Source organism: Passer montanus, unplaced genomic scaffold, assembly GCF_014805655.1.
Source record: "Passer montanus isolate IOZ18808 unplaced genomic scaffold, ASM1480565v1 scaffold23, whole genome shotgun sequence".
In the NCBI taxonomy this organism is placed as follows: Eukaryota; Metazoa; Chordata; class Aves; order Passeriformes; family Passeridae; genus Passer; species Passer montanus.
In genome coordinates, this window is record NW_024366926.1 from 3,947,606 (window position 1) to 4,019,694 (window position 72,089).

At 42.9% G+C, this 72,089-nt stretch overlaps 1 protein-coding gene across 2 annotated transcripts; it reads right to left on the minus strand.

Moving 5' to 3' along the window:
- Nucleotides 1-23,099: 23,099 nt before the first annotated feature.
- GPRIN3 (GPRIN family member 3) lies at nt 23,100-55,251 on the minus strand. 2 transcript variants are annotated; one of them, XM_039710704.1, is made up of 2 exons: nt 54,919-55,251; nt 23,100-31,775 (listed from the first exon to the last, which is right to left on the minus strand). In XM_039710704.1, exon 2 carries the CDS (start codon nt 31,681-31,683, stop codon nt 29,311-29,313), a length of 2,373 nt encoding a protein of 790 aa, XP_039566638.1. In that variant the 5' UTR covers nt 31,684-31,775; nt 54,919-55,251; the 3' UTR covers nt 23,100-29,310. The 2 variants fall into 2 exon arrangements, with proteins under 2 accessions (XP_039566638.1, XP_039566639.1); XM_039710705.1 differs by lacking the exon at nt 54,919-55,251 and adding an exon at nt 40,962-41,099.
- Between the last annotated feature and the right edge of the window lie 16,838 nt (nt 55,252-72,089).

The following is a 72,089-nucleotide window of genomic DNA, read 5'->3' on the forward strand; positions in this document are numbered from 1 at the left end:
AAGCAGACACACTCCACAAACATGCTCATCTAGTTAAGAACATGTTTCCCACTGAGAAATCATTCATCTGGAAATTTTCAAGTAGCCCCTGCACTAACATCTACTTGGATTTAAAGTCCTTGGGCAATAGCCTCCTCTCCTTGTTTCTTCAGTGTCAAATGCCCTTGGCAAGACAGATAAAGAATGACCAAGGAAGGGAAGTAGAGAGTTCATCCAGCTTCTGCCATCTCCCCTTTCCATGGGCTGTCTGTGAGAGGAGAGGGCAGGGAGTCACCCTGATGCATTCAGCAGCTGTGTTGGAGCAGGGAATGCTGTGAAGATGTAAACCATACAATGAACCTGACCACAGAAACAATGAACAATTGCTTTTAGTAAACCAGCTAAGGGTAGTGTTGGGTGAAATAAGAAGGCATCTCAGGAACCCAGGGCATACTGAAAATCATGTAATTATTTGGAAAAAAAAATATTCCAAGAGGAGAAAAAGTAGGACTTAAAAGCTTGGGCTTTTTTCAATGATTCCATTACAAAATTGTTCTATTTAAGAAGAATTCAAGTGTTATCCACTGCAGCTGAACCCTTCTGTCCTGCCTGCCTGTCCTCTCATCCTGTGAGGCACAGAACTCTGTATATCTTACATATGTGGAATAACAGTTTTCTTCCTGGAAAAGATTAATCCTTTGTCAGTTCTTCCACATTTTTGCCACCTACAAGTCTTTTGGGAAATGCTGTCCAACAACCTTGAGTTAGCAGACAATTCAGCTCAGCTCTTTTCACAAAGCTTTTTAAGAACTTGGTTATCAGCAAGATGTGCAGGGGGTGCTCAGCCACATTCATTTCATGATCTCACATGCCCAGAGCTCAGGAGTTCTGAGTACAGTGCATAATTTTGCTCCTTTGCAGTGTCAGCTAGCCAAAAAAATAAAAGAATCATGCCTGCATGCATAGACACACACACAGTGCTCTTCCTGCTGCAGAAAGAAAGGATTCTCCATGCCTGGGAGTTTCTGTGAAGAAGCAGCAGAGACAGGAGCTCTCCTCCAGTGTGTCCTTGCTTGTCACAGCCTGGCCAAACAAAAAAGAACGTGCACAGATCTCACTCAGACATGACTGATTGCTCCGATTTACCCTTGTGGCTTTTGTTGCATTTTAGTTTTTTTGTTTGTTTGGGTTTTGTTTTGTGGTTTTGGTTTTTTTCCCACAGCCTTCTTTTTCTGCTGTAGCTGCCAACTGACCAACTGATTTAGTGTTTTTGCTGGCTCAGAGGCTGTAAGGTCATTTTTACTGTATCGCTCCCACACAGTGCCTAATGATTTGGAGTCACAGCACCCTTGCCTATAAAAGGGAACATAAAGCAGTGGGAATCACTGCCACTTGCTGTGCCTGTCCTGAGTGGAAACAGGATAGTCTCCATTAACAGATAATTATGTTTACGTTTCACAGCCCATAGGGGTATTAAAGGTCATACAGGCACCAGACAAGGTCAGTGAAAACAGCATAGTTTGGAGCAAATGAAACAATTATAAAGCCCAGTTTGCTGGTGCAGTTGTATTGACCGTGACAGGAGTGGAGCACAATCCCCATTTCCCAGTGAGGGTACAGATGCATCCTGCAGTACCCTTCTGGCAAGGCCTCCATGAGCTTCTTTTACAATTTTTGCTCTCGGAAGCAGGAATTCAAATACCCCATAGGTGCATATGGCACAGGAGTTCTGGCACTGGGAATGCTAAATCAACAGTGAAAAGCCAACACAGCATCCAGAAGTACCTAACAGCACAGGATCACAGCGTTGATGTGTGCTGCTCACTCCTGTGTGAGAACTTCACTGTGCACTCACTCTCTTGGGATCTGTCTGCATGAATCCCCTTAGAGTAGGGTTAGGATTCAGAAAGGAGAAAGCAGCAACAAGGTGATTTTCATGGCCCTGTCCTGCTGTGAGTGCTCATAATTGCTTTCATTACAGAACACAGCACACGATGGCACATCTCATCTATCCAGCCTCATGGGTTTGCCCAATCCATGCTCTATTCTCTCCTTACTCAAACAACTTCTTCCTTTCCCACTGTTCAAAGTGGTCTGCATAAAAAGGTCACTTCCCACTATCAGCACAGGGGTCTCAGATAAAATTTACAGGTCACTGCCAATAGACTGTGACATTTTCACCTGTCAGGAGAACAAAGTAGAAGTTTGGAGTTTGCCTTGGAGCACCTAAGCTGATTTTTGCTGCCAAATGTTTTTTACAGAAGTTGGCAATGGACAGAACCAGACACTCATCAGGAACTGAAAGCAAACCCTCTCCTGAGGAGAGCAGCACCAGGGCCTTGCCTGCCAGCTCAGGGCCGCAGGGAGGAGATCCCCTTTATCAAACCACCCTGATTCATGGCTAGCCAAATTAATGACGTGAAGGCTAACAGGTCCTGGGATAATTCCAATTAAATCCATTTGTGTTTAGGGACCTCACAAGACAACAGCAGAGGGACTGCAGAAAAGTACTGAGCTGAAAAATAGGCTGTATGTGCTGGTGGGGATGAAAGGGAGGTGCAACATGGGGAAGCAGGGAAAGTGAGGTCTTGCCAAGCCCAGGAGATATTCAATGACAACATTTCTTCCTGCTGCCTACAGTGAACATCCAAGTGCTTCAATCCAAGTGCTGAAATACTTCACAAGCAGTTGCCAGTGGTTCAGACGTGTTGAATCATAGGTTAACCAGTTAATTAATGAGTACAAGTAGAATGCCTGACCTGCCCAAGGACTAAGGTGCTTGTTCACACCATCACTGCTGCCCCATCAGACTGTTGCAACATTAAGCCAATAAAAACACTTCAGTTTTTCAGTCAGCTTCATAATTCATATTCAGACATAGTCCTGAGTGTCTTGTAAGCACTGGAATTTTCTTCTCCTGTTTCATGGTAGATATAAAGCTGTCTAATCTTTAAATCCAGACAGAACTGATATGTTCTTCAACTACGTTCTTCAACTGCTTGATGTTTTTGCTTGGATTTGATTTTAATTTTTTACTTTTCTGTTTATCAGATCTTCAAACTGCTGTGACTTACTGATTTTCTTCTGGCATAAATTTATACAACACCCCCAAATTCTGCAGCAAAAGAACACTCTTTAATCTGCATCACTCAGAACTGAGGAGGAACTTTAAAGAGGGCTGTCTGTATGACTTTAACTTGACCCCAAATGCAGATGCATCATTAACGACACAATTACACAGTATTTTTCTTCAGAGGACCCTTTGGCCATTTACCACATGAGGAGTGTTTTCATCTTTGCTGTTGAGTGTCTCACCCTGAGCTTTGTGCTGGACAATCAGGCTGGCATAATTCCTGCAGAAGATTCAGTCAGAGGAGCAAAAGGGACCAATCTCTTTGTTCACCCCACCCCAGCCCTTGCCCTAACCACACTCACTCATTTGTTTCTGCCAGAGTCTAGGTGCATGAGAGACATTAGGTTCCTATGATTGTGGTCTGAGGAAGGGAAAGAGGCAATTTTCATGTCCTCCTGCAGGGTTAATACACCTGTAGGCCCACGCCAGTATCTCCCCCTTAAAATCCATGTCCATACCCCAGGCGTCCTTGGCTCTGCAGTGGAAACAACTGCTTTTTTCCTGGTACTCATTCCCATGTTGATGCTGGCCACTTACAATTATTCTGCTTCCTTGCCTATGATTTTTTTTTTTAATCTTGCAGTTCCCTGGGGCAGAACAGTGGCTCTGTGAATGCTGGAGAGCAACTAGCAGCAGCGTGAGAAATTGAATTCCTCATTAAAAAAAAAAAATAGATTTCTAAGTGAGACATCCTGTCCTGGAACAACAAAAAAAAAAAAAAAGCCAAACAGAGCAACAAGTTCTTCTTAGCAAGAGGGTAAAGCTGGTGTACATAATAAGGTGATTCCTTTCCAAAATCAGGGGTGGGGCTGGAGCATCCAGGATCCTCCACAATACTCTCTTTGGGATAAAACTCCCTTTTTGTGGACTAGAAAAGGGATTATGACTCTGCAGAGCCAAGAGGTCCAAAATCTCATGGTATTCTGGGAGGGGAAAAGAAATTAAAGATTGGATAATATGCAGGTTGCCATTAATCTGACCTGTGCAAAGGACAGGGATCTTCTCATCCCCCAAAGTTCAGACAGCTGTTCAGACTGTGCACTATTGTAGTCTCCTATTTAAACATGTAAATTGCATTGTTAATAAAATGCATAAGGGCTTGTATCAGCTCGTGATTATAGTCTGGGTTAGCTGATGAAGAGATCTATGTCTCCTTATCTGTCTTAGTATCCAGGAGCATCCACTGCTTGTACCTTAGGGATGGGGGAAAGGGAGTGCTGTGAAGGTTTTGCAGAGAGGCAGGCACTGTGGGCTGGCAGGGAGGATGAGAAAGTGAAACTGGCCCCCAAATTGGCTTAAGGTCTAACAAATGTAGGTGGAAAGGACTTGGCAAAGCTCTGGAAAGAAGAATATTTCTGGTATTTGTTACCAAATCAGATGGGATGCTTTGGTGACACACATCTGAAAAGAGGGCCCCAATAGCTTTGAAACAGATCTGCAGAGCACTGAGGAGAGACTGGCCAGCAGATTGCCTTGAGAACACAGGTGGATGCAGTGCCTCTCTGGCATCACTGCTGCCAGGAAGTGAGGAGAATAACCTCCTTAGGTGCTCTTTTCTCATTTTACTAGTTACCTCTGCTATTATGATGCAAATCTTGTGTCCTGCTATCCCGAAGGCAGTAGATGGTGCTATTGATAGTACTATTAATGCATATGTTAATCAAGTAAATGTATCCCTAGATGAGCAATGCTAAATGTTTGTGCTCTCCTCATATTCATCATCTCAAGGAACCTCAAGACACTTGCCAAAATTTAAATCCTACATTTTTGCGTCAGTTCATGCCCAACCTCAGTGCAGCCACTCTTGTGTGAGCTCACAGGCCCTGCTCCAGAGAGAAGACAGAAGATAGCACACTGATGGTAAGTGGCAAAGAGCCTTGCTACTCCAAGTCCCACTGAGCCTTGAAAGATAATTTTAGGAAAAAGGATGCAAACAAGTGAGGCTGGAATCTGGCAGGCTAATATAAATCAAACTAATCTCTCAGTTTTACAAGAGCCCTTAACCACCTGAGGTCAGGTTGCCATCTCCATTACCTCTTGGGAAGAGTTGTTCTCAAAAGCCAGCACTGATTACCCTGTTGGCACATGGTAGCTACTCTGCTGCTTCTCAGAATGGGGACTTGTGATCTTGGTCCCATTACAATAATTGACTGTTTTCAGTCTCAAAGTAGCAGCTTAGGCAGAAGCCATAGTTCCCAGGGGGGGAAGAGATGGTGCAGAGATACAGCTCTTGACGGAAACATTTTACAAATGCAACTGCTCCACCCTGAAAAATTAAATTACATCAGCAGTAGCACAAAGCTGACAACACTGATTTCTGACTCCAGATCAGTTGTACTTCCAGGAACAAACTAAACTCCTTTTGTACCCTGTACAAGGTTGTCATTACAGTCACAATCCATTCATCCTAACCAAGATGCTAACAAAGGAACAGGCCAAAATACACAGCAGAGTGTCCCCAAGGATGCTGAACTGGCCAGCTCAGCAAGACACTCAGGCTTTGTGGAAAACATGTGATGCCTCATAAAACCAAGAGTCAAATTTCTATTTTCTGAAATTGTCAATGCTCATAGGAAAGACAGCTCCTTCTATGTGAAAAACGTGCTCAGAGCCAAGAGGAGTTTAAGTTTTTCTTCATATCTTAAGTCTTTTGTGTTTTAAAATCAATGTTTCAGGGCTGTATTTTCCAAATGCCTCCAAACATACATCCAGCTCTGCAAAACACATGCCAAGCATGAGAACATCAGTGTGGTCCAGCTCCTTCTTCATTTTAAAATCTCCACTATTTTCTATAATTTTCCTTTGTCAGCAGCAATTCTTTATATTGATCTTTTGAATGTGTACAATTTTTTACACAGTAGATGTCTCAGAGAAGATTTATATAGCAGAAGATTGTATTTGAAGCCTTCCACATTGATGGAAATTAAAGGTCAATTTCCCAAAGCTTTTAAATACTCGCTTAAATTTGGGCATATGAGCAGTGCTATTCAGCAAAGGGATAGTCATGTGTTTTGCACAACAGTGGATGACAATACAAATTTGCTCAAGTGACATTAATGAGATCATATGTTTTCTTAAAAAAATAAACCTACAAGAAAAATGCATTTTAGGAAGGGAAGGAGGACCTGGTGACAAAGAACACACAATCCTGAGAACAGAGTGTGTTTTGTCTCGCTCTTTACAGGTTAAACCACTCTTAAATAATCCAAGACGCTGAGACTTGGAAAACTGGGAGGAGCCACATGTTTGTAAAGCAGCTGTATAGCAAAGGACGTGGGGATCCTGGTGGACACCAAGCTGACCATAAGTTATCATCATGTCCTTGCAACAAGGAAGCCCCCAAATTCTTCAAGAGACATTACAAGGAGCATTGCCAGCAGGATGTGATCCTTCCTCTGGCACTGGTGAGACACATATGGAGTGCTGAGTCCAGCCCTGGGCTCCCCATACAAGGAACATAAGGATTTACTGGAGTTAAACCAGGGGAGGGGCCAGAAAGAAGATGAAAGGAATGGACCGTCTGTCACGCAAGGAGAAACTGCAAGCTAGGAGTGTACAACCTCAAAAAGAGACAGCTGAGGGAGGAGCTCATCAATGTGTACAAATGTCTGACATGGGAGAAGGGATAGAGAAGATGGAGCTCAGTTCTCCTCATTGCTATCCAGTGACTGGACAAGAAGCAATGGGCACCAATAGAAGTACATAAAATCCCATTCAACTATAAAATGAGACATATCTTTTTCCCCTTCCTGTGAGAGTGGTCAAACACTGGCACAGGTGCCCCAGAGAGGTTGTGACATCTCCATCATTGCTGGTACTCAAAACCCACCTGGACATGGCCTTGAGAAACCTGCTCTAACTGACTCTGCTCTGAGCTTAGGGGTTGTTCTCAACAGATAGTCCAGCAGCAGCTGCCACAGATCCCATGCTAAATTCAGATTTACATTAAGATTTTTCATCTTACTTTTCCCGGTGAGTAAAATAAAACTTTTAAAGTATAGCAGTGTAGCTGCCTTATTCAGCTCAGCCATGAAATAATGGTCATTCAAATATACTCAAGGTGAAGACACTAACAACCAACGATCCTACAAGTGGTGGTTTGTGCAGAGCTCACCTTTTAGTCTTTACTCTGTCTTTTCCAATGCTACCATGCTTACATTAGAATCTAAATGGACAGTATTGGTTCAAGTCTATAATGTCTGAATAAAAGATAAAACCTAGCACAATAGAGTTGCATCTGCTTTCTCTTTTTAACTTCTGCCTGCAAGGTTTCAGGAACAGTAAAAACACCTGCTCTCCTGGAAAAGTCCTTTCTGTTGCCAAGTAAGTTGTTGCACTAAGTAAGGCCTGCTCCATAGTTTCCTCTTTTGTCACAAAAGCAGCTAATGCATTTTAAACTTGCAGCATATGCCAGTGAAACTCTTGGAACACTTATGGTTCCTCTAGTGCAGGCTGAGTCATATTAGCATCAAGGGAAGCCTGAAACACTCTTAGAAATATTGACTCTGTTGGTGAATCAAAGACTGAGTTATTCAGGTCTGAGTAATTGTCAGTCTTCTGCAGACAGAAGAGATTGGCTGACCTCCCTCACCATCCAGGGGAAGTGTTTAAATTATCAAGTAACCCAGAATTGCAGGGAAGAAAAAAAGGAAGTTTGCTGTGGAAAAGAACCAAGTCTTAGTATTTGACAGACTTTAATGACTACCATTAAACTCATTTCAACCATATTCCAGTCATACCAGTTCAGTCCAGACCTTAATTCTAACATCTTCCTGGTTTTATGTTGCACTTGGAAGTACTAGGTTTACAGTTAGACTATATGATCTTAAGGGTCATTTTCAACTTAAATGACTCCATTATCTATAGTATAATAAGTGCACACATACACTGTTATTGTCAGTGCTAAAGTTTGCAGCAGCAAAAACATCAAACCAGTATCTGGGCAAGCCCTGCATTAGCAACAGATCACTTCAATCAATATTTACTCGTCCAAGAATCAAACCCAGGAACATCTACAGACCAAGGGAAAAGAAGAAATGCTGGTAGCGTGTACAGAAGAGCCAGTCACTAGGGAACAATATGAACAGCTTCATTTTCCCATTAGGAGCTAACACAGGAGTTGTCCAGCACTATTTATTGCAGAGTTGCTCATGATTTTGCTATACTACAGCCACAGAAATCAGATCCTCCAAGCAGCAGCTCTCACTCCTACCCTATGGAGATGACCATTCTACAAGGAGGAGACTTGATCTCGTACCAGCAACATTGGTTTCTTGTTTGGAACCTCAAGCACTGTTGAGATCAAGTCAGTAAAATTGGTTTTCTCAGGCCTCAGCTTACAGGCCAAAATCTGAGTTGCTGTTTTAAGCTACCTTTCACTTTAGAAAGTATTTATTGTTGTGAACACTGTCATAATTTTCCACTTAGTTCAAAAGAGAGGTGAAAATTTGGAAACATTTCTGCCAGGTTTAGCTTGCCTCTCTTTTTTTTTTTTTTCCCTTCTGCATTCCCAGCGATAGAAATGAACCAGAACAAAAGGAAGGGCCAGGCTGAGCCCCACTCTTGCAATTGGCACACAAACACGCTCATTAACCAAATGCATTGTAGCCTGACTCTGCTGACAACACAGAGCAGAAACTGAATCACAGCTGAGCAGGGCTAGGCAGAGCCTGAGTTTGACGTAGGAGACATTTGTGGAGTCAGTCCAGCAACACAAAACCCGTTTTCTAACTCTGCATGTCAGGAGTTAACAGTCTGAGAGGAGCAACCTGCCAGGTACTAAATGAGAACACTGCTGAGGCTCACAATAGGAAACCAGCAAAACTTGTGATCAGTACAAAAATACCATCACTGGGGTTTTTTACTCCTTGTTGATTTGTCTTAGAAAGTTTTACCTAATTTTCAGCTGGTCATTTCTATAGAAAGAGGGGTAGGACTGAAGTTTTCTACAGTGAATGAAGGAGAGTTTAAAGAAGCATTACAGAGCTCACATGTCACCCTTTCACAGAATACAAACAATGATTTGACAGTATTTGAAGTGTTCCAAGTGGCTTTGCTGTTACATATACAGTATTTTATCACATCCTAGTTACAAATCTCTGAATCACTTAGCTAGTTGCAAAAAAATCCTAGAGGAATAAAAGTCAGAAAACAGAGGTAAATAGTTTATGTGTGTTGTCATGAAGATGATGACATTTTTGGTGATGTTGCAAATACTTCAGATAGGCAGTACTGACACAAATTTACTCAATGGAAAACAAAATTGGAATAGTTCAGATTATTACTTTATATACCCATTGGACACACTTTCCACTGAACCATGAAGTTAATCTCTTCTTACCAATGCTGATTTATTACCACTTTTGCCTGCAAGAGCATATTAAATCACAGTAATATTTGCCCTTTCAGCAGCCAAACCAAGGGCCAGAATACCAGGTATGGAAAACACTGACTTCCCACAGCTGCTCTCAGGTATTGATGTTTGTGTGGACTAAAAGAGAATGAGTGGGGAGTGAGCAGAACCTCCATAACCTTGGAGAGCTTTTGCATCAATCATTTAATAATTTTAAATACCCAGTGTTTAAAAATCAGCAATGAAGGTGTTTATACTCCCAGCCCACTGCAGCCAGTGTCTCTGCGGCACAGTAGGTAGGAGGAAGCTCAGCATAAAAGCACTTGGAATGTGCATGTAAAAAGTGATAGTATTTCACGAAGTTAAAATGCTCAAAATGCTGCTGGAACAGTCCAGCTCTTGTTTCCAGGATTGGAGGGAATATTGAAGCACCACCAGATTGCATTTGAAGAAAATTTTAGCAGTTCTTGGTATCTTGTTTGTGTAAGTCATTTACCCACAGCTAGAAAGAAGAGTTCTTAAATACCTGCTAGCTGTTCAACATTTTCATGGACTGGCTGGTTTGGTAACGTTTGCATTCTGCAGTCAAATCATAACTTCTTCCACTAAGAAACCCACTGACTTCTGTCTACTTGATTTGTTTAAGAGATTCTATTGTTAACACATATGGTCTAGTTCAGATAGAAGTAACAGGACTTCTAGGTTCTGCAAACCTTGGCATTAGAGCTAAATATGTCTTAAAATCCTTCTTGGACCAGACTTGAAAACCTGTGGAAAGATTTAGGAAAATCATGTTGATGGTAAAACAACCTAAGCCATCAGGAAGGAGTAAAGAGTCTGATGTGGTGATAATGATAGAAGGTCTGAGCTCTGTTTATACTATTTAACTCCATTGAGTTAAAATCATAAGAGACTTTTAATTTTGCTCTGGGTTCCTCTATCACAATAAAACATTTTGTCTGGTTTCAAAGGCACTTCAGATACAACAGTGGCCAGGCAGTGCTGATAGATGGCTCCTGTGATATCCATTGCAGGACCTCTGTCACACACATACCTGACTGTTTCTCACTGCTGTTTCTTTAATGATGACAGGCATGTTCTCATTCAGAAAGGCTGTCTATTTATATAATCCCCTTAACACAGCTTCCTTCACTGCTCTGTAGAAGCTTTACCCAAACAGGAAGGAGGCCAGTGTAATCTGAAGGATGCTTTGAAATGAAATGATTGAAATGATGAATTCAGGCATGTCTGCTGGGGAAGGCACAGGAGGTACATGGCTAATCCAATCCATGAGGATTGTTCCTAGTTAGCTTAGCCATGCAGTTTTTAGCTGGGGACACACATGCACTTTGCCAGAAACAATGCACTCAATGTAGCATCTATAATGGTTTATAAACATGTTCTAAGAAATTAACACTAAGAGAGAAAGTCTGCTGGGGGCCTGCTGCTGCTGTCCAGGAGATTGCAGTGAAGAAGGAGGATGGAGTGAAGAGCAGATAGCCTTCTTGAGTCAACACTGTCCCAGCAGAAAGAGGTGATGTGTGCTTGACACATCTAATGACAAGAGTGTCACAACATGCCCAGTCACCAGAATAACTCCTTACTTGTCACTGAGGGGTGTTGCCCCACTCTGAGCTTCATGCTGGATGTGGAGGTGTCGGAGGGGTCCTCAGGGACTGCAGGGATGGCATTTTGCTCTGGGACCCAAATGTTTTCAGGCTAGCCTGCTGCTGGAGGAATGTGTTACCCAGATGATGTGTTGCTGCCCACCGGCTCAGCCTGCAAACACAGCAGGACAGACACCTGAAGACTGTCCCTGCAGGATGCTACTTACAAGGTATCCTGCTTTTTAGCTGGGCCTCAAATTTAGCATAAACTGGGTTCTGCTAGGAATTTAGAGGGAAAGACAATATGCTCCCCAAGGAAAAAAAAAAAAACAAAAACCTTCTGAAATGAATATATAAATATAAATACTGAGCAAAATTTTGGGTTGCCCCTCTTGTATTAGTTTCTGGCCAACCAGAAAGAATAACATTACAAATTAATCTAAATGCAGTTGTCTGAGACCTCAGTTTCAGCTGCCTGGTGAAAATGATGGGCTTGCTGTTACTTCTGCCCTCCTTTAAATTGCTATTTTCATAGTACAGTTTCACTGCAAGACATTTGTTCTTTATAAAGATTTGGCAAATAGGAACAAAACTAGGTATTAAAGCACTGGAATAACTACATAATTCCCTGCAGGGAATGGTGCAGAGGAGACCCTCATAGCTTATGCTTTAAATCCAACACTAAAAAGACAGTCTCAACTTGTCCTTTAAAAAAAAAATAAAAAAGCTAATCCACAATGACTCGTCAAGACTCGCTGGACTTCCTTTTGTTCTTCTCCTGTATTCCTGAATCTGGGTACATCTGAGGAGGTAAACCTATGCTATTAAAGCCTTAAACTACCCTACCTTCACTCATCTAATTATTTCTACATGTAACATAAGGTGTAGTTAACAGTAAATTTAAGGAGAATTTAAGATACTGCTTAGAGCTAAGGCAAGGCAGTAGTGCACTTTTCCCTTGTCATTGAAACAAACTGCAAAAAAATGGACACTGGTGATGAAATAATGTTTGATGATCAAGTAATGCCACTGCAGAGTGGCAGTATAATTCAGCCATGAAATATTCTTCCCCATATCATCACGGATGACAGCCACTTCCCCTGTAACAAGCTGAAGATCTGCTGTAAAAGACAGGAAGCTTTAGAAGTCAGAAGAGAGAAACTAGGAGGTACTGAAAGAGCTGCCAAAGAAATGCTTGACCTTGAAACAAGGATGACTTCTGATGAGGAGCTCTCTTGCTTCCACATGCACAGTCCTCTAATTGCTTTAACATCCAGACCCTGAGCACTCATCCCCTCAGGGCTCAGCGCTGCCAATAGAGCCCAGTGCTTCCTCTATCTCAGGTCAGGTGTAAAAAATACTCAGGAGACAAACCTGGAGCTTTAGCATCTCCTGATTGTGTTGCATTCACAGAGACCAAATACCCACTGATGTAAATTGAGTGTTTGCCCTATTCCTTCACCTGTTTCAAGTGACTATACAGGCAATGCCAGCTCTGCCTCCACAACTGGGCTGTTTCTTATCAGTCCAGATGCCTTAGGTTGTTATTAGCTATTATGCTATTGATCATCATTATCTCTGAGACACATGTTCAGAGCGAGGCTTGAATTTGCAGATGCTCTCTGCCTCCCAAACCATCTCTGCTTGAACAGACCCATGAAATCTGTAATGCCAGATGCCCATTACCACAGACTTTCACTACAATTAACCCCCTGACAACACACGTGGTGAAGGGAATGAGCTGCCCTCAAAGCACTGCTGGAGATGTAATGTGCTCACCCAGAGCCGTGAACTGCCAGCTGAAAAATTAACCCAGTATACATTCATGGGAATGGGATGAAAAGGTCGTTTGATGGTGATTAGCAACACCCCAAGGCTTCTGTTCAGTGTAATTAGCAACCCCATACAGGGTTGTGGTGGCTATGGGGAGTTTCTTCTGCCTTCCTGGTAGAGACCACATTGCTGAACTGGGTTTGCATGGAGAAGTGCACGTGTTAACCAGGCACAAAACTGCCATCAGGGCTGCATGGAAGAGTGCAGCCTTTCCCAAAGCAGAGGGGAAGCAACAGGACCCCATGGCAGCAGTGGTTTTGGGCCGTGCATGTGCTGAGGAAGGAAAACCCCCAAGAGACTCCAGGAACCAGAGAGAGCTTGGGGGACAAAGCTCTGGCAACTGGGGTTGTGAAAGTCATATCCAGATGTGGAAACAGCTACAACAAACAAGAAACTCCCCCAGTCACTCCTGAATATAAACATTATGACAAGCAAATGACTAACTAAATCAAGGGCACTTCAGTAGAGGGTGGCATTAACAGCTCCATCAGCTTCTTGTGAGTGACTCTATGTTCAGGTAACAGCAAGAAGGTCATTCAGGAGGAAACAGCCCCTTTACACTAGGCACTCTACAGCCTGGGGTGGTTTCCCTATACCTCTCCAAATCTGCAGTTTCAGGAAAACTGTAGCAAAACAGAACAGTGAAACAAAACAACTTGGGGTGAAAAAACAGCCAATAAATTCAGCTCTGTTAACTCTGAACATGGAATTTCTGACGAAGGCTCAGTTAAATTCAGCCTCAAGATGTAACAGTGTTGTATGCCTAACCTCCCCCAAAATGGACAAAGCTCTATCTACAGGACAGCTGTCAAGATTCAGACCTTAGGTATGTGGGGTTTTTCAGATTCAAAGTTAATTCATCAGCATCTATAAAGGACTGATGGCATTGTCTAAGTCAATAGTACTATGCTCATTAATTCCAACTGATAATCTGGCCCTTAGGGTTTGATTCAGACACAAATCTTTAATCAACTAAATGCCAACATGAGAAGCTGCAGATGCATTTGTAGACAGCTCATTGATTAGAACAGAAAGAAAGAGGTGATTTTTCCACATATGTTTAACAGCTATGCTTTTTTATTGTTTTCAAATCCAACTCAATCAGACCTGATATGACTCTTCAGAGGAAGCTACATAAATCAGAGTCCCTGCCCTTTAATATAAAAGGACAATGCAGTGCAGCTGAGGAGTATGATGTGAATTATTATTCTCAATGCACTGCAGTCTCATTACATTCCAGGGCAGTCATCCGAGTCGATTGTAATGTCCAGAGCACTGGCAATTGCAGTCCAGGGGCTGGCTGAACTAAAAGCCAAAGAGGATGCTGAAGAATAGGTAAATGCAGATTCCCTCTGCCTTTCAGAGGGGAATTAAAGCTCTTAATTTTGTTTCCTGGTAAGAATCTTCCTGCAGAGTAATGCTGCTGTGCCCTGGTGCCCAAGGTTCTCCTGGAGTGCCCACAGTCCAGGAATGTCTTTAGTCTTGTCCACCCTTAAGATTAAGGAGCAGAACTAGAGATAAGACTTGCAGAGGGAATTCTAACTGAAAAGGGAAAGTAGAGGTAGGATTAAGCCAAAAGGGAATCCATTCTCTACAGCCCCCACATGTGATCTGAGGAAGAGTACTACATTAACATAACATCATGCCTGGCCTGGCCTGGACAGGAGGGAGCTGTGCCTTCTCAGGCAAGGCAAAAATCCCAGCAGAGCTGGCTGCGGGCCAGCTGCCAGGCTGTGTCCCCCTTGCAAAGGGACAGCTTGGCCCAAAGGCCAACATGGAGGCAACAGGACATTTGCTCCAGCAGGTTTCCCCCAGCCTTGCCCTCTGCCAAGAAAAGCCGTGGCCACCTCCTTTCCTAGTGATGCAGGCAGGAATGTAAGCTGACATTGAAGAGTAACCAAAGCATGAACTGCTTGAGGGCAGCTTGGGCTGTGGCTCATTCACCCTTCTTCAGAGGACACGCTGTGCAGTGTCCCTACACAGCATCAGAGGTGGAGAGGTGCCACTGAGTGATGCTACTGCAGGTTTGTATGGAAGGTGCTTGGGCAAATTGAAAGACAAGCATTGATTTACACATTCTTCCAAGGAAGAATCATTAATTAATGCATTTAATCAGCAGAGGTTCCCCATTCATTAATTTTGTCTACTTAGGAAAGGGATGCCAAAGCTGTCAGCCTCCACTCACTGGAGATCAGCCTGTGGGCCTTTGCTCCCTGTTGAGCCTGGTGGGAAGTGAGGAGGCTCAGCTTCTGGATGGAATTATTTTCTGTACAATTGTGTCCTTTGAGACATGGAAAACCCCAGTGAAAAGAAGGTCTTCTGTAGATTTAATCATCAGAAGGCACTGTCCTATTCACCTAAACAGATTGTCTGCCTAATGTATGCCAGAAAAAACATGTTAACTAATTTCTGCACCAAGCTGACTGAGCTGGAACTTACTGGTCTTGTGTGAAACACTCCCAGGAGATTTAGTTGAAGAATATTCCTGGACTCTGCCACTGACACTATTTTATATCTGACAGCCAGCATTGTCTCATACATTGCATCTTGTCCAGGCCAAGAGATGATGAACAGCTGGTGGTTTTAAAAAACCCAAACCTGAGCACTTCCCACATTGAAGGGAATCGGGTTTTAATGCTTTAGCTCAGTACAGAAGCCATAAAATGTCCTGCAGTGTGACTGCAGCATTTTCTGGCTCCCCTACTATCATCACATCTAAGAGTCTTCTCCTAAAATAGAGGAGCAAATGCCTGCACCCTCTGTTATAAGGGACATGGAAGCAAAGACTTGCTCTAAACATGGCAGGTAATTAAGAGATTAAGAAGCCTCTCTCTCTCTCAGACATTAAGGGCAGCCCTTAATGACCCCATGCTGGGGTCATAAATCTTGCATAAATAATGAGCTGAAACCTACTTACACAGTAGTCCCCAAGATTCCCTAATGTCCAATGGCTTTGGAATAGCCTCCAATAAAAGTGCCATCTAAGCAAGTGAGTTAAAATTGCCTCCACAATTGACAGGTTGGCTACTTTGAAGGGAATTCATCCAAGGTGACACAGTCCTAAAACTAACCCCACCACTGCTGGTTCAGCAGGCAGAGACAGCACTGCTCACTGGAATGAGACGTGAGAACTAAACCTTGCGCCAACACCGTTGCCCTCTTTACTATAAATTGTAGTGCAGTGCAAGAGTCCTGCCAAGATCAGCTGTTTCCTCTAGATTTCTGTCAAGCTTTGACAGCTCATTAAAAGTTAGGAGAGGAAAGGGTTTGATTTGCTTCACTTAGAAGCAAAGCTTAGAGGCTTACCCTTTTGCACAAACAATAAAGAAAAAATGACCTTCACTCTTCCCAGCTTTTCTATGCTGCACCATAGCTAACAGCAGGGGAGGACCCAGTTCTGTGCACAATTATTGCCAAAAGTCTTTTAGAGCTTTAAAATTGATTCTCCAGTCAGATACTAATTTGCACTGCAAGAAAAGATTTAGAGCTACCTGCAGGTTTAAGGCATACAGCCACATCGATTATGCTGAAAGCACCATTTCAGGCAACCTTTGCAGCTTGGAGAGCTAAACCTCACATTTCCCCCCACCCTGTTAGAATCCCGCCACAGACTCCTACAAGGGCAGATGCACTGCAGGCCCTGCATGCCAAAGGCACAGTGTGAGATAGAGTTAAATATCCATGTGACACCATGGCTGGTGCTGCCTCTGCCAGGAACTGATGGTGTTTGTGTGCAGTGTGTTAGTGTGACATTAAAATCGATGTGTGCTCTGTATACCTGCAGGCAGTGCTCAGTCCCTGGTAAACAAGGCAGGCAGGGCTAGGATGAGAGCTACAAGACAGAGGACTCAGTAACTCTGCTCTATTTAAAAGAGATCTCATTTAAAATACATGGCAATTCCATGTAACTTGCCAAGAACATCCAAAATACCAGAGCACCTTTTTGTTCTTCTGTTAGAGATTTAATGCTAAAAAAAGTACTGACAATACCTTTTTATACAGGAAAAAGCTTTTGTGTCACATTTCTCTAATACTCTAGGAAGTGACCCAATCAATCTACATCTGCCTTTTCTATCTCTCAAACCTCAGTCAAAACATTCTTCTTCCATTAAAACCAATGCAAACAATCTACCAGGGATTCCTTACTTCTTTTTACAGGTGTGTCTCATGGCAAGAAAAAGAGAGGGAAACAGTAAAACTTCTGGGGCAAAGCCTGGCCTTAAAGAGTTTTGTGTGTCTCTCTGGTAAGCCCACACACTCGAGGCACTTTGCACTCCCTGGGCTGCCCTGGCTGGTGAGGGCACAGGCACCACTGTCACAGCCTTAGCTCTTTGCCTTTCCTTTGGATCTAACTCTTCTTGTTCTTACTCTTGGCCTGCAAAGCAAGAACCATACGTTCAGCCAAGCATCTCAAACCACCTCATTCCTGAGCTGGGAATCAAAACCTCTTCCTGAAGCTGCACCTTTTAATTGCTATGCATTAATAACACCATACACTCCACGTAACACCATATCCCCACATCTGGGTCCCTCCTCTCAACTCAGACCCTCCATCCTCTCCTCTTGACAAAGTTTCACAGCCCTTTGAACCAACCTCAAGTAAAGGCATCACATAAGCAAGAATTCCATGTTGTACCTTACCTGCAACATAGACAGTCTTGTCTGGAAGCTTCTCCATCTCTCCTGAGGGGGATCTTTAGCCCAGTGTTATACCTAAGTGTCTGCTACAAGTCACTGCATCTTCATCAAATGCCTTTAGGCTCGTGGCTCCTGCCTCCTGCTGCTCACCAAGCTCAAATAATGAAGAGCACTTGTGCCCCTGCTCTCTCCCCACCTGTCAGAGCCTCTGCTGCCTCCCGAGCTTAATTCACATCACCAATACAGCTGGTGTTTGCAAAGGTGAGGAAAGATGGGAGCCTCCTTTCTCACTGTCCTTGCAAAGTCCAGCCTTCTAAGGTTAGAAAGCAATCTTACAGGAAAACTGCTCAGAGGCTTTTCATCTAAATGGATGTTTTTCTTTTAATGAGCTATAGTTCATTTTCATGCACATTGCAGCATGTCGGAAAACATGTCAATCACTTGATTTTTGAAAGCCAAACAGAACTGTTCTAACAGTGCTGAAATGCCTTTGCAAAAATATCTCATTTGCCTGGAAAAGTGTGGAGCATCCTAGGAAAAGGAGCACTTAAACCAGCCTATTCCTTTCTCCACAGACCTTTCTGTATACTATCCAAGCAAAGCTCTGCACTATGGTTTTCTTTCTAATTACATTTGTTTGTTGTACATGCTGCATTCTCAGGCAAGGACACTGAAACCAAGCCTCTTTTTCCCCTAGCATCAGCAAATGTAGGAGTTTTGGGGGGTGGGTTGGGTAGATGACCTTTCAAGGAAATAGGTCACAGCACTGAAAGACTCAAATAATTTATTCAAGCAAAACTTGCCAAACAAGTTAAAGAAGTATGAAAGCTCTTCTGGGGCTGGTATTGAATGTCTCACAATAATAGAAAAGCGTGTGATCATAGCAGACTGCCAGGAAAGAGCAGTGTGTACATTGTGCCACTCTATATGTGCTTAGAAAAGTAGAAGAGACAAGTGTGTCCCAGTAGAGGGAGGATTCAATGAAGGTATTCTTCCATTTTCTATTTAAGCCTACGTTGGAGACAGAAAGGATCAGCTATGCTGAAGCTGGACACAACCTCCATATTTGTAGCTATTTTAAAAAGCTGTATCTATACCACATAGCTCTCCTTTTGTCAGGGGTAGGTTCTACAAAAGCTCCAGCTCCTAGTTCAGCAGAAATTAAGACCATTTAGGGACTGTCTTCAATTTTGGAGGCTCTCTCTACAGTGCCATCAATTAGCTTGCAATAGTTATTCCAGCACGTACGTAAGCCAGGCTGGAAAGAAAATACAGAAAACTAAATGGCACAGATTTTCTCCCTGAAAGCAAAGGAATGGATGTTATGAGATGGTCACTGCAGCTTTGTGCATTTGGAAAGTGTGCCATCTCAGAGAAACATCCAGTGGAAAAAAAAAAAAAATAGGACTACTTTCTGCTCCACCTGTGCTACCAAAAGGGAACAGGCCAGAAAAACTGGCTTTGGCTTTGCAAGAGCAGAGGGATGAGTGACAGATGGAGAAGAGGCTACTTATTCACATCCAGCCCAGGAAGGAAAAGCCATGTAGTTGCTCTTAGTTTAGTGATGTCAGGATATGTCCCCAGAGCACAGGAATGTATGTTAGGAAATACAACAGCAACATACAAAAAGTGAGGAGCAAACAAGAGTGGAAAACCAACAATTTCACTCTTCAGTTGTGCAGGGCAGCTGCCAGTATCACTCACAGCAACATACAAAACGTGAGGAGCAAACAAGAGTGGAAAACCAACAATTTCACTCTTCAGTTGTCCTTCATCATCAGCTGACCTGAGCTGGAAAGGTGGCTGAGTTTGGGAGGGGAGACAGAGAGAGCACTGTCAGCTCCCAGGATAATAAAGCCCAAGATGACAATGCAGAGGATAGTGCTTTCAGAGGGCTTCAGCTACAGTGAGTACATTATTCTTCTCTAAAATGAGATGAGTGCAGGAAGGACTGTCAGTGCATAAGCTGTACAGCAGGAAAGTTAGGGTGAATACCAGAAAGGCTTTCCCAGCAGGAAAATATATAAGCATGCAGAACCATGTCAGTGAAGGCAAAGATATAAACCTGTAATAAAGGATATTTCGTGTAATGAACCAAAATTAGAGCATATTTTGCCTTATGTAGTTTGTAGGACTCATTACAGGGGAGTTACTTAAACTGCTCTACAGATCTTCGCTTTCTGAGCCAGCATTTCTCCTTTAAATAGCTGAAGAAGTCACACCAGGTGCAGGGAGATATTTGGATATGACCTGAGCAAGTGCCAGCCCTATTTATTCCCCATTTTTTCTCTACTGCAGACAGAAAAAAAAAAAAGGAAAGCCTTTCCCCAGCATCTGCCTACTGAGCAGGCACTCAAAGTGTCCAAAACCTAAGGGGAGCCCAGGAGTTTGAGTAGGGTGAGTAACCCAATGCATGGAGACAGTATCTCCCTAGAGGCTTTTCCCTAGCTTAAGACTTACTAAACCTAAGCAATTTCTCTCATTAACTGGCAACTCAGTAGCTGTCCTTGAAAAAGTAAGGGACACAAGAAGGGAAGGAAGACAAGGAGCTCCCAAACCCCAGAAGGAACAGCTTCATGGATGGCCTCACCTCTGCTGGTTCCCAGGCAGACCTGGTCTCTCCTCCTTCTCACAGCCAGGTGACACAGTCCAGCAGTTCCTGGCTCAGCCCAGGTGTGGGGGCTTTGCAGAACCCAGCAGACTTTCCTGCACACCAGCCATTCTCCACCAGGCACCGAGGGAAAAGGTGGGTGCTGAGTGGTTTTGCTCCAGCTGCCGGGGTGTTTTTCACCAGCCTGTGAGAAAAATGTCCTTAACTGCTCAGCTCACTTATGTCTTTCTGATGTTATGTAAGTAAATTGAGAGAAAAAACGCTGCCATGAGCAGGTTTCTAATTAGGAAAAGAAATAAAAAGAATTATGGAATTAAGGCAAAACCTCAGCATGAATGACCCAAATCCCTTCCTTGTGCTGCAATCCACAGCAGGCTATTAGAAAACTTTTTTGAAAAAGAAAATCTATCACTAAGATGGCACAGCAAAGTCAAATCCTTTTGTAGAATTTTTCCAAACTTTCCCAAGCAGCTGATCCCACTTAATTTGTCTATTGTAAGTGTGAAGGATGCTTTAGAAAGAGATGTGCTTTGTGACAAGCACTCCTACAAACATTGCTGAAATATGAGTAACAATGAGGCATACCACAGAGTCTTAGAATCATCAAGGTTGGAAGACACCTTTAAGATCATCAAGTCCAGCCATCCACCCAACACTACCATGGTAACTCCTAAACCATGTCCCAGCACCACGTCCAGATGCCTGTTGAGCACGTCCAGGGGTGGTGGCTTCACCACCTCCCTGCTCAACCCATTCTAGTGCCTGACCACCTAACAGTGGAAAGGATTTTTCTGATATCTAATCTGAATCTCCTCAAAGCCATTTTCTCTAGTCCTCACACCGCAGGCATGGCAGAAGAGACCAGTGCCCACCTCACTGTAGCCTCTTTTCATGAAGGGAGTTGTAGAGAAAGATGAAGTGCCTCCTGAAGCTCCTTTTCTCCTGACAAAATAATGCGAGCTCCCTCAGCTGCTGCACATAAGAGAAGTTCTCTAGACCTTCCACAAGGCTTCTTGCCTTTCTCTGGCCATGCTCCAGCACCTCAATGGACATTTTAAAGTGATGAGCCCAGAACTGAACACAGCACTTAAGGTGCAGTCACTCACCAGCACTGAGTTCAGGGCAGTGATCACTTTCCCAGTCCCGCTAACCATCCATACAATCACCATTTCCTAATTTGTTCTGGCAACTTTCTATTTGTTTTCTGCAGATTGTCATTGCCACTGAGAGCTGCCTACAATGAGTTACCTACTATCACGCTGGATATGAGTGTCTCATCAACAGTGCCTTGCTTTGTGAACATTTCAAGCATCCACAGGTCTCCATGACCTGACCTTAACAGGAGGCAAGAGCACCCTACACTTCTCACCAATGAGGTCGTATTTCTTTAAATACTGAGTAGCAGTTTTAAGTGCCTCAGTTGCAGATTTAAGTGCCTATGTTTTAAAACATTGGCTAGCCAAACTAGTCATTTTATGGCTCTCATAGGATGGAGTAATTTGAAATTTCCTGAGGAAATCTTCTTTTTCCTCACAATACTGCCTACTGTGAGTGGAAACACCTGTCACAGAGTGATTTTGATGGCATTGTATCCCTAAGGGCACGGTGGTTTCTCTAGCAGATTTGGTGAAGCAGATACCCCAGGATGTCATGTGCAGCTGTTTGGAAAGCTCACATCCTCAGTAAATCAGTTGGTGTTTGAAAAAGAAGCCAGAGTTATTCCCTGTTTTTGAAGGCACCATCTCCCTGAGACTGCCATGTTACATGACAAAGTCTGCATCAGCCAGAAAATGTGCACTGGTCATCACTGGTTTGATAGGATGGTAGCTTATTTTCTGCACCAGTCCTTTTTCTGCTGGGTCAGTCCCCTCAGGGTGAGAGATCTTTAGGCTTTTTCCTTACTGCAGCAGGGCTACAAGGATGAAGTACAAAAAGGAGACCTCAGCTTTCCTGTCTACTAAGAGACCTTGACAAATGCAGCACAGCTGAATGAACCAAGCTGCCACAGGGAAGGACCCCACTCTGGCAGCTTGGGGACAGTGCTTGGCAGGCACTGGCATGCAGGAACCTGAACCACATGAGAAGGAATCCAGCAAAGCTCATTAATAAAATACCTTCTGCAACTGCCCAAAGGACTGGGCAATTATTGGAATCACTCTGACAACTACAAGGCACAAATAAAGAAACACAACTATTTTTGGGAATAGACTTCAGCTTAGTGTGAGCAGACAGAATATCATTGGTAGCAGAGGCACCATGCAACTGTATTATCTCAGTCTGTTCTGCTCCTGTCCTCTCATCATAGGAAAATGTGTGCCAAGGTGGGGTCCTGATGCCTTCTGGAAGGTAGGTACATGGATATATCATATCTGTAACAGCACTGAGTCAAAACACTACTATGATCTGTTGTCTTATGATCTTTCGTACTATGAGACAAAACTTCCCTTTTGTGGGGCTGGAAAATAGTTACTCTGATGCTGATGCTCTCAGATTTGTGTGTGGTGTGCAGGCATGCTGGTGGGTGGTGGTGACCATCTGCCACAGCAGTGACAGGGTTAAAACGCTCCTTTTCCACAGGGGCTCAGGGGTGGCTGTGCTGGGTGAGTAACGTGAGGTTCTGTGGCAGGGGGCTGTTGAAAGGCTGAGTGAATTGGTGCCAAAGGGCAGAGCAGCAGCCGATGCAGAAGAGCCTGTGCTTGTGAGCAGCTGTGCAAAGGCAAGTGCACTTACACAGAAGGCAGCAGGCAGGTCTTTTCTCCAGCAGGGACAGCACATGGAAGCTTCCACCACCAGGCTGAGCTTTGCAAGGTGCCAGATCTCAGGCCTGAATCCAGAAAGCCCTTTGCAGCTCTCTGACCTACACATATCCATAAATTCTGGCAGAATGTTCACCCTTAAAAGTCCTTTCTTTTCCCATGTCAGCCTACAAACAGAGACCCAGAATAATTAAGACAGTGCTCATTTTATTGTACTCAGCATGGAAACCAGATGTGAAACAGCAAAACATTAAATTCCTAAGAGACTCAGGTGGGTAACATTGCTTTAGTATCACTTTAAGACTTTTCACATGCAAACTTTTGTTGGTATGTCTCAAATGAATGCCATGGTACACCTGGTAGCCTAAGACTAGCTTTATTTTGTACAGTACATCACATTCAATTAGTGTAACTATAAAATTAATAAAGCCACAATAATATTAGTTGTTAGAAGCCTCCAAGTTGGTTTTCTTCTGATGCTGGCTGACTCACGGCCATAGTATTTTGAAATTAAAAGTTCAGATACACTCCCTACCTTTAATTCTGGGCAGAAATTCCCAATACTGTTCAGTGTCACTGAGACCTTTACTTCACAACTCAATGATTCTAGGTGCCACAAACACATAAATGGTTCTCTCCCATTTTATGGAAATTCCTCAGGGCATTGTCTCAACTTGCTTCTGATGTACTTGAAACTATTGACTGTGAACTGAGCTAAGGGAAGTGTCATGAGGACCCTCCAGCAGAAGGGTCACCTCTTACAGCAGAGCTGTTGAGAAATATCTGAGACACTCGTATTCTGCAGCAGATAACTGCTAGAGACTTTGCAGGCAGATTTGTCATTTATTTCTACTCCAAGGAGTGTCAGTCTTAGTACAAAGCTAACAAAAACTTAAGGTCTCATATTTAAAATGTGGATTAGTTGATGTGATTCTGCTGCTAAGGAGATCAAATACTTCCTATCACCCACAGTCTGCTTTTTAGAGACCAGAGAAGGAGAAGGATTTAAACTTGCCTCAAGGTTGTGGAAAATGCTAAGCCTCCAGCATTCAATCAGAAGGGCAAAGGGAAAAAAATGTATTAGAGCATGAGTGATACATGAGACCTGCACACGTGTACTTGCCTTTTAAACAGGGACACACACATAAGCTTACCTACATCAGAAGTTTTCCTAGAGGAAAAAATGTTTCCTCTCTGTGTGATTTGGCTCACTAATAACATCACTTTTCTTTAAAGAAGCCTGAATGATGAAAAGTAGGTTTCACTTTGCAAAATCTTCTTTGCTGGGATTTGATGCAAAATCCACACTATAAACTCTAGGAAGGAAGAGCTACTCAGAAAAACACAAAGCAGAAAAAACAGTATATCTCAGTGTTAAAAAAAAAAAAAAATCAGTTTGGCTCAATTCAGCTGTAATACTTCAGTCTTTCTTTTAAACATCTACAATGACTCAAGTGGGATAATTTAGACCCCTAAAAGAATATTGAAGCCAGTTCAAGTTACAGGATCTGACCTTCAGGTCACACCACAGCATCCAATGGCACCAGAGATATTTCATAGTGTGCAGTATTTGGGACAACTGAAAATACTGACCACTCATACAGGCATGACTCAAAAAACACACTAAAAACTAGCAGAGATTGGTTACTGAAACAGGGAGTTAGGGAAAAGGAGGGAAGAGTTTCCCTCAGAACACAGCCCTTAATTTTCTAAGCCCACAGAGTCTGACAATCAGTTGTCTGTCATTCAGAGCAGCCAATCCCACAAGCTGTGTGCAAAAGTTACTCTGTTGTGGTAGCATTTTGCATTAATTTTTAAAAGATATGGAAGGATAGAGACACAACAAGATAATGGAGCTAATAATAAAAATTTCTACTTTCATACAAACCTTGCATATACTGAGCTAACTAATGAAACACTGGTACGGTACATTCCATGATGTTTCCAAACTGAAAACTAGCAGCAGCCAATTTGAATTCCTCATCAACACTGATTTTCATTTGGATTTCCACCTCTAACACTTCAACACAGTAATGAAACTTAAGAGAAAAGCTAGTGCTAGCTTCAGAGCATATATTCAGTTTTTTGAATCTCTTCCATATACTTCTTTTACAAGCATTTTACAAGCTCTTATGTTTTAGTGGCAGTAACAAACAGGTTGACTGCTTAGAGGTTTTGCTGAATCCTATTTGGATATATCTATAAATACTAGCAAATATAAATAATAGCAACAGTAGCAAATATAAATATACAGCCTTTGGAAATACTAATTTTCCTAAAATACAGGGGATGCCAACAAATAAAAAAATATGCGAGGTCAGAAAACACATGGGCAAAACAGACATAAAAATGGGAATTCATTGTGAAGCACCTACACCAACTTTATTTTACTTCTGTTTTAGTACTTCCCTCCCCATGTTTCTCAGCAGTTTCTTCTTCTGTATTCAAAAGAATGTTTTCTTCTCCTGAAATGGAGAAGAGAGATATTGCCCCTTCTTGTCCCTTCATCTCTTTCCCCACTCTTTTCCAAACCAAGTCAGCAGAAATGAAGCAGAACTTCAGCACTTGAGCCCAAACAATACAAAGCTGATTGGCAGATCCCAACCAAGTGCACACAGACGGATATCACAGCTCACATGAAATCCAGGACTATATTGCAAATTGCCTGCAATGAGATGCTCCTTCAACGCAGGTACTGTATTCGCAACACTGAAATGTGCTTATTCTCATTTTTGGATCTAGGGGCCATCTAGTGGAAAGCCCCCTAAGTGAAAATAGAAGTAAATCTTCCATTTTTATTCACTGCTTTTATTAATGGTTCTTGCTACATCGACCTTCCTAGAAGATGCAACTGACAGGGAAGGGTTTCCTGACAAAGAGCTTGTTTCCCAAAATCTCTCACCTTGAAAAAAAAAAATAAAAAAAATTAAGAGTTCTTTCAGCGGGCTAGATTGCAACACAGGTTTGGGAGTTTTTTTTAAATATAAATTGGGAATGACAAAGTATTTTCTGTTCTGAACCCTCTCTTTATTAGCCCAAATGGATTTCCTTGGTTGTTCCCCATCTAACTAATGCAATGTGATTCTGAGTCATTGGGCAGAGAAAAAGAATGGGGTGGTAGCACACGGATCATCTCCGCCTACTCTCTGCTGTATCACTACTCTAAGTGCATTTTCATTTTTGAGACTGACACGACACAAAGAACAGCCTTTCTCGGCTGCTATAAGCACACTGAAATGCATATTTGCTAATTGCTACCCCCAACGTGGTTCTTCTGCTGTTGGTGAAAGATGTGTCGTCAGTGAGGATTCACATTGTCACCAAACATTGTATGCAGGAGCATACAATCACCAGTGTCAAACTAGCAGGTTGCCTACAGTCTGCCCCAGCAAGGCACAGTCAAAACCTAAAATATTTTCCATGAGATGTGCTGGTGATTATTGACTCATTTTTATGTGTTGGCCTTTGGCACTTTATTGCTTGGCTTCCAACACACATCTGCAGGACTTCTGCAGCCACCAGACAGTGCCATGGACAATTTGCACCTTTGCACTCATATTTGCACAGAAAACAGGCTGAGCATTACATTTTGTTTCAGTTATGCCCATGCAGTTGTTCAGGTGCATCCACTTAGGAACTTGTCCATCGGCGCTTTGTAGCACGAATGCACTGGTGAAATTTTCCTAGAAGAAAGATCCTTTGGTGTGGGGAAGGGAAGGTGGACCAGCTACTGAAGACTCACAGGTGAAAGAAGATGCAAGGAACCAGGGGAGATCTCTCATTCCTTGCAAAGAAGCAGTAAGTCCAGTGCTGCCCCAGCATCCTGCTCATTCATTGCCAAGCCTAATTTGGTCTCAATAGAGCAACTCATACCCATACCCTAGAAATATTTTGCAGAGCTGACACTAAAGGATAAAATTCATGGAAATCAGTGAATAAGTGATAGCTGTTTATTCTCCTCTGGAAGAAAAAAAAATAGGACAATCCATTTGTATATTCAGACTGAGCATATTCGTAAAGGGACAGTTCAGAATAAGCTGGCTCACAGCTACAGCAAGGGGAACGCAGAAGGGGATGAGCTGAGCCAAGGGACACGGCTACACAGGAAGACAGGCTGGGCAGCAGCTACCAAGGGAAGGGGCAGAACGGAGGCAAAAGGAGCAGCACAGAGCCTTGGACCTGGACAGGACACAGCAAGAACTGCAGGCAACTCGGGGAACCTTGTCAGGGCTGACACAGACACAATGTGGGAAGAGACACTGAACTTGTCGACTAACCTGACCTAATGATACTGTCAATATTAATCCCACACAGAATTTCACATGAAACTCACATCTCAGATACTGCTAGGGAGGGGGTGGAAACAGCAGTACTAACAGAAAAAAGGTTGGAGACTTCCTTCCCAGTAGGCAGAGGTGGGAAGACACTCTCTAATGTGGTGTTTCAGAATTAAAAATTCAGCACCACAAGTAGGAGAAGACTTGAAATAACATACAGAAATTGAACAAAGACATGACATAAAGCCCTCTGATATATATCTGAGGAAAACTAGGAGTCAATTCAGTACTCTGTTTAGGGACAACACTTTTCATTGCACCGGGTTAAAATGTTGTATCTTACAGTATTTTACTTTTCTGCTGGGGAAAAATTGCCCCCAGACAGCTACTATGAAGGTTTGGCAGTTGATATACTCAAGAAGTCTGGCCTCCTAAATAACTGGGGACCACTTCATATTCACTTCACAAAAAAAAAAAAAGAAAAAAAATACTAATACTCATTTACACGGTGTAAACCTGTAAGATTTAGAGTAAATTGTAAGAGTAAGATCTACAGAGCAAGTCAGGTGTGTGGTACTAGAGACAGAAATAAATTATCATTATGATTCATGAAAAATCTTTAATGGACTAAAAGTATCTCCTATTTAACTCTAGTACTCTGCAGGATTACAATATCCAAATGATCAGTGCTTTGCAGGATTGATAACTAAATTTTCTACAAACTGCAGGAGTTCCCCAGCCTCCCGTAATGAACTCTAGTGGACAAAATACAAAGCTACTGGGAAACACATTTCCCAAGTTGAAAAATATTATTGGGAAATGAGACCAACATATATTTGAGACATTATTGTATATCATACTTCTGGAGAAACAGTCACTAAGCTACCTTTTATTAGCAGTTTCTATAACTAAGTTCAGAAATACAGCAAAGATTGTCTCAAGATTTCAGTACTGCTGCAAATTTTTCAAGTTAACAGTATAATGGTTCATAATATAGAGTGTTAAGTAAAACAAAATGACACATAAGCTAAATAAATGGTATTTGGGTTATGAAAGGCAGCATGAAAAGCACCAAAATACTGAAAAAAACAATAGAGTTGGCTAAGGACTTAAAAGGGAAAAACAAATCAGTGTAACACACTAGACATAGAGGCTCATGGACCCCAATGCACAGGAAAGCCTGCTGCTATGGGAAAACATTACTGTGCATCTCTGGAGAGAGAAGAAAGATCCACATCACTTTAAAGAGTGACTTAGAACAGAGGTGCTCAGTGCCATGGAAGGCTGGGAGCAGGGGCTGCCCACCCCGCCTGAGGAGGCAGAGCAGCTCCCTGGTTTTTAAAGACTTGGCAGGAGTACCAGAGAAAGGCTGGGCACCATCCTGCTGGCTGCAGGTCCATCTACCGACGCGCTCTCCCGTGCCTCGACGGCTTACACCTCAGGAGTGGCCACTGCAGGGGACAAAAAGCATCTCTCTCACCTCCCCTTCTGGCCATCAACATCCCACTGACTCAGCTTCTCCCAAAGAGAGAATCCTTCAGTCTTGATCCTCATTCTTTGCCTGGTTCTGCATTTCAACAGGAGGGGAAGACTGGGCTCCCTGAGACTGGCGGCCCACAGTATCAACAGAAGAGAGGCTGCTCAGTGATCAGTGTCCATAGCCTGTTCATGGACTTGCCTCAGCACAGGTAACTTACAAACTAGGAAAGCTGTCTCATGTTAGGTCTTTACAGCTGTTGAACCTTAATTCCACCTCCCTCGGTCCACCCTTTTTAGTAAGACCTCATAATGCACATAAATTAATTCCCATAATTCTGACAATCCCTCCGCTTCCTGCTTTATCAGAAGGTGCTGCTCTCCCTGCAGCAAGGTGGCAATTGAAATTTGTGCTTTTGCTAAGTGCCTAACTTTTCATCTGACAGCAGTCAAGGTTGGGGCATAACGTGGAAATACACCAGCTGTGACAATAATAATGGCAGGATGGAGCATGTGGCTAGTCAGAAAACAAAGGGAAATAATTTTCCACTGTTGCATCACAACCCCAGTTACACAACCAAACAGCAGGACTTGCAGGGAGGGCTTCTCTCCACCACCACAGGTATTTAGGCAGCCCTGCAAACCATGTCAGTCTAACACAGAAGAAGGAGCAGGTCGGACGCAGCAATTAGGACGCCTAAAATTCTGCAGCATGGACTGGAACATGTTGTGCTGCCTCCCTTTTAGTTTTTTATTTGAGGATGTATCTGAGGAAATGGATTTCCGGGTCTGACTGTTCTGGGCCCGGATCAGTTTCTCGTGTTCCCGTATTTGTCTCTGTAAGTGGTTCTGGATGGCAATTCCCAAGGATTCCGGATCGAGGGAAGCACCATAAACCTCCCACGTCATTCCTTGCTCATCCCAAACAACATCCCTGACATGTTTGGACTGCTTCACCTGTACTTTCGCCTCCATGGCTGGGGTAGAATGCTTTTTGTTCTCCCCCAGGTTTGGCACAGCCTGAGAGGAAGCAGGAATGACTGCAGTGTGGAGCTCGTGTCCGGACTGTCTGGCCTGGAGGCCCTGCTGCTGAGGAGCTGCTGATGCTGCCATGGGAGGGGCAAGACTTGCAGGACTCACACTCAGCTCGGGCGTCAGTCCTGCCTGCAGGTTCTGGCCACCAGCCACCTGAGACTGGTCGCTGTCTCCGTGGCTTTTGCTCTCCTTTTCACCTGCATCCTGTGGGCACGCCTTTGCACGGACAACGGCAGGCTGGCTGCTAACATTCAGCCCTCCTTTAGGATCAAGCACCACCAAGTTTTCTTCCTTTGGTTTGACCACAGATTGATTAGGACTGGCCTGCCCTTGACTCCCACCCTTGCTTTGCACAGGCTTTTGCTCAGAGCTGCTCAGGACCTCCTTCTGCTTGGCTTCACTGTCCTTGCCAGAGAGTAAAGGTGACTGGCTGCTTCCTGCACGAGGGATGAGATCTCGCACGTTGTCCTGGGTTCCTGGGACAGCATCTGTGGAAGTGGTGCTTGGCTCACCAACACCAGTCCCAGACTGTGATGGAGTTTGATTACTGGAGTCAACTCCAAGCTGCTCAGCTGGGATGGGCTTTGGTTGGACTGGAGCATCCTTTGGCAGCTGAGCAGCGCCCTTGACATCACGGGCTGCACTGCTCATTTCAGCATTACCCACAGATGTTCCTTGAGAGGAAACAGCTGCAGGGGAGCAGGGGAGAACAGATTTTGCATTATCTGCTGATAGTGGAGATGCCACGTCGGGTGGGACCCCGGGTAGTTTGACAGGCTGGGTTTGGGCTGAAGCAGTCACAGCCACAACAGTCGATTTTGATGTGATACCAGGGGAACATGGAAACTTTTGTTGTGAGGATAAACTGTCAGCAAGTGCAGCCTGGCTCAGCCCCATACCTCCTTGGTAAATTATGTGCAGTTCTTCCTTCTCCTCTGGAGGAGAATTCCCTTTTAAGAAGGAAGCAAAGATGCTGGGACTGGTGGAAGCTGATTTGCTCTCCACAGTAGCTACGGCCTGAACCTCAGCATCCCGCCATGTCCTGCTTACAGCTTCCTGAGTAAAAGGGCCACTCTCTGGCTGAGCTGTCATTGTACCTGTTTCTCTGAATTTGGAGAGCTGGGTGGGGTTTGGACTCCCAGGCATGGAGCCCAGGTTATGTACAGGATGGGGACTCCCGTGGCCAGACTGGGCTGGTGCCTCGCTGCTCTGCACCGCTTCAGTTTTATCTGGGGGATGCAACTGCGGCGTGTCTGCAGTCCCGTCCTTTGCCTCCAGACTGGTCTGCGAGTCTCTCCCCGGGTCAGCTTCAGTCTGCCCTGCCGCCAGGGCTGACTGACACACAGCAGAACCATTTTTCTCTGCCTCCCTGTCTTTTTCCCCTCTTTGCAGAAGGTTTGCCTGAGAAGTATGACAGAATTGATTAGCCCTGACAGGATCACCCGGGGAAGAATAATTTAACACTTCAAGCGCTGGCTGATCATCAGTTTCTTGAGGTTTCAAGGCAGAGTCATCTATCTGTGTCAGGGAGCTCGTTTTGGCCTGGCTGCCTTGCACAAACTGCCGGGAGCTCTGGGGGGCTGGCATCATCTCTGGCTCCTGCCCCACCGAGAGGGCTGCTGCGGCAGGAAAGGCTGGCACTGCTGGTGCCGGGATGCCAGCTGGCTGGGAACAACCAGCAGGCTTTACATCTGTAGGATGCCCCTCTGCTGTTGTGCTGGGAGAAAAGGCTTCCTGCTGGCTGTCATCATCTGTGTGGCACTGCTCACACCTCTGCGTGCTGGCAGCACCTGTGCAGGTCAGGTCGGAGAAGCAAAGCCCAGCGGAGCTGGAGGGCGCGCACGGGAAGCCATTGCTGGCCCTCTCGCCGCCGGGGGCTTGGGGCTGGTGCTTAGCAGGCTGCAGGTCTCCCAGCTGCTCCTCCTCTGCTGAAGGTGAGACCAGGGACAGCTTGGCAGACCTCAGAGGATCTGGTACAGTCCCCATGGACCGTCTTCAAGATGATGTTTGTCCTCAGCTTCTCCTTGGAGTTTTCTCGCTGGGCAGGCTGTCGACGACAGGTTTCCTGTGAAGCTAATCTGTTAATGAAACAAACACAGAATTAGCAGCAGTCAGATTTAAGGAAAAAGTACCCATAACTAATGGATTTTACAGTGTGAAGAGAAACACTTGCAGGCGGGGGGGAAGTGAAGCACCCAATTCTGCCTGAAAGTCACAAAAAAGACACAGATATCAAGGACCTCCCAATTCTCAGGTTGGAATGGAGAAAACAATACTAGGGACAAAGCAACAACAGCTTCTGTGCTGTTGATACATTAATGAAAACATTGACATGTCAAGAGGAAGGAAAAAAAAAGAAATATGAAATGAAAGAAGAGGTACACACTTTGCATGGAAGTTTGAGTCACAAAATAAATCCCTGTGATAATATTCCCTAGCAAGCCACCTGTGGAAGGAAATGTCTATGTGCAGAACAGATCCCTAGGTTTGCGTGGATTCCACATCTTCAGTGAGCACCAGTTCCCCCTTCTTCTCAAGGACATGGTCACAGGGAGCAACAGGTCAATTCAGACTAATGTGGATGAACCAAAACCTCACTGGTAAAAGGAATATGGAGGGATCACAACCTGCTGGGTGAGGCAGATAGAAACCAAGAGGAGGTACTGCCCACCAGGGCTGTGCACATACTTACTGCTGCCACATTGAGATCCTTTGAAATAATTATAAGGAAGCCAGCTTGACTAATAAATGGGGGTAGAGATGACCTCAAAATCAACTTACAGGTAGGTGGTATGAAATTGAAAGGGGAACATTGCAGCACTGCAGAACAGGAGGGGTTCATGACATACCCAGGGAAATGTGGGGGAGGGATTTTAAGCAGGTAGAACAGAGTAATCCAGGTTGGAATCATGCCAGGACTGCAGAGAAACCATCCCTTCAAACTGGAGGTGATCTCCAAATGTGTTTGCTGACTTTCCAAAGGGCTTAGCCTGGACACTGCTGGAGATCAAGGATGGGATCCATGTCAGCACAGTGGTGGGGGCCAGTGATAAAATCCCACCCACTCTTCTTTTAATCTGCAAGCTATCTGTGTTTGTTAAAAAAGCTTTCAATGGCTTATGCTGCCAGCAAAACACAGGTGTGAGACCAGGGAGACACTCAAGTTTTGTTAACCTGATGACAAGAACACTGCTGTACCTCTTTGTGTGCTCTTGTCTCTGCACACAGCAGGATCTCCCTTGCTACATTACTAGGGAGATGATGCTGGAAGCAGTGGAGCAGTCACTCAGCTGTTCCAGACCCTCCCTACCCACTAGAAAAATCAACAAAATTTCTCTTCAGAAAAATCTCTACTCTCCTTTTTTCATCCTGGATGGCAGTGGTATAACTTCCTTAGTTCCTGTAAAATCAGTCCCAAATTTCAGCACCTTAGGATACTTTAAAAGAGCAACAGGAGAAAAAATGCTAAATGAAGGAAAATTTTAGAAAATACAGCCAGTCAACTTTTTCTAAGAAAAAGAAAGTGCTGCAACTTATTATTTATTCATTAAGCTTTCTGTCTTCCAGGTATTAAAAATTTATTACTTTTATACTGCCTCTTTGGGCTCTGTCCAACCACAGAGACACAGGCTCCTAGGTTAAGCCAGCCCTGAGAAACAGTAATCCTGCCCCTAAAGGATCCCAAATTCCTTAGCTGCACTCTGTGGCAGCAGCCCAGCATCACCCCACAACGGCTTTCCAGGAGGGGTAGGGATGGCCAAGCTTTTTGGGAAGTACTGAGTATGTAAACCAGGCTGCAAACCAATGGAAGTTTGTGGCTGCCCACATGTCTTGCCTGCATTTTGTTCTCACTTTAAGGACAGCCAATATAGTCCTGAAGGAAGGACAGACCTTCCACGTTCACTCTGTTGTGCTATAAACATTGAAGGGCTGCGAGGAGAGGAACAGATGGCTTTGGGTATCCATTGGACTAAATTCTGTTACTCTCTTCTTTCCTTTTCCAAATATCTCTGCAAACCAAACCAGTTCATACAACTGGGCAGGTCAGATATCTTTTTTCCTTAATTCTGGATCCAGAGTTTATTTAAGAAAAATTAAGCAAATAATGGAACAAAATCAATCCCCATTTTTTGGTGAGAGGTACTAATGAGCAAACACAGTCAGAAGAAATAAAGATTTCAGAGAAAATCTGTTTGATTCTTCACTATACAAAACCTGGGCAAGGCAATCTGCATATAGGAGCATTATCTTTTAACTCATACCCACTCAACACGGCAGTGATTCTTAATTTTTCAATTAAATGAATTAGTTCTGGTCTGAATTCTGCATGAATTCTCCTTATCTGTTTAGTGGCTCTTTACTAGAATCACCTGAAACACACAGTTGAATGTCTGCCTCATATAGTGATTCAAAGAGATTTTGCTACCAGTCCTTGACATACAACATCAACAGAAGAAATTGCCCCCAGAAAACCTACCTGGACCTATCCTCAGGTGTGGGACAACTGAGCATTGTACAGACATTTTGCCTGACCCTTGCATATGGGTTGGAGGGTGGATCATTCTTCTGCCTGGAATGACTCTGCATATAAGTTTATGAGCATAAGATTTCTATAAAGACTTTTTTTTGTCAAAGTCATGGGAATTATTTTCTAGACTGTCACTAAACCATCCTAATGACAGGAGCCAAAGGCACTGAAGTAGCCTAAATAAGCATGGTATCTTAAGAAAATATTCTAACTTAAGAATTAATAAAAATCAGAAAAAAAGCAAAGTCTCATGAAAGAGAGCAGCAAGGATGCCCTACAGATTACAGAATTGGAAAGGCATTTGTATTATTAGAATTTTATTTATGATTATTGTCTTATTTTTATTATTTGAGTCCTGTTATATAGGAATTAAGAACAATGTTGGGACCTGTGGGCAATGCTACTCAACTGCCAAGACAGTGAGGATGCAAACAAACAACATTGCCTGCAAGCAAATACTTAGGAAAAACAGAAATACAAAACTCAGTAGAAGGCCAAAAAACACGTCAAAACAAATCAAGATCGCTGATGAATTTTTCAAGTCTTGTATGCCAGACATGGAGCAATCATCCAAAATTTTCTTTTAACAGGAGGTGAAATTAGTATCTCTACAAAGGTCAAAATCAATTTTTAGTAATAAGAACAGATTTGCTACACCAACAGAATTCTTATCCTTATTCTTGCAGATCAAATTAACCTGCCTGACTGTGTCATTCTCATCTCAACAAAGCATTGTTCTGAACCTTTAGCAACAAGAGGTTTCTAACTTTGGCAAAGTCTGTGTTTGGTTTAAATGGTCTGGGAGGGTCCCTGCATGGCCTGCAGACCTTCACAGACGCTTGTAACTGAGTAGGTTTTTTTCATGTGCTGTTAAAAAGCCCAAAAACCCTCAAATTCCATGAAGTTTCCAGGCAACTCAATGCTGACAATGTAAAGAAACTCCTATCTATTTCAGTAATAACCAACCCCCATCATATAAAACAACACTGCAAGTGTTAACAGCAAAATGGTTCATAATATGGAGTGTTGGATAAAAGAAAATAACACACGGGCTAAAGAAATGGTATTTGGGTTATGAAAGGCAGCAAGATAAGCAGCAAAATACTAAAAAAACCTGTAAGTTAGTTTTTTTTTTTTTTTTAAACTCTTGCTTCTTATGAGAAACTCAACAAAACCAGAAATTCTGCATGTTTCATAATACAAACCAATACATTTTCAGGAAATTCCTACATAAGATTCTGACTTTCATTCCCTCTGGAAGAAATCTGAAAATCTGCAAAAGCACAAATAAGATTTCCAGCAATCTCCACCTACCCTGAACCATAAAACCAACTAAAAAGCAGCTCCCAAATGAATCAGGCACCCCTTTCCCAATTCCGGATTCTCATCACCTTTCCATTCCTTGAGTCCCGTACTCTTTGAGCCCTCTCTTCAACCTTGTCTCTACAAAGAGCTGAACACTTGCTCTTAATAGTTCTAATCTTACAAGATCTCTCAGATCATCACAAAAAATCATTATATAGCCACATCGTTTAAGAACAGAGATAAACATCTGCTGAAGTGGGAATTCAGTCTCTGTTCTCATTTTCTGATCTGAGGAAAAAGACAATGGCTCACTTGAACTCATATCAGACCACTAAATACACAGAAAATAAAGCACATTTCTTTAAATTTTAAATAGGCAGACATCCTTCTAGTTCTGCAGGCAGTGGGTTTTTTACCCTCTTTTCAATGTCAAAGGGTGTTTGTTATCCTGGGTTTTGTGAAAGATTTGCTTTATGGGCCATTTTCTCCTAATTGTCTATGGGATCAAAAAGACTGGCACTACAAATGAAAGACAGCACAGAACAAGGACACATCCATTAAAACACATAAGAGGTAAGATACCAGATGCAGAGCTTCCATCTTTTGGTGTGTTGTGGAATGCTGACAGGAAACAAATTATCCACTGTGATGACAGGGAGGGAAGAGGTGGTGGGGATGCCCACAGGTACCTTGGACACCTGTGATTCCCACCAGAGACAGGGCTGGCATTTCAAGCAGAGGGTGTTCCCAGTTCCCCTTCTACACCTCAGGAATGCACATGTTATTGCAGGTCAGACCTGCAGAAAAAGCAGGATCCTGTATGCCAGAAAACAGGCAGAGAGTGCCTGAGGTGCAGCACCCTCTGTGCAGACATTAAGCAAAGTGGGTGATTGTACTCACACCACAACACCAAATCAGCTGGAACTACCAGCTGAGCCACATGGACAGCCCTGAAGAAAAACCAGATCCAGCCAAGACTCCTCACCAGATCTCAGAGCTCTTCCTCCTGGATGCTCACACACAACCAGCAATGTCTATCAGGTTTGCTCAGAAAGGTGTCATGACACAATGAAAAATGGAAACGACAGAGGCAAAAATGGGAAATAAGTCCAAACACAAAAACAGAGGCTCAGTGCTTGTCCTTGCTTTGTAATGGTAGTAAACTGAGAAAAATCATGTGAAAATCAAGGGCAGGATGCACTACCATTTTCAGCCAAAAAGAGATGGCTGCCAATCAGCCTGACACCTACTGAAGATTTATCTAGCATTATTTGTACACGCTGAAGAAATGCATTTTTCTGGTTGTTGACTCCTCCCATCTTGCATCTCTCTGCCATTGCATCTGCAGAGTGCAGAGCACGGGAACTCCCATTTGGAAGGGCAAAGCTCATCTTAACCTGCTGCCCACAACCTACAGATGATAAAATGTGTAAATCCAGTCCTACAAATGGTACAGTGGCCTCTGGAACTAATACAAAGCAAAGCAAACTGCTTTGCACCTTCCTGCACGTGTCTCAGCTTCTGGCAAACCTTAAGTACATCCTGCCAAGAGCCCTGAGCAGGACATTGCCCCAACATTTCAAAGCACTCCAGGCACATATGGATACCTCAGCAGTCACTCAGGGACAGATGTGTGAGAATATCTGCAATCAGCTTTTAATAGGCAGGCACAGAGAATAAAAACTGTGTGGTGATCAACCATGATTCAGCTCTACCGTCCTGCTGGCAGTTACCCTACAATTAGAAAGATGTCCATCTAAAAGGAAACACAGCTCTGCTCCGAGACAGGATGTTCCAGCCTGTGTCCCATCTGTTCCCTGTGGGCAGCAGCACCCATCTTGCCCTGGCCAGGAGTCAAGCAGCATCCCCCACATCCAGCTCTGGCACCTGCTGATGGGGCCCTGGCGGGAGCCCCTGCAATGTCAGCAGTGCTATGACACAACTCAACCCCAAAAGCTGGGCTGCCCCTGCTGAAAATGTCACTGGCCTCTGGCCATGGCCAAAGGCAACAGGCTGCTTTGTGCTGCAGATGTGCTGCAAGAGCATCCCGTTTGTGTGGGAGGAAGAATCAAGTGGTTATGGATTTACAGGTGCAACACGGTTTAGCAAAATTCTTCCACATTTCCAGAAAGAAAATGGGTTTGCCTTGCACTCCAACACTTTAAAGCAAGAAAAAACAGTATTTTGAAGTGGTAGGAAACACAGTATCAAGAAGGTTGTTAGAAGACAACATTTGAGATTGAAAATCCTGGTTTAAATTAAGAATTGTGGTATCATCTGCTGCCATTGAAGTTTTGAGCCTTCAAAGTTCACTCCTTTTGCACAGATTAAAAACCTTTTCCAGGAGAAGCTCAGATCCTCACGTAACTGCACCCTCTAGAATCTCTCCAGAGAGCCTCACACATCATCAGAGGAGGGTGGCATGAGAAGGAACCAGGGGAGGGCTGGATGAGAGCCTGAATGCCCATCCCCTCCACACTCTCCTCCCGTACCATCCTGCCCCTCTACTTGCCCACTCAGCTCGCCCTCCCAAGCATGCTCCCTGCTGCAGACAGGGCCCTTGGGCAGCAGCAGGGCTGCAAAGCCAGGCTCTCTCCCTGCACACCTCCTCCCAGGGCTACAGCACCCAAAAGAAAGGCTCTCATCGGTGAGGCATGTAAGTAAGCACGCAAAAGCCCCTGCTGAACTCTGGGCTCGCTGCAGAGCACCGCAAAGAGCCCATCAGTCTTTCTCCTCCAAGGTGAAAGGGAAGGATAAATGGCTTTATGAAAACAGCTAAATCAAACAACAACTACACCGACTGGCAGCCAGCTGTAACAGTTGCATAAGCTACAGCGATATTCCTACCTCGTATCCTGGGCCACCCTGGAGGGGAAACAACACATGGGCAAAACCCATAAGGATATACACTTTTTTGTTTAATTGCATGTTATTATGTTTAGCCTCATTATTTATCGGCAGTTTTTCCTTATTCCAGTGGCTGACCCTGGAAGTAATTTTTAAGGAAATGCAGCCTGACTTGAAGGGTAAGCCATGTTTCAGGAGGAAGTCTGCATGCACACTCCTGACACAGGCACACGAGAGGAAACCAGCAACCTGGTGTCCACATCAGGCAGGTGACTTCACTCCACATAGCTCACTGCCACTGCTTATTTTTCTTCAGCTTACTATTGCCTAAAAACAAGGTGTGGTTTTTGAGGAATGTGAACAGGAAGGTCACATGGACCTCTCAAAAACCACTTCTGTATTTGGTGTCAAAAGCAATAGAATTTCTAACAACCAATGGGAATTTTGCTCCTTACCTATCCTGCTATCTTTCTGATAAAAGCATGGCGAAATCTAACCCTTCATTAATGCATATCATGCAGCTGACTGCATTTGAATGTTGACAGCTGACAAACAAAAGCCCTTCGTGAGCTTTTTGTGAGAGCAATTTAGCAGTGACCAACAACAAATGTATTTTTCCTACCCAGCAATGCCAACATGACTTCATAAAGCAGAGTGATCATCTTTAGGGATGAAAGCATAATGCTGGCTTGTTGCCCATGCAATTCTTGTAATTCTTCTTTGTTGCCCAGACAACTTGCAACAGCCAGGATGATGTGGTTTACATGGACATCGATCCACTGGAAGCTAGACTAAGACAAAAATCACATTTCTGTGGTCAGGAAAACATAACCACTGCTGAGCAGGTGTGTCTTGGAAAGGGTGGCTTCTAGGGACAAAGGCTGTTATGTACTTCTAACATGCTTTCAGGTCCTCAAAAGGAAGTTTCCTGAATTTCATTATGACTTCCTTAAGAGCATTCCCCCCAGCGCACTGAATACAAACATTCATCTTGTGGCTGAAGCATCCACAGGATCAGTTACCACCCTAGACAATCAGGTCTGATTTGCTGCTGAATAACTATATTATCAGAGCCCAGAGAAATGTATTGTAGCAGCACTTCTTATTTTAAAACCAACTTTGCAAGTAAAGAAATTCTGCCTTGGAAGAGCTGACAGCAGGATCAATGTGTTTTGCATAAGTAAAACCCAAAAATGATAATGTTTAACTCTCATGCACAGTCTGAAAAAATTAAGTTCTCCTCATGTATCATATTATTTTAATGAAGATGTTGGGCTCAGTATTAGAGAGGTGAATAGATCTTTACATAACAGGCACCTGGCAAAGGATGTATCCATTGTCATTTAGAGGCGTTATCCTAACGGAAAGGAACTACTCCAAATGGCATGTAATTAGAGAAGAAGGATGCAGTGCCTACCCAGTCATTACTGTAACAGAAATTTCTGTACTGTGTGATTAACCTAAGAAAGACATGATGATGATCTCACCATGTCTGCTCTTACCTCCTGGCTATCACAAAACACAGCTCATGTGAATAGAGAGGCTGGCAGCTGAAACAGCTATCACCGTGTTTTTTTTTTTAAAAAAACCCCAACAGTTAAAAATATCTTGCCTTCTTCCTGCTGCCACCTCAGCAGTTGCTTCCTGTTTTTTCACGTTGTCACTTTGTTCTGCTGCTGGCTGTCATTGACAGTAAGAGCAGCAAAAAGAACAAAATAATCTCCTTAGCAAACTGCCTCCTGCTAAACACCTTCTCAAAAAACCCACGAGAGGAAGTGCCATGTGCTGGGCCACTTTTTGTCTGATGCATTGAGGCTCTGTAGGAAACCAAATGGCTGCAGGCTGGAGGCCTTCGGTGTTCAGGGATAAAATCTGAGCAATTCTCAGGTATCTTTACAATGCTGGTAAATGCTCTTTTGAGGGCAATGACTCAAACCTGTGTGTCCAGCTAAGGACTCTAAGCTGCTCACCTCAGTCACTCAAGCTTATGATGTGACTTTACTGAGACCATTACATGAAAAGCTGCCATCTCAGCCTCAGCCTCTTCTTTTTCTTTACTTGAGGCTATACGCTTCATTGTGTTGAACCCTGACCCTAATGGAACTGCACTGCACCAGCACCTCATTCATTATTTTTTATTACTGATGAAGAACTGCATGTGGGATGTGGGGGAACCAAACATGTCATGGTCTGCAGATAATCAGTGAGACCACTGTTCTTTATATCCACAAATATCCTAACAGTGTACAAAGCACTGTAGGTGGGTGATGGCTTCCAGTTGCCTGACTCTAATGAAGGTCAATGCCAGATGGGAAAATGGTGGTAAAATATTACAACCATAAAGCACTGCAGGTTTTCTTTGGTCTCCATCCAGAGCTGACAGAAGGAGCTGAAAGATGCATCTGAGTGGCAGATGACAGCGACTGCCACTGTGGCAGAGCTGATCAGGTAAAATTGACAGAAATTGTTGTGGCTCTTGGTTTGAGCAAAAGGCAGTACTGGCACTGATACCAACTCAGCATTGCTAAAACTCAACTCCCAAACCTTGCACCACTAACTTTGGGTCCTGAAATTCACTACGTACCCAGAGTTCTTTGGGACAAAGAGAGGCTTTTAAGTCTTCTCCATCTTGCTCTTAGATGTGCGTGAACAAAGAGACTGCAATGTTTCCTCCAGGTGAAGCAGCCAATTCAGTCACCAAGTCATTCTCTCAATACCTCCATCTTCCTACAGCAAAGAAAAACACCAACAGCTGCGCTGTATGATGGCTTATTTTAGGAACAACTCGTTATTTGCAGTCTATCCCACAGGTGTTTGATGGCAATAACTTTTTAAAGTTGCCCTTGCAGGGGTGTAAAAGTCTCTTATGCTAACAATTGCAGGAACCATCCTCACTCCTGTTAGAATTGTTTCCTAACAATGGCTTATACAAAATATGTATTTTTATCCATATATTCAATGTGCTTCTATCCTTCCAGCCCCAAGAAGGGGGGCTAAGGTATCCAACTGTCTGCCACATTTTATACTGTGATTCAAATATGATTCTCACAGGCTTAAGAATAATTACATTCTCCACTTCTGAATTCTTAAAAATCCCAGTGCTCTTAAAACAAATCCTTATTTAGTGTCTGACCTGGGAAGTCCCATCTGTGTTGGAACCAAACTAAGGCCATGACCACTTCCTCAAGACAGACACTATTTAAGAGGTAGCAGCGCAAAATCTGGAGACTAGTTCAATAAAACAGGCTGGAAACAGAGACACAAAAGATGTTGTAAGCCAAAGCTTTGCCCACTGCAGTATTGCACAGCCATATCCATACCCTAGACCTCTACCTTATCCATACCATGCTTATGGTCCAGTGCAAACCCTGGAACTCTGCAAAGCTTACACCAGGCTGAAGTGACATCCCCACTCCTGCCAAAGGCTGCCAAGTTACAGCTCAAGATTTACACTGAGCCTATTTCTGGGCACACCTCCTCTCCTTATTTCTTCTGCATTTAGGACAGGGGGACTCATTTACATTTATCGGGTGACTGAAGCAATGCATATGCAGTGATGAAGGCACTGGTAAAAAACATTGACTTTGACTTGAATCACTGTCCCTCAGGATGATTGCCAAATTGGTTAATGAGAATAATTAGCATTAATTAAAATGACAGCTCAAAAGTTATATCACATCTGAGTTCAACTGAGTCCCAGGTTTACTGGAGCTGGCTGCCTCAACCACCTGGCCAAGCCCAAAGCAGACATCCCCAGGGGCAGTGTGACTGGCACTCACCTGGCAGCTATCACTCCAGTTCACCTTCCAGCTTCTCACACTACACACTGCAAGCAAATCATGCCCCAAGCATTCAAAAAAAAAAAAAGAGAAAAAAAAAAAAGATGTGGCACCCCCAAGCAATGATTGAGTTTATCACCTAATGCCCAGCACCTCCCATCAGGCTGCACTGCTTTTCACTCATCTTAGGAGCAGTTTTAGCTGCCCTTGCTCAAGCTGCCAGCATATTTAACCTGCAGATCTCAGAGGTGATCTAAGGTCAAGCTGTACCTTGCTAGAGCACAGCTGTGAGAGAGCAGGGCTGTGGGATAGCTTTGTCCTTGTTTCTAAGTCAGCTGGAGTGGAAGCTGGCAGGGTGTGAAAAAGGATCATTCACGACTCAGGGTTTAATTACTGGACTTGCACTGAACACCAATGCCCCACGCACAGAGCCACACTTAAGAGTGAGAAAGCACATGGCAACTTCAGAGTCAGTACGAAAATTCAGACAGGATGGTTTATTTCCACATAGGACCTCCTTGAAGATAAATACTAGATACTTCAACCAGTCATCTGACAGCTGTGAATGCACAGCGGCCTTCCGACCACAATTTATTTTTATTGACATCCTGTTTATGGATACAATTTGAATTACCACAAACTATGCATACTTACATGACTGAAGACAGACATACACATACAATCTGATATATGCTAACAAAGATAGCCATCTAGTCTAATCTGGGTGATTAAAGCTGGGCATTGAAATCAAAGATGTCTGATGCTCAAAAGTGTTGAATAATCAGAAATACCAGTAAAGGTACTAGGATTCAAAAGTCGCTCAATATCTTTGAAAATACAATTTTTTTATTCCTGTTCTTATTCAGGAAATGCCAGAAGGTTCTAACATACTCTGCCATTTTGCTGGATGCTACATGTGAACATAGAGATACTAAGCATTCATCACTTAAGCAGAAAAGATACAGAGCAAAGGTAGGACCCTCTACTTTTTCTGCCTCTTCAATACAATCTAACACAGATAAAAATCACAGACAAGGCTATGCAACAGCCAGTGTCTAATGCCAATGACTTAAGTACAGAACACCCTTCTACTACAGCTCATCATCTACTACTAAAAGCTGCGCAATCATAAGCCCAGCAATTCAGGCTTTAGTGATCCACCTCTGCAACATTACCAAAAAAGTATTCAAATTAGTTCCTTCCCTTCCTAGATTCAAGTCCTGAATCTACAAAGAGGGAAAGAGACCTCTGCTAAACAAAAGGCAGAAAACAAAACAAGGGTACAGAATATGCTGCTGCTAGCATTTGGAAAGGAAAAAACCAAACCCCAGAAAACCACCACCTTAAAGCTGCATAAGCAAAGGATGTTACAGACCCAGGAAAAGCACTTGCACATACTCCACCCAAGAAAATACTTGCAACCACTGCAGATTCATAAGTGTTCATACAAGGAGGTAAGCACTTCTGGAAAGGGCTCTCTTATTGCTCTTGCTCTTCAGAAAGCTTAGGCAGGGCATGGGATCAGATGGGGTATGAACATATGAGAGAACAGGACATCCAGTGTAAACAGGGCAGCAGTAAATGAGACACAGAGCCAGCAACTCAATAATCTTTTCATCTTCTTACTGATGAGCTGCTTCTCTTGCAGAGAGCAAGGCTGGCAATTTGCTCTGAAACACCTCTCCTATAAACCCCATAGCCAGCGTGCCAGAGCAAGAGAACTCAGAGCAGACCAAGAACAAATGGAATTAGTATGTCGACAGAGGCAGATTGTGTCAGAGGATCAAGTAATGCCAGGCTACAGAGCTGGGAAACTAAGTGCAATTTATCAACTTGGCTGTCACTAAGGTGGGAAGCCTTGTCCTCCATCCCTGCTCAGCTGCTGGTCAGCACAGTCCAAGTAATTACTGTAGCTTCGTTTTCATTATCTCAGCTCTCTTCACTCTGGTCCCTCATCTATTTATTAACAATCCTGAGCCACGGGTGTGGGCAGCCACAGGAAAACTGTTAGGTTTGTTTTACTCCAAGTCAAGAGGAGAAAAATATTTTTGCAAATGCAGACTGCCATGTGAGGTGGCTCGAGAGAGACAGATGTCTGATTAGCACTGCAGATGGGCTGAAAAATCGCCCTTCACCACTTCAAAACTCTCACCCTTTTCCTTTCCCAGAAGGACCAAAAATGTGTTCTTTTCCCCTTGTGTGGGAGCTTTGCCTTTGTTTTAAGGGTGAAACTGCAACACCTAGAAATTCATTAGACCCCTGGCCTTCTCTCTGGCTAGCAACTAGATGAACTGGCTCAGCTGTTGAATTTCAAGGTTAGCATGCCTCAGTCCTAAGTTTCTCCCAACAAACTAGAGTGTAAATGCTGACCTTTGGGGAAGACCAGCCTTCTCCCATATGAATTTAGCGACTTAGTTCCATTTATGAGGCTGACATACCTCTACAACTGCTGAGTGAGTTGTCTCTGGGTAAGAGGCAGGGGGAGATAAGGGGTGAAGGGGAGACCTGCTCTTTCAGGAAAAAAATGAGGATGTGCAGAGGAAAATAAGTTGGTTGGTCCCTGTGATAAGAGAAATGCTTTGGCCCTCTGCCTCCTGGACCTAGGCTTGAATGCTCTTCCAGCACTGATTCCCCATCTGTCTCCTACTGTGTGCTCCTTGCCAGACCATTTCACAGCTTCATATCGCTCAAGGCCAGGAAACTGTTCAGAAATGGTTATTTTAAAATCATCTTTTGTACCATGGTATGGCATCATTTTTGGAAGACAGTTTTAAGTATTTGTGATGTTGACCATGTTCCTATCTCTTGATCCCTCATGTTGCATGTTCAAGCTGAATAGTGTAAACACTGCTTTGTCTTTCTAAGCCTCTGATGAGCACTTTTCCCCATTTTCTGGAGTTTTCTTGGTAAAGTACTAGGTCTCTCTTAATGGTTGACCAATGTCAAACACAGTTCAAAAAGCTGCTCTCTGATTATACAGAAAGTATTTTTCTGTGTATATGGACATAGAAAAAAGAAACCAAAACCAAGAAATCCACACCAAAAACCTTCAGACAAACAAAAAAAAACCAAATAGACTGAACTAAAAAAAATTGTGTATATTCATAAGGGGGGGAAAGCCCATTTTCCCAAAGACTGCCCTCCTTTCAGTCACAAACAGAAAATCCTCTCTCAAAACAGAACTAGTCATTAAGCATATATAATCAATTAACACAAGTTTCAACAGTGAAGAATTTAAGATTAAGACTAGGTGACCTCAAGAAATTTATCCCAGTTAAATTGAGGTCCTGGAGGTCATCTCTGAAGCCCATGAATGAAATTCCCCATGCAACACACAAATGTTGATCCTACATTAATTCAAAGGGTAATGTACATTTTCATGTACATTTCTTCAAAATGCTCTCCAAATGTAAGCTAGCAGGTTTACCCCAAAACACATTTAACTGTGTCTTTACAGTGCAAAAGAGTCACCATATGGTCTACTAGAAAACAGACACTTTTCATTCATCTCTACCTCATCTGCCCTACATTCATTATGAATCAGCCATCTAAGACAGGATGACTGAAAGGATGATGTGGTTTGGCTTCCTGTCAGAATGGCAACTATGGTATTTGGAACAATTTCATATTAATTTAGTATCTCTGGTTAGGTACCTCTGGCAAAAGGCCAGATATACTTCCTATAAACGACAAAGGAATTACAGCTTTTAACTGCAAGGTCAAATTTCACCCATCTAATTAAGTTTCCTGCTCAGAGCAGCATGTTAGCTACTGACTTTGATATGATTTTTACAATAACAGGTGTGGCTCTGATTGCCAACAAGCTGAACTCATGTGGCCATTAAAGACTAATTTTGATTGCTGAAGTCAAGATTACAGATCACATTGAAAAAGAAGAAGGGGTTCAACAGACAAATGAGACAAAATGAGACAAACTGAGGCTGAGTAGGTGGCATTCATTAGTCACTAGAAGGCAGGCTCTGCTCCTGGAGGAACCACCACCACATGAATTGTCCTGGAGCATCCACACAGACGGAACTGATGAGTAACAGCAAATAACATTTCTTACAGAGCTCCATTCTTGGGATCAAAATATTAGAGGCATAATGTAATTGAAGCTTGCTTTCCTGGTACATATTTAAGGAAACTATTATTAGCTTTGCTGTCCTTTTACTTAATTTTCCTCTCCTAAGGCTTTTTAAGGAACGGCTCAGACATTGTGTGGGTTCTCTCCCTGTCATCTACATGTTTGAGCTGGCTGCTGGTAGGAAGGTCTGCTCATGTTCCTGCAGGCATGCCAATCTGGATAGAGCAAACACATACAAATAGCCTGCATGCAGGAATCTAGTGGGAAAAAAATTAAGAAAAAAACAAACCAAAACCCAACGCCAAACAAACAACAAAAAAACCACCCCAGAACCCCAGGGTACTAGCTCATGAACATATTCAGTCCATTCATCATCTCATTAGGGATCAAGTGTGAGTGTGCTTATTGTCCATCTCTTTGGCAAGCATCCTTCTACCTTCGTGTCTCCTCCAGCATGGAAAACTGTAATTCTAAAATAGGTCATTTTATTATGAAAATTTGTTTTCCAAGCAATATTCCCTTGAGGCCCTACATATTAAGAGCATCTTTTTAACTGGATAAATACTGTTCTTCTATTTCCCAATATCAACTGACATGTTTATGTGATAATGGCCAAGAATGGTCCAGCTGGAAGCAATTCTCAAATAGACCATTTAATAGAAGAGTAATTCTGAGGGAAAGCTCCCAGGCTTTATGATAGGGTACTATCTGCTTTTATTGCACTGTGGCCCCAAGACTGGAGGTTTGAATTGTTCCTTTTAAGTTGATGTGTACCCCGAGCCCAGAAAGGGAGTCAAAACCCCTTTTCTCACCAAAGAAAAGACCATCTCTGAGTTTCCAGGCCTGCTATATGCAGGAGAAAACTGTTTGTCCCCTCCCCTTCCCAGGCATCAAGCTAATTGAGACTCAAAACAATCAATAAAGGCTGGATTAATTCCTGAGTGCCAAAAGCACATGCAGATAAATTAACGAAGCTAATCCTTTTGTAGTACCCATTTGTTAAAACTTCTCTGCAGCAACTGATGCAGCTTGCTTGACTTCTCAGGAAATGAATGAACCATTTTTACTCCTCAGTAGTAGTTCACAGGGCATCCTCATGCATTTTTAGCACCACGACCAAAACCATGGGCTGAATTCAGCTGATGAGCCCTGTGTTCTCAGGCATGGGGTAACAGCACAGATTCTGCACAGTCCCAACCTGAAGCCATCACATGCAGTGATGACTTCCAAATCTAAGCAGCTCTTGGCTGAGGTAGGTGAAAGTACATTTGCAGTTACTAATGCTCTCAGTTATGGCATGAATGGGTTCATTTGAAGAATGGGGCAGGAGACAGGGACCTGAAAGCCTGGTCACTTTATTCTGCACACTGTGCACTTGAGGTGACTCCTTGAAACACCTCTTACCCTTTCTGTGAAAATGCCTTTGGTGCTGCAACTAAGAATTGTCAAATGTTACCACAGCTGACTTTGTAGATGGGATACCTGTCCCTATGGACAGTTGGAAACTGATGCTATTTTATGGAGTACTGAAACAGCAGCTCTTGTAAGGCTACTGCTTAGCTTGAGCAGGAATCTGGGTCCTCAAACTCATGCAAACCTTCATAGCCTCTTTTAACAGATACTCCCTAAATATTAAACTCAAGGGCAAGATTAACATTTTTATTTTAATTAACATGGAGAGGCTGTGGTGTGCAGCAGTCTTATAAAAAGTTCTGAAGTGCCAGCCTTTTGGAGTGGAATAATTCTGTCATCTTGTTTCCACACAGTTCTTCTCAAGACTATCATCTTTCTGACAAGTATTTTATCACTATTACTTCTACCCCTTAGTACACTCCCCAGCATGCTTATTATATTCCATAATTTTCTTAATGAGTCATCTCAACCTTAATCTTTCAACTGTGTGAAGTTTTTCATGAAACTGATACTTCAGAGGAAGGAGAGTGACTGTAAGGAAAGTGACCCTTTATTTTGTTCAATACTGAGGTGCAATTATCCTTCAGCATTTTCTAGCCAAAGGGCTGGCTAAGACCTCAACAGCCAGACTGCTTCTAGGAGAGCTGAGCTGGGAAGATTTAGGCGACTTTTACACCTCTCCACTTTCTGAAGTTGGGACCTGGTGATATCTGACTCATTCTTCAGTGCCCAAAGGCCATTTAGAAGCTTCTCTGAATTACAGCTCCAGTAGTCTAAGAAAACAGGGCCTTGATAAAATGCAACAATGTCCTGTCCACATCACCCTCTTTGCTGGAAAATTTCGTACCTGCTTTGTTATACCAACTTTACAGACTTAATCTGTTATTTGACCCTGGTTTTGGCAAAACTCCACAGAGTCCTGGGGCCTATGGAAGGGAAGGGACTGTTCTCTGAGCACTCAGCAGACATGCTACTTTCTGGATTAAGATCTCACTGGCAATTGAAGGTAAAGCACTAGTCCTTGCACTTCAAAACATTTCACAGTTTCTTTATTAAGACAAAATGATTGCCCACAAATAGAAAATAACTTTCAGTCAGGCTGGCTCTAGGTTAAGGGACTCTGCTCACCCAAAAACTGGCAAACACCACATTTCCTTGACCAGAGAAACCATGTGCCAGCTCTACTTGCTACCCAGAGGAACACTCATCTCTTCCCAAAACCATGTAAAATCAGATTAGTAAACAGTCGACTGTTCTTTTCCTTCCCTGTTTCACTGAGGAAAGGAAAAATCCATCCATCTGAAAATTATGCCTAACCACATAATTTTTTTCCCCACATAAATGTTAATGAATTGACTCCTGTTTATGAAAATTTAAGGTAAACATCAGATCCTTTGTTATCCCATACTGTATAATAAAATTCCCACTGTTTCCATGATAACATCTTGACTGATTTTTTCAGCTTTCTAGTGATTACTTCATGCATGTTAAGAGGGGTCCTGGAGTCACCAGAAAATTTCTGAATTAATTCTTCACTGACTTCACTGTCATCATTTGAGATAAGTCATTGCTTTTTATAGTATCCTTTTGAGATTAGTCATAATGTAGCATAGCATTCATGCCCTCTGTTTCAGTCTGTTGGGTTCTTGCATGAAGAATATTAAAAATAATTGCACATCTTGTTTCGTTTTGCCTTTTTTCTTGTTTGACTTCCCTTTTAAAAACTGAACTTTGTTTGTTTGCACATTAGCATCATTGGGAAAAAGATTTCCACCATTAGAATGCAGTCTGGGATTCCAACTGCAGTAGCCAATATTTGTTCAATGTTCTCCAAAAGAAGTAGGAAGGCACATGTGCATATAGAAAGCCATCCTGTTCATCCAGCTAAAAATGCCAACTGGTGATAATTGCATGATGATTTTGAAGAGCTGACAATATTAATTATCATCACTGAACTACAGGATAGAGGTGTCACTGTGAGAATTCAAGCAAACATTGATTATTTCCCAATATTTTTAGAAACACCTTGTCCATTTAGCAGGAAAAAAAAACCAAAAAAACAACAAACAAAAACCAAAACATAAAAAGGGAAAATAAGTTAGAGCTGTCTTTCCGAAGCTGAATGTTTGGTCACTATGTTCTGCTTATTTTTGGTATATGTTTTCTGCAGAAAATAAGGATACTCCTGTTGCAGGCTCTCTAGACAACCTTTGCTGCAGTAGTCACTTCAGCCCTGACCTATGTTTTAGTTCATAGCTGTGGTTAACTGAAGCACTAACACAACTCTTGCCAGAATCATCCAGACTACCAAAGCTTCAGGAAACACTGCTTTTCCCCCAGCTTGTGTGTGCACTAACGTACAGGCACACAAATGGGAGGAGGTGTGTTATTACTATGTAACTACAATCAATCCACAGATGATATAAATGCTTTTAAACTTGGCAATGCTGCTGCTTCCCAGATCAGGAGGTCACCAGACCACAGTGAAGATTCCTGTCTAGCAATGGGCTTCATATCTGCTTTATCATAGCTGAATTTGACTATGAGGGTTGCCTGAGAGGGAGACGATAAATATCTCAGAACACATACTTCTTATGATCCTCTTCTAAAAAACTCCTCCCCCACTCCCTCAGCACAATATTTCTTCTCCAAAGCTCAACAACAGTGATATAAATTAGATTGGAAAAATGAATTGTAACCACTTGCCAAGTGATACAAGCCTTCAGCCTCAGCTCAGAGCTGGCCTCCACTGTTAGACACAGCCACCAGCAGTATGCAGTGATGCTGATAGCACAGGCACTTACAGTTTAGCAGAGCACTGGGATGTCCGTGTCCCCCTTGATTAACTCCTTGCTCTTCTAAAATAGCTACTGTCAAAGAGAGGAAATAAGCAAGCTCAACTGTTACTACCACGTTCTACTAATGTACAATAAGTGCAGTAAAACAATCAGTAGAAGTAACGTGTTGCTAACAACTACACTCAGAGATAGAGACACTTTTTCCTGGATAATTTAATAGATACTGTATCCTCCTGGATGTCTGGCTGATACTGGCTGTGGTAATAGCTTCCAAACCTGCCACCAAGCTTTCTTACACAGATCACAGATTTAGAGGCATGGGGGAGATGAGGGGAAAGAACTGAATCTGCCCTCTGAGAACACACCTATAGCACTCTCTTACCACAATGCATGGTAATATTTGTCATTGTTGGCATTCTTCCCTCCACTTAATTATTCTCATCAAGTGCACCACTTGTGCACTTGTCCACTGTTGACAGAGGACACATAGGTGCAAAATGCTATTATGCTGGTTCCCAGTTATTCCTACTCAAGTGCCCACCTTCTTCTTTGCTTTTCTCCCCCACAGCCTGCATGGAGCTGCAGGTGTTGGCACTGCATTTTCTTCCCTATTTACTCAGCAGCATGCTGACACCTCTACCCTCTAGGATCTGCTGCCAATTTACAAATGTGAGCTCCTAGCCACAGACTCCCAAGAGACAAATAAGTAGATGTTAATAAGTAACTGATCATGTGTGATTAAATTTTTATTCGGTACCAGTCTTTGTTTCTATAGAACTGTCACTGAGTTCAAAGTCCATATATATAATAAAAGACATTTGTATACCTTTTCTATTTTTAGTATCTGCAAAAGTAAACTCTATTTACATATACTTTCAAAAACTTTTCCTATTGGACAGTAACTTAATTTCGTTCAGAATATGTCCAAAACTTGTTTTCCCCTAGTAAAATAATCTGTCTTTTTTTTTTGTTGTTCTGACTGTCAAGAAGGTGATATTTATCTAAATTAGGTAACATCAGGTCTTAATCCAGGATTGCTCCTAAATCCACAAAGGCAGCAGATTCAGCCTGTATCCTAACTCTGCTTTTAGTGTGGGAGTTATAAATTAAGAAGTGATGTGCTGCTAGGAGCATAATTCTCAGCTACGAAATTTTGTTCTGACTGTAGCTGTGAGACTATGAGCAGATTGCTTGTACTCCTACGGCAGTGAGGATTTCACAAACTGGAGGCAGGATGTTGTTTCCCTTAGCTTTGGCTGAGTCTGACAGAGGGAGTTTACATTCTTAAAAATAACAGTATCAGTAACAGTTTCAGGACCCAAATCTGACAAATTTTACCACTGCCATAGTATCTTGCTAGTGAAATCTGTCTAACCTAATGTTCGCCGGACAGCCTTCAGCAAGCTTGAGACTCAAAAATACTATCTTCTGTCTGTTTGCAATTAATTAACAGCCTGTAGAATTAATTACCAGCCACTATTCTTAATGCTGGGCTGACTCTGGATGGGCTTCATAATTCAGAAATGTGTGATTTTTGGGACCAGCCACCCCAAGGAAACACATATTCTTCTGATTGTAAAAGGAGTTGAAGAAATGGTGCAACCACGAGAAGGGAAAGCATATGTTGAAAAAACTCAGAGATACTAGTCCAATCTGGGGGACAGAAGGTGAGTTTGAATGGGTGAGGGAAAGCTATCTCTCAGGTAGTAACACTTCAGAATTTTGTATTGGGGAGATATACAATTGGATAAGCACTTGAGAAACAATTCCTAAGATGCTGACACCAGCATGTAGAAAATTCAGCAGAATTCTGGAGCTCTGTTCAATCAGATGTGATATCTGAGCTCTGTGATGATTTTTCAGACTGTTTATATTTAGTGCATCACAGTCTACACTTCATGAAAAGTTATGAATAGACATTTTCTGGGACTTGTAATAAAAAAAAAGTCTTCATGAAATTTCAGTAACACTCATTGTCCTGACATTTAAGTCATTACACAGTCAGAATGTACTTTTCTTAATTTTACCACTTTGAAGACAACTAGGTCATTCTAAAGGTTGAAACCTGCTATTATTATTCGTGCAAACAAACCTTCCTCACAGGCATCATCATATCACTTACTCCATGGGATGGTCTGCATGTACAGACCTTTAATTTCCAGACCTCTTACACCACCTCCCTCAAGTCAAGGTGATTACAAACACATAACCCCCAACAAAAATAAAAACAACTCCCAACAAATAAAAACAACCCCAACCCAAACAAAAAAAAAAGTTAATTTCAAATAATTTTTTTTGTAACATCTCCCACAGAAGGTACCTTCAGGCTACTCAATCTCATCCTTTTGTTGAGATTCAAGATGCTACCTACATGCTGCTGGAAAAACTGACAATATTCTGTCAAATCCACCTAACCTCTGGCCCATACTCTCAGACACTGTGCTTTCTAGAGAGCTCTAAGTCCAGGCTTAAGCACACTTCAGAGCAAGTAAAACTCACAATGTTCAGGTTAAAGACTGGCAAAATAATGACAATGTGTATGTCAGCCTAGACTTCAGAGCCAGCAGTGGGATTTACAGCTCTTTAAAACAGGAAAGCAATTCTCTTTTTCTTTCACCAACACTTGGAGGCACAGCTGAACAAAAGCAGTTACAAAAGCAATTCACTGTAATGGGCACTTTCAGTTTGCAGTTTATGTATTACTCAGTGCAACTTCTTAGTACCTTTTACTCCAAGAGGCCTTAAACTTATTTGAAGTTGGCAGGTGTATTGTTTTGGAAAACAAGGCAGACAGTGGCAGACTGTGGTTCAGGGAAGAGTAAAGGGGAAAAAACCAGACCTTTAGGAGGGAGATCCTGGGAAAAGAAGCCCTTCTGACTTCTAGAGGACACCAGAGGTCTACTGTGATTCCTGAGCTGCAGACTCCAAAAAAGCAAGGTGAACTGAGGAGGGAAAAAACTCTAATATAGGCAGATCCAAAGGTACAAATGTAGAAATATTTAATTCAAATGTTCCTGACAGGACAGGCAACCAGCTTCTGATAAAACCTTGGCTTCCAAAGTGAGGGATCACTGCCTGTAACTAATGGAACAGAAGTTCCCACCATGTAGTCATGGGAAAGAAAAGTTTGTACCATTGGGTGAATAGACAGGGGAATACTGAGCACGAGGTTATTATCTCCACACGTGACATTAACAAGAGCCTTCCTGGAATCCTGCTGCTGTGCAGCACCGGAGGCCGGCAAGGATGGTGGTGGAGGCTCAGAGAAAGCAGCCCAGACATTTCTCCTGGGGAGCATCTGCATTCCAGGGAGAGACCAAGAGAGTCAGGTCTATTTATCTCATCAGAGACAATGTTAAGTGGCTATTTAATTACTGCCCTTAAATACTTGAGCAGAGAGAGATGATCTGAAACTAGATAGCTATTTAATCTGACAGGCAAAACATTACAAGATCTAGTAGCTGGAAGATGAAGTCCCAGAAGTTCAAAGGGGAAAAGAGATGCAAACGTTTAACAAAGCGATTAAAAATTGGAGCCAATTATCCAGGAATGTAGTCAATTCCCATCGTTGGAAATCATTTAATCAAGACTGTTTGAAGAGGCTGGTGGGCCAGACCTTGGAATCACTGGGGAATAGTCTCTGTTTATATTATGGAAGAGGTTAGGCTACGACACCATAATAACGTTTTATGGCTAAAAAACCCACCACTAGCATTATTATCTTCCTTGACAAAAAAAGGATGAAGGAATAAAGCATTAATGAAGCCAAGGCCAGTGTGGGGCACAGAACACAAGCTGAATGTGGACAACACAAGCCACAGTCCAGGAGCTGACATCATCAGTAGTTTTGTCACCAACTACAGCAAGAGAAAGAAAAGGCCGTGAGGGATTCGTGCCCAGCCCCAACGCCCTGAGCCAGGCAAGGGACATCACCTGGCCAATCCTCACAGCCCGATGTTCCCTGTCCGTGACATCCCAGCTCGCAACCCTGGCGGACCCTTCCTCTCTCGGCCGAGAGCCGCCACGCCACGGTCTGGGGAGCGCCGGGCTCTGCCGACAGCCACCCGGGGGTAACCCCAGCTCACCTCCCCGCCGCCTCCGCCCGGCTTCGGCCCGGGGGACGCCCCTTGGCCACGATCCCTGCTCCGGGCGGCGGAAGGCGGCGGCCGGGGTTGCCCCCGCGGCGGCGGCCGCCTCCGGGGCATCCTCCGCGCTGCGACATCGGGCCCGCGGGCATGTTGCCGTGGCGACCGCGCCGCGCATCCCCCCGGCCCGTCCCGGCGGTGGGGGGCATCTCATCAATATTCCCTCCACCTTTGCTATTTCTTTTCTTAAGTTTTCCGCACTCCCGCACCACACCTGAGCCAAAGTCCCTTACAAGCGGCGGTAAAATGAGCAGGGGAGGGAGCGCGGCAGCCCCGGCGCGCTCGGCCCCCAGCCCGCCCCGAGCCCGCCGACACGTACCTGCTTCCAGGGAGACATTTCCCGCTGACGCCAGCCCCACCCCGCGCCTCTCCTGGCTTTTATAGCGCGGGAGCTGGCGGCTCCTGTCCTCCATCAGCGGCTGAGCAGGGGGCCCTGGCAGCCGTGCAGAGCCCCGGGCTCGCTGTGTATTGATTGCCACCTCTGCCAGCCGCCTTCTGTCCAGCTCCTAACCCACAACTGGGCGCTTCGCGGCAGAAGAGCTAGAACCTCACACCTCAGCTGCATCCACCTGCGCTAGCCGTGCGTGTGTCCGCGGAGGAGGCGTTCAGCCCGCCAGGCACCTCCCGAGCCCTCCGCTTGCGGGGCGGCGCAGGTTTGCGCGGGGAATCGCAGTGGATGCAAATGCGGTTCAGCTCTTGTCACGCTTGCAGTTCGGGTTGTTGGTTTTGATAGGCAGATTTGGCTTCCCGTGTGAAGCACTGCCCTGTTTGCCTGGGGAGAAAAAAAATAGTAGAGTCAAGCGAAAAAGAGGTTTTGGTTTGGAAGTCTTAATTATCCGGAAATCTTTGATCTAATTTCGGTTTATTCCCACCACAGTGGAATTTTATCTCTCTCTGCTGCAATCACAGGAAATGGTTCTGCAGTGCCCGGAGACTCAAGTCAAGTACAGGTTTTCAGTCGGGAAGGTTTTAACTCTTCTGCAATCCTTTAGGGATGAATAGGAGCAGGATTAAAAAAGAATAACAAAAACAAACCAAAACTGTAGGACAAAGCTTTGAAGACAGCTCTGTTGCAATATAAAAAAAAAAGAACAGGGTATCTAAAAAAAAAAAAATTTATCCCTAAACATTGTAGGCACCAGTGAATCATATTCCCTTGATCCTTATGAATGGACTCATATTTTATTTACTGCTTTAACAAGCCTCAGTTATTGATCCTAAATCTCCTTGACTCAAGAGTTAAGTGATCATGAAAAACACCTTATATGTCCTACCATAGCAAATATTATTTCTTTCCCCACAGCAGTCACTGAGATCAGCTCATATTTGTGTAGTAGCCATACCTAAATGTGGCTTTCTGACAGTTATTTAAGCATGAAAAATTCAAGGTATGTTTTCAGTGTTCACCTACAATAACTACTTTTTCTCATATGCCAAAGCCAATCCAGCAGTACTCTTAAAAGCCTGAACAGCCCAAGCATCCATCACTAGAAGGAGACTGGAAAGAGCATCACGCTTTATCAGTAAAAGATTTACAGCACTAGCACATCCAAGGCTTCCCAGTAGCTCTTCTTTACTTTGTTCTCTTCACAATCTTGCTACTTTTTTTGGTGCTCTGGAGGGCTGAAAAAGGCCTGGTCCTCCCCGTGCCCATGTCTGAATCAGGAGTACAAGGTCAGCTTGGCAAACTGAGTCAGTGTTCAACTCCTCTTCATTATTCTGCTAAATGACCTATTTTTAAAGAAACATTGCCAAACTTCCTAGAATTAATCCTCCTGCCATTAACATTACTGTTGGGGAACTTCCCTTTTTTTTTTTTTTTGATAAAAAAGGAAAAAGGCTGGATGATGCAATTTCCTTTTGTCAGCAATTACACTTTTATGAGGAGATAGCTGTCAGCACTTACAGGCCTTGCAGCTGCAAGGACTTTGTGGGACCTCACAGGCTACTCAGAAAGGGAAAATTACAATTAGTCTTGTTTTCATAAACCTCCCCAAACATGAGACTCCTTATCTGGATTCTTGAGAGACCTTTCTGTTGACAATTCAGCCTTGAAAGTCATAGCAAGAAGAGTTACATGCATTCAGCTGGAAAGACTAGGAAGCTTTTCTACGGGCTGTTGTGTCTGAAGCACCTTCAGAGCATGTGGAGGACTCAGTCCCAGAACCTGTGGGAAATTGGCATTCTGAAGTAAAAAAGAGAGGAACTGGGAGCTTTTTTTGCTCCAATTCCCTGCCTGCTCATGCACCTCATAACTAGTGTCCACATGTTTTCCTTCTGCGTTCAGATAAACCTTTCTTCTGTCTGTGCAGCATTGCTGAGAATCCCCACTCTGCTCTCAAGCAGCCGTATCTGAGCACAGGGTCTATTATTACTATGTCTGATGGACAAGGAATTCCAAGAGAATAGAAGACAGTAATATGACTGAAATACTGCCCAGCTGATAATCTCTTTTCCATGCCCAGTAGGGCATGGATACTTTAGCCTCCAGATGCAGTGATGACCTGGGAAGCTGAGAAGAGGTATTAAAGAGACTCAGGTCATTGCAGAATGAGATGATGCACTTTGGGCATGGCCTCTTTGTTTGTGAATTCTTCTCACATACCTGTTTTTTCCCCTTTACTCTTCCCTGAACCACGGTCTACCATGTAGACTTCATTTGGTACATTAAACAATATTGGTTTTAAGGACCTCTAAGGATTTTCTAAACCCTGTTATGAGCTCTCAAGTCTGCTAGCCACTGTTCCAATTGCCAAGACAAGTCATCACATCTCAACACATCAATACACCATATCAGTGCAAACTAAAGATTTAGATAATTCTGATTTATTTATCTGAATGTTTAACTCCCTTAATCACCTGTGAGTCATGGCCAATTTGCTACTACTTATCCATCCTTTTTTCTGCTTCAATCTCCAGCTATATGCATTTGGTTTGTTTTGACTTTTTGTAGGTCTCAATGCAGAAAGTATTCGTACTGAGGGCAGCACATAGATGGTTGCTTAGCTTTAGGCACTGTACTTAGAACTTTAAATAATGTCAACATGCTTAAAATTGTGTGCATAGGTCTCAATATTATTGAGAATAATAAAGAATTCAGCCTCTTTAACTTGCTAGTGTTGTCTGAGGTGAAAGCATAAATGTAACTGCAGAGGGTTTATCTTTTGATATGTGTTAGACCAGAGCTCAGGGCAACAGGAGCTTGGGTTTTTAGGAGCTGTCACAGTCCAATTAGCCATCGGGATGACAATCACACTTCTGCAGTGCCCTTGACTCTTGAAGAGAATTTTAAAATCTCGTCTTCAAATTTTATCACTGTCTTGCTAAAGGAAATTCCTTACTGTAGCTAAAAAAAAAATAAATAGATGTGATGATTTATCAAAATGAGTAGTGGTATAACATGTTGAGAAGATGTGCAGGTGGCCTAAACTAGTGTGGCTTCATTTACTTCAGTAGTGCCAGGCAAATTTACATTGGTGGGGATTAAGCCAGTTTTTGCACTGCTTCTACCACATTTCTTAACATATTTTGATGAGTTTTGATGACATTAATAACAAATTTAAATTGTGTGGAAATATTTTTTTTAATGCATCATCTTTCATGTCTTCTTTAGGAAAAGGAGTTAAGAATACTTCAAAAAGTAAATAGAAGCATAACTTTTCCCCAGCAAAACTTCAGTTCAAGATTGAACTGAAAAGGGCAATGAAGAGCAAATTTGTGAATACAGTCATTTAACATTTATGCTTTCATGAAGGCACTTATAACTTTACTTTCCATTAGTGTGAAAAACAAGTTGAATGGCTGGATGAATATGTTTATTTGGGACCAGGAGCTGAGCCAAAAAAGGTGCAGGTCCTCTGGTGTGATAGCTGCAGTTGACAGCTATCACATTAGAGACAAATGTATCAAGAAAGAAAACCCTACCACACAGAGGGTGATGCGGTGCATGTGTTTTGTGATCATGCACTTTCTGTCTGACCAGCAGAGCAGAGTAAATATTCATTCCAGGTATTACACAGCATCTCCCTCTCTCTCTACCTCTCACACACCTAATGGGCTGTACCAGGCACCTCACAAATGGATGCACTGTTTGGCCACATAATAACTCTCCTGGATCATTAGACTGGGACTGATAGTACAGTTTGTGGCTAGAAATAATGGGTTCAGTTGGTCATATTTAAGAATGGTTCCTTTAAACATTTTGGTCTTTATAAAAATAATAATAGTAGAAGGGATATAAAGAAAACTGCATTGAACAAATAGAATGCCACTGTGAGGGAACACAATATTTGGGATGTTTTTCACAGTGGTCCTAAAACCCTATGCAACCATGAGCTGTACCTCTGGCACTTGTGTCAAATTTCAGTGAAAAATATGTCAGCATGTGAATTTCTACAGCATTGTGAAAATGGTTTTTCACAATGCTGTAGAAATCAGCAGCTTTGCTGATGGCACAGATCTGGTGGGTGGCTGACACACCAGGGGGTTGTGCTGCCATCCAGAGACACCTCAGGGTTCTGGAGATATGGGCTGACATGCACCTCTTGACAGCTTTTGCCTCTGTCTGAGTTGTGAAGGTCCTCATGGGGAACTTCAACCACTCCAGTACATACAGGAGGGACAGCACAGTAGGACATAGGCAATCCTGGAGGTCCTTGGAGTATGTCCACTTCTTCATCCAAGTGACAGAGGAGCAGAGGAGAGGTGCTCACTGGACCTTCTACTCACCAGCAAGGAGGGGCACACTGGGGATGTGAGGCTCAAAGGCAGCAGAGACAGTGAGATGGTGGAGTTTGGGGTCCTCGAAGGAGGTAGGAGTGTAAAAAGCAAGTTCACAACTCTGTACATCAGGACAGCAGATTTTGGCCTTTCCAAAGGGTAGAGTCCTATGGAATGAAGCCCTAGAGGAAAGAGTGGCCCAAGAAACCTGGTTAATATCCAAGCATCACCTCCTCCAAGCTCAGGAGCAATCTATCCCAATGAGGAGGAAGCCAGGCAAAATTTGTGCATGAGTAAACACTGAGCTCCCAGACAATCTCAGAGACTAAAGGGAAGTATACAAGGAAATGAAGTAAGGACAGGTAACCTGAGAGGAATAGAGGTACATCATCAGAGCATCCAGGGGTGAAGTTAAAATAGATAAAGCCCAACTGGAATTTAATCTGTCTAGGAGCATCAAAGACAACAAGAAGGGCTTCTATGGGTACATAGGTAACAAAAAGAAGATGAGGGAAGATGTGGATGCATTGCTGAATGAGATGGGAGACCTCTTTACACAGGACGTGGAAAAGGCTGCAAGAATCCCATCCCCTCTTCATCTCAGTCTTTGCTAGCAAGACTGACCTTCAGAAATTCCAGGTCCCTGAAACCAGGGGAATCTCTGTATCAGAGAAGACAGCATTGGTGGACAAGGATCAGGTTAGACAATATTTAAGCAAACTGGACATGCACAAGAAAGGCAAGAAGAAGGACTTCAGTCCTTGGAAACTGATGAAGCAGTTAAACTTGGAAACTGTTTCCAGGCACATGAAGGATCAGACAGTTGTCTAGAGCAGTCAACATGGTTTCACCAAGGGGAACACATGCCTGGCCAACTTGATAAACTCCTATGAATGAATGGCTTTGTAGGTGAGAAGAGAACAGTGATTGCTGTCTACCCACTCTTCAGGAAGGACTTTGGCACTGACTCCTCTAAGATTCTCATGGTGAACATGAAGTATGAGCTGGACGAACAGCGAGCTGGGTTGAATAGTGGCTGAACAGATATGTCCAGAGGGTGGTGATGAGTGGCAAGAAGTCATTGTAGGCCAGTCACTAGTGGTATATCTCAGGGGTGAAGACTGGGTTAATATATTAACAATATTAAATAATACTAAATAATAATATATTAAACATCCTTATTTGTGATCTGGATGTGCAAAGTGCACCCTCAGCAGCTTTGCTGATGGCACAGATCTGGTGGGTGGCTGACACACCAGGGGGTTGTGCTGCCATCCAGAGACACCTCAGGGTTCTGGAGATATGGGCTGACAGAAACCTGAGGCATTTCAGTGAAGGAAGTTCAGGGAGGAGTAACCCCAAGCATTGGTACCTGCTGGGGCTGCCCATCTGAAAGGCTGCAAAGGTGACCAAGGACTGACACACTTGCCCAGAGAAGCTGTGGAGTCTCCATCCTTGGAGGTATTCCAAAGCCATTTGGATGTGGTCCCAGGCAGCCTGATCTAGGTGGCCCTGCTTGAACAGGGTTGTTGGACCAGATGACCTCCAGAGATCCCTCCCAGCCTGCAGCAGCCTGTGATTCTGTGATGCCTTTGGTTTGATGGGAACTTTTGGCCAATGTGCTGTGACACTTCTGTTTTCACCCTCAGACTCTGAGGAGGACAATTGTGTATGATTCATTTCACATTCTGCTATTCCCATTTAACACATTCTGTGTATTCATTACTGTGTTCCCACATGTGAAGCAGGCCACACACACACACAAAAAAATAACCTTCTCCCTTCTCAACAAATTAAAACAAACGATTTGATGAGTCAGTAATTTATACTGTTTACCTCCTTTTATGTCAACAGTCCTGAGACCTGGAACAACACATAATCATAATGATTATAGACATAATGAGCTGATTTATTACGTAGACACCACATGGTATTCTGGTGCATATTCAGCTGTAATGATGTCAAACAATACGACTGGAAAATCTATCTGCTCAGACAACTGCTGCCTACTGGGAACAATAAATTAAGCTAATGCAGTACCAGACACATGGGTTCTCTGGACTCAGTGCTCCATCTCTACTTAAATTATGTATATATCAAAAGCCTTTGACATTTTTAGAATTTCAGGAGAAAAGAAAATCAGTCGGGCATCCTTTTAAGGAGTGGTTGTGAGTGCTGAAGGTAAATGTAAATGAAATACTCTCCTAATATGGTTCTGTGATATGGAATCACTCTTGTACATTTTCACTGAGTTTAAGAAGCTGTTTGTTCTGTTAGCAAGTTAGTTCTTCCTACTTCTTTGGCTGTGTAAAATGTTATTCCAGAGGAGAGCATCCTTTAACAGGGCTATCACAGCTCCTGTCATACCTTTGCACTTCATTGCACAAGACAGAAACTGCTCCTCATGCTACCAGAAGAACCATTCTCTGGACCACTACAAAAGGTGTTTATGGCTCACGGTTGCCACCTACAACATGGATTTTTATGCTGATTCATGCAACAGGTGAGATGAAAAGCAAATATGATAGGTGCTGCAAGGTGAGTAGATAAATTATGGATATGTGCAAGTGTGGAGGATAAGCACCACAAAGAGTAAAGGGTAGAGACAAAAAGAACTAAAGAGAGCAGAGGCTCTTGTTTAAATATAAAGACTGTCAAAACTCCAACAATAAATATATAAACTATAGGTCAGTGTAGAATCATGGATCTAAAAAGAAAAAAATCTGGATTGAAATCACTTGTTCATATGATCTCTAAACATGTCAGTGCTTCATTGGAACAGAAAGCCTTACATTAATTCCAGGCAGCTGACAAAATAAAACGTCAGGTGTTTCTGTTTCCTGGATATATTCACTAATTTTCACTAGAATCCCCCTGGTCTTAACTGTCTGTGATGCAACTGCGCTTTGTGAAACAACATTCCTGCTTATCCTCTTTAAATTTGCCTGTGCATACATTATTCCTATGTTCTGTGTAAAAATGTCTGATTTACTTTCTTTTTGCCATTCTTCATGTTGTACCTATCGTCATAATGTATCTAATTGTCATCTATCTATTATTTTTTTAAATCTAAAGTAAGAAGTCAAACATTTACAGATTATTGCCTTTTTATGCATCTATTGCATCTCTTGCCCAGCCATGGATCTAATAACATTATTGCTGTCACAAAAAGGTAATAACTGCTCTATTTGAATACAAAGAAATTATATCTTTGCCTGAAAAAGCTTAGCTGTAGCTAAGAAGCTAGAAGCAGAGCTTGAAGCAATTACCTCCATTTGATCAAACTAACTGATTTTACAGTTTCTCAGTTTAAAGTAGGTCAGGCCCTGTCTTCTGTTTGTCTGGATTGCTTTCTGTTTGAGCTTTCATGCATGTTGTAAACAGCTCACCTGGTCACACAGGACAGCCTCATCTGCAGACTCAGCCAGCCCCATGGAAATGGACACAAATGTGCCCAAATGGACACACTGCACCTTCCACGTGGGCTGCTCTGGACCAGGCTTCACCACAGGGATTGCACTGGTTTAGTGTCACTTCAATGGGCAAGGTCTGCCTGAGAGCTTCTCCCTCCCTCTTAGTCCTTGTAGCTCTTTCTGCTAGGCTGATTTTCCACTCTGCCTTGGTTATGCTGCTTTACAGTCTTTCCTTGCTGCAGGGATCATCCAAATGCTGTTCCTAGCACCAAGAACATGAATCACTCAAGCCAGGACTGAGCTGATCCACTGGGATATGTGCTGGGCCCATTCTATATGATTTCAGCATTTTTATGACCTCTGAACCTAAGGAAAGCATTTTGAGAGAGGCTTTCTGCAGCACAGACCATCACTGTTTCCCACTCCAGTTGTACTAAAACACATGTCCATTTTGTCTTTTGGTGAATGGCATTAGAGGTAGAAGCATGATTATAGTAGTGTGTTTTGTCTGATTATTATCATTATTTAAAGATGGTCTTTCCTCTGGAGTTTGAAATCTCCCTCTAGATCATGAGCTAATCAAGGTTCAGTGATCCACAGGGAGATTGGGAAGATTCCTCTCTCACAGCTGCAGAGCAAGAAGACATTTTTCTGTCAGTGCTACAGAAATGTAAAAAAAATTGTCTCTGAGCTCAACACAATGGACACTGAAGTTTCTAGGTGACTTCTGATCTCAGTGGACAAGGCAAAAATCATGGAATAAGTCACAGATGGCAGATGAACAAATGTTTTACTATCCCTTTAAAGTCAACATCCCTTAATATAATTTCAGAAGAACTTGACCTTTTCTTTGAGCTAAAAAATCTTCAGACTCATGTTAACCAGGGAAAAGGCCAGGGACAAATAGCTGAAACTAATTCTAATAATTTTATATTATCTCACCTACTGATAAGATATTTGAATAGAGCTCAGCATGGAAAAATAAGGTAAATTTTCCATCTGCATCTAGTGTCATGTTGCTTTATGACATAAACTTTGATTAATTAGCAGCATTCTAAACTCAGAAACTAATGGTGTGTGAGTTTAGCTTGTCTCTACAAGGTGATTCACTTAAAAACCACCAAGACTTTTCTTTTTAGAATCATAGACTCATTTAGGTTAAAAAAGGCATTTAAAATCATCAAGGCCAAGCATTAACCCATCACTGAGTCACTCCCTCTGTCCTCTCCCTCTAGAATTGACAGAATGAGGTACCTTCTACTAGTGAAGATGTTCTAACCTGTTCTTCTGAAGACAGTATCAAGGTTTTTCTCAACTGATATTAATCTTCTCACCTGGCCATGAATACAAATGCACTTTACAGTGCAGCTTGCGGATGGAGTAAGAACCACAAGATCTCTCTATTTGATAGCAGGGGAAAGGCTATTTTTGTAGCTGTTCTGTTGAGTGTTTCAAGCATATTTCAAGTACTGGCAAAAGAACATAAAGTATTTTATTATTGGCTTTGTGAAATAAAGTTAGACACTATAGCTGACCAATTGACTTCATGGGTTTGGTCCATGGTGTAGCAGTAAGGCAAAAAATGTTAATTCTTGTTATATATCTGACAAAAACCATCCCCAGCACGTGTAAATTTTATTATATTCATCTCAGGAAGCATTATAGTGGTGAAAACTCCCCAGACTGCAGAAAGATATGATATTTTAGAAAATACGCTGAATACACAAGCCTGTCTCTGTCTTTCATTTAATCCCTTACTATTGTTATTTGCCCTTCTTCTCAGCTGAATATAAAGTGCTACTCTGTCTAGCTGAAGAGTGTTAAGATCAATGCTGTGTGCTTAGCCAGAGATATTAAAAGGCATTTTCTGACACTGTCAACAGCACTGTGCTTCCACCATCCAAAGAGCAACCCCAACCCCAAAAACTGTGAAGTAGAAACAAATTACCTAGATGATCATCTGAGAGGCTGAATATTTTAGAATAAATTTGTTAAAGATGCACTCATGGGCTTCAGTACAGTTTACAGATTAGTCACCAGAACATTCCCAACTGGCACAGAAATGTGAGTGTTGGAGCTGTAGGACTCTAAGTATCTCACTGTGCTTTTGGGTATTGACCAAGGCTGGCTCAAGTACTTTGGGAATGAATTTTTTTTTCTTTTCAAAAATATGAGAAAGAGAGAAATAGTTCAGTGGTTGGAGCACTGGATACTAACATGATTTTATATCCATTTGAGCATAACCTCAGATCTCCTTCATGGTGCTAGTCAAACCCCTAGGACCTGGTTCTCTCTAGTTTACAGTTGCTCAAAAATAGCATTGCTGAAGAATAACAGAATTGGGAGCTATTTGCAGCAAAGGAGACAGCTGTCTGTAAAACAGGGCTGCCAGCTTTGTAGAGTTTTTTTTTTCTTTCTTTTCCAAGCTTGCAGTGGAGTAGGACACACCTGAGTACAGGGAAGACTTGGTCTCGGTTTGCTTTTTCTTATCTAGTATTGTGTGAGACAGGAAGAGACAGAAAAATCAGTGGTAGCCATGTTCGTCAGTCAACAGTTTACATAACCTGCAGATTTGATATTTGGGAATAGCAACTGCCTGAAACCTGTATCATACACAAAATGGCACCTTTTTAATGGATCATAGAGTCTGACAGATTCTTCTGAGCTTTGACATTTCTTCCCACAGGGTACACATGACAGAAGCCAGGCAGCTTAGGACAAGGATCTCACACTCTCCAGAGTGCACCAGAGCAGCTTTCCCCCCTCATTCTTCCTGTGCAAGGTTGGCTGATCTCCTTACCTGTGAATCCTAAGGCACTCCCAAGAAATAAATAAACTCCCAGGAAATAATAATGTTTAAAGCAAAATATTACGAAAGTGGAATTCTTTGGATTTCGTGTTGATATAATCCTTTTCAGATTTGTTTGCTCTGTTGGCAGCCTGATGCTGTGGGACTTTGCAAAAGGAAATCACCCATTTGCAGATACAAACAGAACAAGCATGACAAAATCTGTCCTGCTGCGCTCTGGTGAAGCAGCTGCTTGGTATTATGGGATACATATTGACAGGGTGTTCCCTTGTCGAGTGGCACAGAGCTGTCCTGGCTGACAAAACGCTCTGGACAGCCTAGTGGCTTTCCCCAAGCCAGCTGCTAATTCCTGTAGTCTCCTACCTCTAGAATAGCCACACAATCTTCTCTTCTGACACCACTGTTAAACACAAAGACACTCTCACTCTTAGGACTGTCCCCCAGATCACATTCCTCCATGCTCCCATTGGGAATGATCTCAGCCTTTATGTGATGACACCTTTCACCCTCCCATCTTTTCCTATTTGTGATAAATGGTTATGGGTCAGTTGCCATTTTTTCCCTGCTGTGGTGGCATCCTGATGGGATGACTGCAAAACCAGGGGCCTGGGACTAGTCCTGTGTCCTGCTCATCATCAGATTTGGCTGACATGAGATCCTGGATGTGGTCAATGAACAGGATGCCAAAGCAGCGAGAGTGTAAAGCAAACAAAAATCCTCTTTCGTTTCTTGCTTCTATATAATGGATGAAAAACTGCAAAATTCTCAGCCACTATGACCAATGCTATCTCTGGTTATATGCACAAACACACAGAGAGAAAGATATAATGCAGGATAAGATTTTCCCTGCCTACATCCTCATGCTGTATCTTCAAAGGAGCTGGAGCTCTCAACTTTTTTTAGTGCTCATTCCCTTAGATATAACCACATTGGATTCAAATGAGCAAACTGTACCTGCTTTTCTTGCCAGACTGCTCTGAGCCAGCATCTTGATCAGAGTCAGGCCAGCTGGCAATACTGTAAGAAGCAATCATTATCAGTAAACTGAAATCAATGAATCTCTGGCAATTTATAGCAGGTAAGGATCTGCCTTTAGCGAGAGGGAAAGCCTTGGAGCTTGTCTGAGACGTATGGTAAGACAGTGCAATCCTCACTACCATAAAGCTGTCACAATGGGCCTAAGCTAAAAGCTTAGGGGTTAAGTGGGCATCCTGGGACTCACAGAATGGCACTGCCAGATACAGGAACCCCCTGGCTGATGCAAAACCCCAGAGAAATGAATTAGCTGCCTGCCACAAAATAGTTGTGAAACTGCTTTTGCTGGGCATTGAGAGCTGTAAAGAGGAGGGGAAAAAGATGGTGGCATGAGCCAGGCTGGCTCCTGAAAAGACACATGGAAGTCCAGTTAGAAAAATTCCTCAGTTATCAAAAACAATTGTAAATTAATTAACTCTGTGCGTTACCTTTATGTAACACTCAGAGAGGGCATGTTTCTTACTTCCAACAAATATCATGTTTCTATGTCAATGGAATAACAAACATTTTAAATTTATAGGGGGTTGTTTTAGATCAGCTCTTTGTTAAGTATAAATCACTTTTCCTTTTTCCAGGGGAAGAAAAGCATAAATTTGACTTGACATTCTTATCACCTATCCATTCCCCAACTAAAAGATTTACTGTGTTGCTCTCTGGGAAACATTCCTGAAATTAAGGGACTCATGTAGGAAAGCTTAGCTGTGAGACTACCTTATGTGTCTGGGAGATGTAAGTCAAACTAATCTCCATGAATCTATAGTACATTAGCTGCCAGATTGCAAAGGATGGATAAGACTCTGCTATTTTTCACTTGACTTTGATATAACTACCATACAAGCTACCATACAAATACACTCTCCAGAACTTTGTGATGTATGAGAGGCTTGTGGCCGTTAAAATTTACTAGATTATGGCTTACTATTCAAATCAGAATATCTTAAGGCAGTGAATTCTTTGCTAATATCTTCAGTGTAATTGAAAAATTGATTTGTATGTGGTGGATGTGATTTGATTCTGTTAATGTTACAGCTGGACTCTCTGCAGGAGTACCTCGGTAATATTGCTTGAATTTAACCTGAATGCATATGCAGAAGTACCCTGCTTCCAGGAGAAACCAACATCCTCTTTCAGAAGTGACCACAGAGATTTGGGGTTTCTTTCAGTGATGTCCCCAGTTTTCTAAAAGTGTGTGATTACTTCACATGTTTCTGCTCTGCTGGAAAGGGTCACTTTGCTCATTGGTATAGCAGCCTGAGAACTCTCTTCAGCATAGGAAATTTGGTTGTGACTGGTCTGTGAGTGGCTTATCCTAGTGGTCACAAAGGCAGCAGTTTGTTACAGATAGTGTATAGCCATGTTGATAACGCAGCTTGTAATAAAGCCTCATCCTTGGCAGGTCCTTTGGAAGAAACTCTGCCCCCATGTAGCTCCTTTAAAGCTCAGCACAGCATCAAACTTCACCACAGACAAAAATAAACAAAAACTTCGGTAATTAATGAAGACAGAATTACTATGTCTTCTTTTTATCATTTCCACTAAAGCAAATGAATTTACTGTTGATACTGATGGCCGTAGGATTATCTTCCTGTACACTTCAACAGTTGTCTCTTGTGCATATTCCTATAAAGAATTCATACTTTATATTAAAAAGGGAAAAATTAGTTTATCTTAGCTGAAGAGCAGTATCAGCTAGTCACAAATGAAGAAAACTCACTTCAGATTATGTTCACCTGACTCAGCCCATCTTTTTTTTTTTGACCAAGCTGAATCCTTTGCACTAGAATAAATGGCAGGCCACTGGGAGATTTTCTAAATGAAGCCTGGAAATGCTTGCTGAGTGATTGAAAGCTGCTTCTTCCTGTGATCCATCCTTCCTGGCAGGGATTGCCATCCTTAGGCTTGAGAGAGCAAAGTTTGTGATGCTTAAAGCTATCTTTCTTGTGATTTTAATAAAAATCCTTGGATCCTCATGCACTCAAGGAAACCTTTCTCTGTGTTGACTTCATTCTACATACAGTAATCTGTAGTAAGGGAGTGCAATAGGCAGAGGAGGAAATTAAAAAAAGACCAAAACAAAACAGAGAAGTAAATTCCTGCTTTACTTGCACCAGAAAGTGTTGCAAGTCTGTTTTTTAATTCCTTGAAAACATTTGTGGGATCATCTAAGAGCCCTTGTGCAGATGTTAAAGTTTCTCTTTTCTGCTAATGATAAACCTATGCCATGAACTTCTTAATTTACTCCTGTCAGTCTCACACATGCATTTGTCTCTGCTAGTTTTAACGTAGGAATAGTGATTATCTTGCTTATCTTTGAAATTTGTGCCTGTTTTGAGTTCTGGAGTTTTTGTTACCAGTTCCCTTTATGGTTCCCTTTTCTCCTCCTGTACTAATTCTCTGCATTACTTTTAGTTATGCCATTTACCTGTGTGTGAACACTGAATTTATCATCGCTACAGAATATTTCCAAGGAAGTCTTGGGCTGCCAAGGTTTCTATCAAAGGTCACAGTTTAATCTACACCTTTTGCAGATTATCTCCTTCTCCCTATGACACCATGCCAGGTTTTGAGCAAAGAACCCACTGCTGTTCCTTCCTTTCTTGGCTTAGGTTTGCCTTTCGCTGTCCCGGTGTATTCTCATCAGATGATTTTGGCAAGTCTTTTGACCCAAAGAAAGAAGCATCACAGTCACAACAATGTGATGCTGTCAAGAACTTCCTATGTTGCCTGTTTTCTCAGGACTGTGGCCTTCAGAAGCATCTCAGCCAGCACATAAGCAGAGCACGTCCTGTACTTTCCCTTAGCCACTGGTGACTCTTCAGCATCACTGCCTGTGAGCTTGCACACATCCACCAGCAGCTAAATAATTCAATGGCTGCTGAGGGATATATTGGAAAAATTCAATTGGTCTTCTAAAAAGTGTATATTAATGAAGTGTGTCTATTTAAGAAACCACTTTAATAGGCAGAAGGAGAATTGTTGAGAATTCTGCCAAGGGCAACGGGTACAATTTATACTGCTAACAGAGGATATTACTCACATCTAGAAGAATAAATTGGACATCACCAATGCACTGAATTACTCTCTTGAAATAGAGGTGGGGAATAGAAGAAAAAATAATATCCCAAAAGCATTAAAGAATCCATCAAAGAGTTTAGACTTTTTATTAAAAACTGTAATCAAAGCTGGATCCCATTGTGCTCTCACTCTAGCTTAATGGTTGGCAGTGCTCCTCTGATCTCAGTGGCATTGCTAGGAAGGGAGTCAGCACAGTCAGAAACAGATTCTTTTTAGTTTAATTTTTATAAGTTAAAGGTGAACTGAAGAGAAAAACCTATTTATTTACCAAGATTGATGAGAAGAGGCTAGAGAAATGAAAGCAATATTCCCTCCTGGTGTTCAGCTGTATTTCAGAACTGCAGGGATTAACCATGCCACCTCCAGGGACAGTCCCCTCCTTGTCACAGATGTAAGCTTTTCTGGCATCAGGGCACAGGAGAATTTGTACGCTCTGTGCCTGCCTGTTTGCCCCATGCTACTTCATGGCCTCCAGTAAGTGGCCAGTGTTTATCAGGACTCATCTGAGATGAAAAGGCTCTCAGCACTGGCCAAAGTTGTTGTTCAAATTATTTTGGAGATTTTTTTAATGGCTTGGCACTGGCTAGCATTGTGTAAAGGGAGAGTATCCAAGGGAAATGAAGGTGCAAGATGCACATGCTGGGGAGAGATAAGGGAAAGTCAGCTCCTTTTCTGAAACTCACTGGGAGTTTTGTAATATTCCGGAAAGAGCAGAACTGAGTTGCTAATAAAAAACATCAGCACCCCAGATTCTGAAAAAACCTCAACTATTGGAAATGTCTCACAACAACGTTAAAGGCCCAATGTTATTCAAATGTTTAATCTTCTGGAAAACACAGCGTAGCCTCTCCCATGTGCTGAGCACTGGTATGCCAGCTTTAGCTTCTCAAAAGTTGAAGAAAATTGTGTAGGGAATGGACACAAATGACTTAATTTCAAGTGTCTCACACACAGAAGAGATGTGGTGTGTTTGTACAGTAACCAGCATGTTGCTTTTCTGTGTAAGTCAGCAGTGTGGATTTTTCTCTTGTGGTGCATGTGCTGTTTACTGAGTCATTTTAATTGTCTTTCCAGAGAGGATAACAATGTGTTTGCTATCTATAGCCACTGGACTCAGACATAGCTCTTTCTCCTCCAGGACTCTTCCCTGGCTGCATGATACAGGAGCAAGGACAGCCATTTTGGGCACATAAAATAAAGGTGCAGAGGGGGATTCAACAGGGGCAAGAATGCAGCCACCTGAGATGGTTTTCTTCCCTTATAGATTTTCTGATCCTCATGCAGCCCAGAGGGCTCATACAATACAGGGCAGGCAGCTGGACAAAGTTTTAATTCTGGAGAACTCATGTTGATCAAAGTTCAGGTTCCTGGAGGGGGATGATGTAAGCTGCTAGACCAGAGCATTGTGTCTTCATGTATTTCATCACTTCACCAGGGCCATCTAGCACTCTGCTGAGAAATTCCTGTGCTTGGCTGGCTGGCAGGCAGGTAGGATGCTCCAAGTCCATGCCAAATCACCTCATTGTGGAGAATACAAATTTTACAAAATTTGACGGAGTTTGCTCCGTGACATTTGGCTTCATTCTGCAGCAGAGGGGCCACAGACACAGTGTTTGCTTGAGGACTGCCAGAAGGATGTGGGGGAATGGAGTTTCAGGGCAGTTTTCAGTGGCCTGCCTGCATTCTCCTCACAGCTGCACCCTCCTGCCTCTCCTCAGACCAGCATAAAGACTTCCTTGCCTCCATGGTGAGCTAGAAGGCTAATGAAGGCAAAAAATATCACTCTCCAAATCATTACTTTTATCTACACCAGCTCTCCAAACCATCTTACCACAAGTGTACAGGGAACTCCGGGCACCTCAAGGGAAAGGTAGGAAGAGAAGTGAAACCTCCAGATCACAGTCTTGGCCTAAGTTGTTGTGGAACTCTACTTAAGCTGTGGGTAAGGTCCCAGCATTCCTTTACCACTTCTCTTTACAATGCTGGTATGAAGAGCAATTGTTTCTTAATTCTGCCTCAGAAACAAGAAGTGGGCCCTTCAGTTTCTATAGATAAAAACCTGCCCCTTTTAAAATGAGCCATCATAGCCCAAGGTTTAATGCAAAAGGACAAGTGGCTTTTTCAAAGTTTGAAATATTAAAAAAATGTTTTAATGGATCTCACCACATAGTGGTGACTAATGAAGCAGGGAACTTATGAAAAGCTGTGGGCATAGAAACACATTTTGTCCTGAGCAGGCTGAGTGGTCCCATACCACTAAATAACTTGAGATAGATACTGTAAACTCATTTGGTGTTCAACATCCCTCATTCCATATTTGCACAAGGCTTTACCAATGAAACCTCATTCTCTGTTGCTGCATAAGTGATGCCATAATATGACACAGAACAGCTGAACAGGAAAAGTGAGAAAGTTTCCTGCTGAAATCAGGCAGATGGA

Excerpts from the sequence above, each read along its gene's own strand:
- GPRIN3 (XM_039710704.1), bottom strand. The coding sequence starts at position 31,683 with ATGGGGACTGTACCAGATCCTCTGAGGTCTGCCAAGCTGTCCCTGGTC.